The sequence below is a fragment of the Arachis hypogaea genome, chromosome 19 (assembly GCF_003086295.3).
Source record: "Arachis hypogaea cultivar Tifrunner chromosome 19, arahy.Tifrunner.gnm2.J5K5, whole genome shotgun sequence".
NCBI lineage: Eukaryota > Viridiplantae > Streptophyta > Magnoliopsida > Fabales > Fabaceae > Arachis > Arachis hypogaea.
The window spans coordinates 25,357,267-25,429,355 of NC_092054.1; the positions used below are offsets into that span (position 1 = coordinate 25,357,267).

Genomic DNA, 72,089 nt, shown 5'->3' on the forward strand with positions numbered 1-72,089 from the left:
AGTGGACTCAGCTAAGTCGCTGATCAGCTGCCATGCTTCATCTGCAGTTTTGTACTTTTTCAGTTAACCATTACTGGCACCTTCCAGTGTAGTCTTATCCTGGGGATTCATGCCTTGGGTGAAGTAGCTGATCAATACTAGTCTATCAATCATGTGATGGGGACATGCGTCCAGGAGATTGTTGAAGCACTCCCAATATTCAAAGAGAGTCTCTGATTCACCTTGAACAATGCAGGAGATCTCTTTTCTCAGTCTATCTGTGACTTCAGCTGGGAAATATTTTTCCAAAAATTCTCTTCTAAGCGTGTCCCAGTTGGTAACAGTCGCTTGAGGTTGGGAGTAGTATCACTCCCTCGCCTTTCCCTCGAGAGAAAACGGGAAGGCGATTAACAAAATAGAAGTTTCATCTACACCATGACGCCTAACAGTAGAACAGGCTGTCTGGAAATCTCTAAGGTGCTTGATAGGCTCTTGAGTAGGTAAGCCATGAAACTTGGACATCAAGTTGATCAGTGCGGTTTTTAGTTCAAAATCTGCAGCTGTAGTCGGGTGATGCACTTGATATGGATGCAGTGTAAAATCTGGGGCTCCTGCCTCTTGGAGAGTAATCCTCCTAGGTGCTGCCATGTTTCCTGCACGTAAATCAACTGGATCAGTAGTAAATGAGCTTGTCTCGCTCTCAGATGGCGGTTCAGATTCGCCTTCAGATGAGACTGGTGAGTTGATAATAATCACTTCACCACCCTCGGAGACTAACCGACGTCGAGTTCGTCTAATATGTGAAAGAGTTCTTTCAATTTCAGGATCAAATGGGACTAAACTCGGATCAGGAAATGAACGCGTCATTCAATGAGAAAAACATGTAACTCATGGTAACAGAAATAAAAATAAAATATGCAAATAAAATAAAATATATACACTAATTAATAATTTAACACACTATTGCAACTCCCCGACAACGGCGCCATTTTGAAGAACGAAACTCTCGCGCGATCTAGAATTTTCACAAATAGATTCGCGTTGTAAGTATAGCTTCTAGACCGACAAAAGTTCCTTTCTTACAAAAGTTTAGTTGTCACAAGTAATAAAACCCAATAAAAATAAATAACCGAAGTATTTAAACCTCGGGTCGTCTTCTCAAGGAGTTGCAGGGCAGTATGATTTATTATTGGTTATGGAAAATTGTGTATTTTTGGGTTTTTGAAATAAGGAACAGGTAATTTAAATGGAAAGAAAAATAAATTAATGATTATAAAATCTCTTGGCAAGGTGTAAGAAATTGAAGTCCTATTCTAATTATCCTTATCAGGTGTGAAGAGAATTGGATTCAGCTCCCACTTTTAATTAACCCTTGCTAGACAAAGAAAAGTCAAGTAGACAAATTAATTTGATCCTCAGGTCCTAGTCAACTCCTGTGGAGAGACTAAAATTATTGGAGTACAAATTAACCAGCAAAGAATTCAAATTCCAATCAACAGCTGAGTTTGATAACTCAAGTATTATAAATTACTTAACCAAAGCCAAAAGGGGAAAATAAATCTAAATTGAATTGAAATCATCATAAATAGAATAAGAAAATTATTAGTCTGAAATACCTCAAATTATATTAAATAGAACATTCAAATCTTAACATGGAAAATTTCATAAGCCAATTTGAAAAGATAAGTAATTAACAAATAAAAGTAATAGAAGAAATAAAACTAGAAAGTAATTTAAAGGAACATTGAACCTGTGATTGTAGAAGCAATCCTAAAAATAAGAGAAATCCTAATCCTAAATCCTAAGAGAGAGGAGAGAACTTCTCTCTCTAAAAACTACATCTAAAACCTAAAATTATGAATTATTCAGTTGTATCTACGTATATCCCTTTTGATTCCTCCATTCCCTTGCTTATATTCTGTGTTTCTGGCTTGGATTTGGGCCGAAAAAGGGTCCAGAAATCGCTGGGGGCATTTTCTGCAGACTTTTGTACGTGGCGTCTATCACGCGTCCGCGTGGGTCACGCATACGCGTCAATTGCGTTCTGCTCAAGGTGCGCGTCCGCATCATCCACGCGTTCGCGTCGCTGCATTTTTGCGCTAGGCACGCGTTCGCGTCATCCATGCGTTCGCGTCGCTGCCTTTTCTTCAAAACTCCATTTTTGTGCTTTCCTTCCATTTTTGTATGTTTCCTTTTTGTCCTTTGAGCCATTCCTACCCTATGAGATCTGAAACACTTAACACACAAATCATGGTATCAAATGGTAATAAAGGATAATTAAAATTAATATTTTTAAAGCATAGGAAACATGTTTTTCACTGATATCATACAATAAGGAAGGGAAAGTAAAACCATGCAATTTACATGAATAAGTGGGTGAAGAATTGATAGAAACACTCAATTTGAGCACAAATTATATCATAAAATATGGGTTTATCAATGACCCAATGCACTTGCTGGTTAGTTGTACCGAAGTTGTGAAAAGTGTGATCACAATTGTGTGCACCAAGTTTTTGCTGCCGTTGCCAGGGATTGTTCGAGTTTGGACAACTGACGGTTCATCTTGTTGCTTAGATTAGGAATAATTTATTTTTGTGGGTTTAGAGTCACTAAATTTGAGTCTTTTATTTCCTTTTCAAAAAATCTTATTTTTCTTTATTAATCTTTAATTTTTCTTTAAGTCTTCTGTTTGAGTTTAGTTTCATGTTTTAAGTTTGGTGTCAATTGCATGTTTTTATTTCCCTTCAATTTTTCGAATTGCATGTTTTTATTTTTCTTCATAGTTTTAATTACATGTTCTTAGTTCTTTCTTGATCTTCAAGTTGTTCTTGATAATTTTCTTTATTTGATCTTTAAAAATTCCGAGTTTGGTGTCTTCTTTGTGTTTTTCTTTTAATTTTCAAAAATTTGTGTTTGGTTTTCTAAAAATTTTAAGTTTGGTGTCCTTTATATGTTCTTGTATTCTTTGAGTTTCTTGAGTCTTGTTCTTAGTGTTCTTTTTAATCTTTAAGGTGTTCTTGTGTTTTCTTTGTGTTTTGATCTTAAAGTTTATAAGTTTGGTGTCCCTTTGTGTTTTTCTTTAAATTTTCGAAAATTAAGGGCATTAGATCTAAAAATTTTAAGTTTTGAGTCTTTTTGGTGTTTTTCTCTTTCCTCATTAAAATTCAAAAAATAAAAAAATATCCTTTCCTTTAATTGTTCATAATTTTCGAATTCATTAGGTTGATTTAGTCAAAATTTTTAAAATTTGATAGTTTCTTGTTAGTCAAGTCAAAATTTTAATTTTAAAAATCTATCTTTTTAAATCTTTTTCAAAACAAATTCTTTTTCAATTTTCTTTTTATATTTTTCGAAAATCTTTTATAAAATTCTTCAAAATCTTTTTCTTTCTTTTTATATAATTTTCGAATTATTGGTCTTATTTTATTATTTTGATTGAAAAATTTTAAGTTTGGTGTTTTCTTGTTAAGAAAGTTTCAATCTTTAAAATTTTAAATCATATCTTTCTCAAATCTTTTCTTTTATTTATTTTCTTACAAGTATTAATTTTCAAGTATCTTTAATTTTAAGACATGTCTTTTTCAAAACTTCCTAACCACTCTCTCTCTCCTCATTTTTTTTTTCAAAAATCCACAAAAAATTTTTTTAAATCTTTTTAATTAATTAATTAATTTAGTTCTCTAATTTCTGTTATTTCTTTTTCTCTTCTTAATTTTCGAAACTTACATCATTTTTATTTACTTTATTTTAATTTCTTTAATACAATCCACATCATCTCCCTTTCTCCATTATAGACCTAAGTGGAAATGAACAGTCCAGAAGGACTCTGGGGTCATATGCTAATCCCACTACTGCTTCATATGGGAGCAGTATCTGTATACCTCCCATTAGAGCCTGCAATTTTGATTTAAATCCTCAGCTCATTATCATGGTGCAGCAAAATTGCCAGTATTCCGGTCTTCCACAAGAAGAACCTACTGAGTTTTTGGCACAGTTCTTACAAATTGGTGACACGGTACGTGATAAAGAAGTGGATCAGGATGTCTACAGATTATTGCTGTTTCCATTTGCTGTAAAAGACCAAGCTAAGAGGTGGTTAAATAACCAACCCAAAGCCAGCATAAGAACATGGAAACAATTGTCAGAGAAATTCTTGAATCAATATTTCCCTCCAAAAAGGATGACACAGCTAAGGCTGGACATCCAAGGCTTTAAACAAGAGGATAAGGAATCCCTTTACAATGCCTGGGAAAGGTACAGAAAGATGCTAAGGAAATACCCCTCTGAAATATTTTCGGAGTGGGTGCAGTTAGACATCTTCTACTATGGACTTACAGAAAAGGACCAAATATCTCTAGACCACTCAGCTAGTGGATCTATACACATGAGAAAGACAATTGAAGAGGCTCAACAGCTCATAGATACAGTTGCTAGAAATCAGCATCTGTACTTAAGTAGTGAGTCCTTCATGAAAGAAGAGGCTAAGGCAGTATCCACTGAACTTAGTCCTCCAGAACAAGTTGCTGAACTCAATCAGTAACTATTTTCTATAACAAAACAGTTAGCAGAATTCAAGGAGATGCTACAAGAAACCAAAAATGCTAACCAGAATATGGAAAAATAATTAAATCAGACAAAACAACAGTTATCTAAACAGATAACAGAAGAATGCCAAGCTGTTCATTTAAGGAGTGGAAAGACATTGAATGACTCAACTCAAAGCAGCGTGAAGCCAAGAAAGGAACATCTAACAGAGGATAACCAATTCACTACCCAAAATCCCTCTGAGGACAGTAAGAGCTCAGAGAGGAATGATTCTGGTGTCCAAACGCCAGAAAAGGGTCAGAGGTCAGCGTTAAATGCCCATTCAGAAGCCAATTTTGGCGTTCAAACACCAATGAGGGATTAGACACCTACAAGTGCTGATAACAACCCCCTTAAGCAGGCTTCTCCAACCACTTCTGTAGGAAATAAACCTGCAGCAACTAAGCTTGAAGAGTATAAATCCAAGATGCCTTATCCTCAGAAACTCCGCCAAGCGGAACAGGATAAACAATTTGCCCGCTTTGCAGACTATCTCAGGACTCTTGAAATAAAGATTCCATTTGCAGAGGCACTTGAGCAAATACCCTCTTATGCTAAGTTCATGAAAGAGATCTTAAGTCATAAGAAGGATTGGAGAGAAACTGAAAAAGTTTTTCTCACTGAAGAATGCAGTGCAGTCATCTTAAAAATCTTACCAGAGAAGCTTAAAGATCCCGAAATCTTTATGATACCATGCACATTAGAGGGTACTTGTACCAAGACAACTTTATGTGATCTTGGGGTAAGTATCAACCTGATACCTGCATACACTATCAGAAAGCTTGGTTTGACTGAAGAAGTCAAACCAACCCGAATATGTCTCCAACTTGCTGATGGCTCTATTAAAATTCCATCAGGCATAATTGAGGACATGATTGTCAAGGTTGGGCCATTTACCTTTCCCACTGACTTTGTAGTGCTGGAAATGGAGGAGCACAAGAGTGCAACTCTCATTCTAGGAAGACCTTTTCTAGCAACTGGACGAACCCTCATTGACGTCCAAAAAGGGGAGGTGACCCTGAGAGTCAATAAGGATGAGTTTAGGTTGAATGCTGTCAAAGCCATGCAGCATCCAGACACATCAAAAGACTGCATGAGCATTGATATTATTGACTCCCTGGTGGAAGAGGTCAATATGACTGAGAGTCTCGAATCAGAGCTAGAGGACATTTTTAAAGATGTTCAGCCTGATCTGGAGGAACCAGAGAAAACAGAAGAACCTCTGAAAACTCCTCAGGAAGAGGAGAAGCCTCCTAAACCCGAGCTCAAACCACTACCACTATCCCTGAAATATGCCTTTTTAGGAGAAGATAACACTTTTCCGGTAATCATAAGCTCTGCTTTAGAGCCACAAGAAGAGAAAGTACTAATTCAGGTGCTAAGGACACACAAGACAGCTCTTGGGTGGTCCATAAGCAATCTTAAGGACATTAGCCCAGCCAGATGCATGCACAAGATCCTATTGGAGGATGATGCTAAGCCAGTGGTTCAACCACAGAGGCGGTTGAATCCAGCCATGAAGGAGGTGGTGCAGAAAGAGGTCACTAAATTACTAGAGGCTGGGATTATTTATCCTATTTCTGATAGCCCCTGGGTGAGCCCTGTCCAAGTCGTCCCCAAGAAGGGAGGTATGACAGTGGTTCATAACGAAAAAAATGAACTGGTTCCTACAAGAACAGTTACAGGGTGGCATATGTGTATTGACTACATAAGGCTCAATACAGCCACCAGAAAGGATCATTTTCCTTTACCATTCATAGACCAGATACCAGAGAGACTAGCAGGTCATGAATACTACTACTTTTTGGATGGCTATTCAGGTTACAACCAAATTGCAGTAGATCCTCAAGCCCAAGAGAAAACAGCATTCACATATCCATCTGGAGTATTTGCCTACAGAAGGATGCCATTTGGTCTGTGCAATGCACCTGCAACCTTTTAGAGGTGCATGCTCTCTATCTTCTCTGGTATGGTAGAGAAATTTCTAGAAGTCTTCATGAATGACTTCTCAGTATTTGGAGACTCATTCAGCTCCTGTCTTGACCATCTAGCACTTGTTCTGAGAAGGTGCCAAGAGACTAACCTGATTTTAAACTGGGAAAAATGTCACTTTATGGTGACTGAAAGAATTGTCCTTGGGCACAGAATTTCAAACAAGGGAATAGAGGTGGATCAAGCTAAGGTAGAGGTAATTGAAAAATTACCAACACCTACCAATGTCAAGGCAATCAGAAGCTTTCTGGGGCATGTATGATTCTATAGGAGGTTTATAAAGGATTTTTCAAAAATTGCAAAATCTCTGAGCAATCTGCTAGCCACTGATACACTATTTGTCTTTGACACAGAGTGTCTGCAGGCCTTTGAGACTCTGAAAGCTAAGTTGGTCACAGCACCAGTCATTTCTGCACTAGACTGGACATTACCATTCGAACTAATGTGTGATGCTAGTGATCATGCTATTGGCGCAGTATTGGGACAGAGACATGACAAGCTTCTGCATGTCATTTATTATGCTAGCCGTGTTTTAAATGACGCATAGAAAAATTACACAACCACAGAAAAGGAGTTTCTTGCAGTGGTTTATGCCATTGACAAGTTCAGATCTTATTTAGTAGGATCAAAAGTGATTGTGTACACTGACCATGCTGCTCTAAAATATCTCCTCACAAAGTAGGATTCAAAACCCAGACTCATAAGATGGGTGTTGCTTCTGCAAGAGTTTGATATAGAAATAAGAGACAGAAAAGGGACAGAGAACCAGGTAGCCGATCACTTGTCCCGGATAGAACCAGTAGCAGGAGCGTCCCTCCCTCCTACTGAGATCTCTGAAACCTTTCTGGATGAGCAACTATTTGCCATTCAGGAAGTACCATGGTTTGCAGATATTGCAAACTATAAAGCTGTGAGATTCACACCCAAGGAGTACAGTAGGTAGCAAACAAAAACATTGGTTTCTGATGCCAAGTACTACTTGTGGGATGAACTATATCTCTTTAAGAGATGTGCAGACGGAATGATCCGTAGATGTGTGCCTAGAGAAGAGGCGCAAAAGATCCTATGGCATTGCCATGTATCACAATATGGAGGATATTTCGGAGGTGAGCGAACAGCCACAAAGGTTCTCCAATGTGGCTTCTACTGGCCTACTCTCTATAGAGACTCCCGAGAGTTTATACGTAATTGTGACAGTTGCTAGAGAGCTGGTAATCTACCTCACGGTTATGCCATGCCTCAGTAAGGGATCTTAGAGATTGAATTATTTGATGTATGGGGTATTGACTTCATGGGGCCTTTTCCACCATCATATTCAAACACTTATATTCTGGTGGCAGTAGACTATATATCTAAATGGGTAGAGGCAATTGAAACACCCACTAATGATACTAAGACAGTGCTAAAATTCCTCCAGAAGCATATCTTCAGCAGGTTTGGTGTCCCTAGAGTACTGATCAGTGATGGAGGCACTCATTTCTGCAATAAACAGCTTGACTCTGCTCTGATCCGATATGGAATTAACCATAAAGTGGCAACTCCGTATCATCCACAGACAAATGGGCAGGCTCAAGTCTCAAATAGAGAACTAAAATGAATCCTGGAATGGACTATAAATACCCATAGAAGGGATTGGGCAAGAAGTCTGGATGATGCTCTGTGGGCATACAGAATCGCATTCAAGACTCCTATAGGGACCTCTCCATACCAGCTTGTGTATGGCAAAGCCTGTCATCTACCAGTAGAACTGGAACACAAGGCCTACTGGGCAACCAGGTTCCTAAACCTTGATGCTAAGATGGCTGGAGAGAAAAGATTACTCCAGTTGAATGAACTAGAGGAGTTCAGACTCAATGCTTTTGAAAATGCTAAAATTTACAAGGAGAAAGCAAAAAGGTGGCATGATAGAAAGCTGTCATCTTGAGTCTTTGAGCCAGGGAAGAAGGTTCTGCTGTTTAACTTTAGGCTCAGATTGTTCCCTGGGAAATTAAAATCCCGGTGGAGGGGACCATATATGATTACAAGTGTGTCACCATATGGATATGTAGAGCTTCAGGATATTGACTCTGACAAAAAGTTCATTGTTAATGGACAGAGAGTCAAGCATTACCTTGAAGGCCATGTTGAGCAAGAATGCTCAAGACTGAGACTGGATTAAAGCTCAGTAAAGTCCAGCTAAAGACAGTAAAGAAGCGCTTGCTGGGAGGCAACCCAGCCATTAACAAATTAGATGTTTATAACAATTATATAAGTTTATTTAATTTTGTTATTCATGTTTGTTGATACATTTTAGTAAATAATACAGAGAAACAAAGGTTCAAAACATAAAGCAGAGGAATCACAGAGAAAAAGAGCTCACTGGCGTTAAAATGCCAGTAAAGAGGCATTTTGGGCGTTAAACGCCAGAATGGGCAGCATTCTGGGCGTTTAATGCCAGAATCAGCAGCATCCTGGGTGTTCAGAAAAACGCCCAGTAACAAAGGGGTTTCTGGCGTTTAACACCCTGACTGGGCGTTTAATGCCAGAACAGCAAGGGGGAGGTAATTTCGTTTCCAATTCAATTTTTTTTTAATTTTCATATTTTCATTCATAATTTTCTGCATAAAAATGTTACAAATATTCATCTTTTAATTTCCATTTCAAAAATTAATAATCCTATAAGTTCTTTTTAATTGTTTTTCAAATTCTTTTTCAAAACGTTTTAAAAACTCATTTATCTTTCCAATTCCTTTCCAAATTTTTTTAATTCATCCATATTATCTTTTAATTCTTAGATGCATTAACAAAAATTCAGATTTCACTTCCTCATATCTTTTTCATATCATGTTTATCTTTTATTAATCATATCTTTCTCTCATATCTTTTTCTAAAAATTCAAAACCCACCCTCCTCCCTTTCATATACACATTCGGCCAACCCCCTTGGCACATTATTCGAATCCTTCTCTCTCTCTCTCTCTCTATTCCTCTTTTTTCTTTTCTTTTGCTTGAGGACAAGCAAACCTCTAAGTTTGGTGTGATTTTCCGTGATCACTGACCAAGATCATGGCCCCTAAAAGAAAACAAACCACTCCAAGAGGCAAGAAAGAAAATAATCCAAAACTATCTTGGATGCATGAGAGGTTCTGCACCAAAGAACATGCAGACCATTACTTCAAAATTGTGTGTAGAAGATCAGTGATCCCGGAAGTTAAATTCGATCTGAATGAAGACGAATATCTGGAGATCCAAGAGCAGATTTGAAACAGAGGCTGGGAAGTCCTAGCTAATTCTGAGATGAATATGGGAAGAAACATGGTCCTGGAATTCTATGCAAATCTGTGGCTGACAGATAAGCAAAGAATAGAGGGAACTGCCTTCCACACTTTTTGGACTATGGTCAGAGGGAAGGTTATTTACTTTCACCTTGACAAAGTAAGAGAAGTCCTCAAACTTCTTCAACTACAAGATGATTCAGAATCCTTTAATAGGAGAATGGCTAAAGATAAAAAGCTGGATCAAGTTCTAGAGGACATATGCCTCCCTGGAACCAAGTGGATAACCAATATAAAAGGTGTCCCAAACTAACTAAAGAGAGGAGACCTCAAACCGGTTGCTAGGGGCTAGCTGGATTTTATTGGGCGTTCTATACTTCCCACCAGTAACCGCTCTGAAGTCACTGTCAAAAGAGCAGTGATGATCCACTGTATTATGCTGGGAAAAGAAGTGGAGGTTCATCAGCTGATTCCTTGTGAAATTTACACATTTGCAAACAAGGAATCCACTGAGGCCAAATTGGCTTACCCAAACTTGATTAGTCTGTTATGTAAAGATGCGAGGGTAAAGATAGGCGTGGATGAGTATATCCTAGTTGAATGCCCAATCACCAAAAAGGTAATGGATGGACCTCAAGTTCAAGACAACCCCATCAAGAGGAGTGCGCATGAGCTCCTCCCAGAACTCCCTCAATTTGACTATTGGGCCCGCTTAGAAGCATCTGTCACCAAGTTGCAAGAATCTATGGATCAACTCAAAGAAGAGCAGCAGAATCAAAACAGCATGCTCTGCAAACTGCTCAAAGAACAAGAGAAGCAAGGGCGTGAGTTGCAGGAGCTAAAGTGCCAAAAGCTGTCCCTTGAAGAGCCAGACATCCCACAGATTAAAGGAGCACTCATCTCTCAAAATAAAGGTTGTTGAGTCCTAACTCTGTGATAACTTTCATTATTAGAAACCTATTTTAAGAGTTACATGAGCATTAGTATTAGTAGCATTTAATTTTCCATTTTAATTTTATGTTATTTTCATAAAATTTGAATTGCATGAGTAGTACTTTATTTTTATTTTCCAATATGGCTATAATTTACTCTTCTTATCATCATTAAACATGAATAAAATAGTAGATTTTTTTTAGAAGAGCAAGGGTGCAAACATCTCAAGTATAAAATAAGAAAAATTCAAATTATTTATATGTGGTGGCATTACTTTAGCTCTCTGAATGAATGCTTGAACAGTGCATTTTTTTTATAGTGAAGTTTATGAATGTTAAAATTGTTGGCTCTTAAAATAATAATGAAAAAAGAGAAATGTTATTGATAATCTGAAAAATCATAAAATTGATTCTTGAAGCAAGAAAAAGCAGTGAAAAACACAAAGCTTGTGAAAAAAAAAAGCAGAAAAAGCCAATAACCCTTTAAACTAAAAGGCAAGGATAAAAAGGATCTAAGGCTTTGAGCATCAGTGGATAGGAGGGCCCAAAGGAATAAAATCCTGCCCTAAGCAACTAAATCAAGCTGTCCCTAACCATGTGCTTGTGTCATGAAAGTCCAAGTGAAAAGCTTGAGACTGAGTGGTTAAAGTCGTGAACCAAAGCAAAAAGAGTGTGCTTAAGAATTCTGGGCACCTACTGGGGACTTTAGCAAAGCTGAGTCATAATCTAAAAAGGTTCACCCAGTTATGTGTCTGTGGCATTTATGTATCCGGTGGTAATACTGGAAAACAAGATGCTTAGGGCCACGACCAAGACTCATAAAGTAATTGTGTTCAAGAATCAACATACTAAACTAGGAGAATCAATAACACTATCTGAATTCTGAGTTCCTATGGATGCCAATCATTCTGAACTTCAAATGATAAAGTGAGATGCCAAAACTATTCAGAGGCAAAAAGCTATAAGTCCCGCTCATCTAATTTGAATTTGAGCTTCATTAAAGACTCTGAGATTTTATTGCACCATAATCTTTTTTTATCCTATTTTATTTTTCTAGTTACTTGGGGACAAGCAACAGTTTAAGTTTGGTATTATGATGAGCGGATAATTTATACGCTTTTTGGTAGTGTTTTCATATAGTTTTTAGCATGTTTTATTCACTTTTTATTATATTTTTATTAGTTTTTATGCAAAAATCATATTTCTGGACTTTACTTTGAGTTTGTGTATTTTTCTATAATTTTAGGTATTTTCTGGCTGAAATTGAGGGACCTAAGCAAAAATCTGATTCAGAGACTGAGAAAGGACTGCAGATGCTGTTGGATTCTGACCTCCATGCACTCGAAGTGGATTTTCTGGAGCTACAGAAGCCCAATTGGCACGATCTCAATTGCGTTGGAAAGTAGACATCTTGGGATTTCCAACAATATATAATAGTCCATACTTTGCCCGAGATTTGATGGCCCAAACTAGCGTTTAAACGCCCACCAGAGACCCTTTTCTGGAGTAAAACGCCAGAACTGGCACCAAAGCTGGAGTTAAATGCCCAAACTGGCACCAAAGCTGGCGTTTAACTCCAAGAATGACCTATGCACGTGAAAGCTTCAAAGCTCAGTCTAAACACTCAACAAGTGGGCCCCAGAAGTGGATTTCTGCACTATCTGCACTTAGTTACTCATTTTCTGTAAACCTAGGGTACTAGTCTAGTATAAAAACTACTTTTAGAGATTCATTTTGGAACTTATGACATTTTTACATCTCATATTGTATCTTCTACGGCATGAGTCTCTAAACCCCATAGATGGGGGTGAGGAGCTCTACTGTGTTTCAATGGATTAATGCAATTACTATTATTTTCTATTCAATCACGCTTGCTTCTGTTCTAAGATACTCACTCGTACTTCAATATGAAGAATGTGATGATCCGTGACACTCATAATCATTCTCAAATTTATGAACGCGTGCTTGACAACCACTTCCGCTCTATCTGAGCTCAACGTAGTCATTGGGCGACAGCTTGAGTGCGTATCTCTTGGGTTTCTGATCCACGAGTTTGACTTGCCTCTCCTGACAACAGAGCATTCAAATCCGTGAAGTTAGAACCTTCGTGGTAGAGGCTAGAACCAATTGGCAGCATTCCTGAGATCCGGAAAGTCTAAACCTTGTCTGTGGTATTCTGAGTAGGATCTGGGATGGGATGACTGTGATGAGCTTCAAACTCACGAATGTTGGGTGCAGTGACAGTGTGCAAAAGGATAGAGAGATCCTATTCCAACACAAGTGAAAACCAACAGATAATTAGCCGTACAAAAACTGTACCTGGACCATTTTCATTGAGAGGACGAATGGTAGCCATTGACAACGGTGATCCACCAACATATAGCTTGCCATAGAAGAAGCCCTGTGTGTTTGGAGAAGAAGACAGTAGAAAAGCAGAGATTCAGAAGACAGAGCATCTCTGAAACCTCAACATGTTCTCCATTACTGAATAACAAGTATCATTCATTTCGTGCTCTTTTACTTTTTACAAACAAAATCATTTTTATCATTAATCTCCTGACTAAGAGTTACAGGATAACCATAGCTTGCTTCAAGCTGACAATCTCCGTGGGATCGACCCTTACTCACGTAAGGTATTACTTGGACGACCCAGTGCACTTGCTGGTTAGTTGTACCGGAGTTGTGAAAAGTGTGATCATAATTCCGTGCACTAACCGCTGCTAGTGGCAGTGGTCCTGCTAGTGGCATACAAATATCATCGCCTTCTGCGTCACCTCATCAGGGCCACGGAAACAATGACGATGACGAGGACTACCTAGATCTTTCGTGATTAGTGTTTCCTTTTATTATTTCATTGTATATATTTGATTTACTTGACTTTTAATTTATTTGAATATTTGATAATTTATTTTAAATAATAAGTTTCTATTATTTATAAATTGACATTAGTTATATAAGAATAAATTTAAATAATAAAAATTAAAATTGACTATTTATTTTACAATTAAAAAAATTGATTTACCATCGGATTTACCAAAGGAATAATTCAACGGTAATAGTACAGGAACAAAAACTATGGCGCCAACATTACCGTCGGAAAAATCTAGTGGTAACCAAATAATTTTTCAAGCACGTAATCCGTCGCAGAGTCTGACGGTAATTACCGTCAAACGAAAAGATTCTATCGGTAAAGATTTACTGGCAAAAATTTTGTTTTTGAAAGTTAAAGCTTTGGTTTCAGTAAGAGATTTTTCAAAAGCATCTTTATTTTTGTCAAAATATCTCAACTCAGATTTTTTAAATAAGGGTCTTTAACTAGCTAGTAATTTGTCCAAGTTTCCAGAATTTTGAGCAAATTTCGCTATATCTTGATTCAAACCTTTAACCACTTTATGCAATCTTTTATTTTTATTAATTTTGTCCATTAAAAAAATAACTGAGTGCTTTCCTTTAAATTTTTCATTTTTGGTTTTAAACCGTTTATTTTGTTCAATTAAATTAACAACACTTTCGATTTCACTCAATTTTTCTTTAAGAAATACATTTTCAACTTTTAAGGAATCATTTTCAGCCTCATATTCATAGCATTTATCCAAAAAAAAATTAACAAGAGCAGTTAAATCATCAATCATTTGATAGAGTTCTTCATTAATAAGGAGGGGATAGTTTACCTCTTTAACTTGATCTTGGTCAACCATGAAACAAGCTTGTACTTCGTGATTTGATTCTTCATCATCTTTGGAATCATTTTTCAAGTCCTCCCATAAAGCCATCAATACTTTCTTTTTGTTTTTTCTCATCTTGTCTTTTTTTTTTAATTTGGGACAGTCATACTTAAAATGACCAGCTTCCTTCCAATTATGGCATATGACCTTATTGAAACCCTTCTTTTGTTCCTTTGAGCTTGAGTCTTTGTATTTTTCTTTGCTCTTTCTGAGTCTTTTCAACCTCCTAACAAAAAACATAATTTTTTCATATGAAAAATTATCATCGGAATCATCTTCCAATCACTCAATATTAGATTTCAAGGTCACTCATTTCTTTTTAGTAACATAGTCCATGTGGGTAGTTTTATAAGCAAGTAGTTTTCCTCTCAACTCATCATATAATATTTGGTTTTGATTGCTACTCTCATATATGATTGTTGCTTTTATTTCTCACTCCTTAGTGAGACTTCTAAGCATCTTCTTCACTAGTACTTGTTCGTTGTGAGTCATCCCCAAAGCATCCAAGCTATTGATGATGATCAAGAATCCCTCAAACATCTCATCGATGATTTTTTCTTCCTTCATTGTGAATATTTTATATTTCTTTTTTAGCATATCGATCCTTATTTTCTTGACCTGTTCGATACCTTCATGAGTGACTAGGAGTTTATCCCAAATCTCTTTTACTGTTTTTCACCTTGATACCTTTCGATATTTTTCAAAGCTAATTGAGCAATGCATCATGTTAATTGCCTTTGCGTTCAGCTCCACCTTCTTCTTATATTCATCGTTCCATTCGACTTCATCTTTGGGAATCACCACTCCTTCTGCACTTGCTTTTGTTGGAACTTGAGTACTGTTCATAACGATGTTCCAAATGTTGTAATCGATAGATTGCACAAATATACTCATTCTCTCCTTTTAGTAGGTGTAGTTCTTGCTATTGAAGAAGGAAGATCTGTTATTAGACTGACCTTTAGTGAGTGTACGTGTAAGCCACGATATTCGAACTCATGTTGTTGGTCTTTGAATCTTTGCTCCAAGCTGTGAAGCTTGATTTCTTAAGACCAAGTTCTAATACCAATTGAAAGTTCTCTATGGCCTAGAGAAGAAGGGAGTTGAATCTATGACCTCTTTTAAACTTGAGCTCTTTTACTTCAAACTTGATTTTTGTCAATGTTGCTATTGAGTCTACAATATTGATAATGCAGGAGATAATTTTGTTTTGTCTCTTAACGATTAGATAGGTACAGAGCAAACACGTTTTTTTTAGTGAACTGAGATGCTGTGACTTCTGTCGGATTGATTATGTAGGAGACAATTTTATTTTGTCTCTTACCAAATAAAATCAGAAATAGAATAGAGAAGAAAGATCACACAACAATATATCATAGTTCAACTATCATGTGCAATGTGGCCTACATCCAGTTTTCACCACAATGTATAGTAGAATTTTTACTATCTTTTACAAAGATTACAATTACTAATTTCTCTAGGATTCTACAAATTCCTATATGAGACAAACCAAAATTTCTACCAAAACTTGATTTGGCTAGGTTCATCACTTCCTAAAATTTTAACCACTAAGTGCTTACCCAATTTAGTAAGGGAATCTCCTCAAGATCATGAATACAAAATAGAAATACAAATAAAAGAGTTTAACATAATTTTTTGGCATTTTCTAAATTACTCTCTTTATCTTTTCTCTCAATGATTTTTATTGATACCTCACTTAATGTCCTTTTCATTGATATGAAATAAAGAAAGATGAATATTGAATAACATAAAATTTAATGTAAAACTATGAATGAGAAGAAGGGATAGATTGAAAGCTATGAAGACCCAAACTGTGTGCTCACTACTTGCTTCAGTTTCTGGCCGTTTACCCTTTTTAAAGAAGAGTAAAACTTCTAAAAATTTAAGCTTGGTTGAACACCTTTGATTTGTTCTTCTTTCCCAAAATCCATATCAGAGAAGCAGAGGAAAGAGAGGACAATAGTAGTGATTAAAGTTGGTATGCATCGTTACCTTGCTGCTTCTTTTTTTTTCTTTTTCTTTTGGTTTCAAGTGTTTAAGCCGTTCATCCATTCTTTGGTTCTAAATTTTGTTTTTGACATTTGATTTGTAGCAGTGATACACTACTTCCATTTTCTTCATCTTACTCGAACGGTGCATGCAGGAAGAAGACAACTTTAATAAACCACAATAAAGACACAAAAATAAAAATATTGTTCTGATTTTTTTTCGATTCAACCTTAATTTAATTTTTTTTTTGTCCTAACTTCTGATTTTTCTTCTTCTTCTCTCCTTGTTACTTGGATTTGATAATTACATTTTTCTTTTTTATTTGAACCCTAATCAGCTTCATTTTCTTTGCTTGGTTTTGGAACTTTTCAACCTTGATTCAGTGTTAATCACGCGAGTTATAGAGCTAAGGAAAAAAGGTGAGTTCGGTTGCTCGACTATAAGCCAGAGGAGAGAGTTGTTATACTTCTTAATTTGTGATCAACAACAACTTTCTTGGACTGTATAAATTGTTTGTTATTGGACCTTATTTGTTGTATTTTCATTTAATTATTGACCTGCACAAGATTATACATTGTCATACGCACGATCCAAAATTATAATCATCAAATTATTGTTTTTATTTTCAATGTCAACAATTGTTATAGCTATAGCCATTAATGGGCTTGCCATGAAGGAAAATAATGAAAAAAGAAAGAAAGACTGGGAAAGACTGTGTGTTTCGATTTTTGTTAACCTAATTATAGTTGAGCTGCAAATTAAACCACCTTAAAAGTGTAATTATTGGGTGGCTTGCGTCGCACTTGCTATACACTACTAGAAAAGAGGCAAACACAGACGTTCATTGAGTCCATCAATCTCAAAGCCACTAATAGTGGTTGTCGATTTATAGCAGAGCTCATATTATCCATGAATCACGTTTATGGGAAATGGTTATTGTCGCTTAAAATCTTGAACCATCTTTAGGAAAATAATTTTTAGAACTACTGGGGGTGAAGAAGAGTATTTCATTCACCATCCGCCCTCACAATAACACCATCACACAAACAATTAGGGAAGAAAATCTATCATACCTTCCCCAATTATTTTAAAAAAAAAAAAAGAAAAAAAAATAAAAAACACCTACTAAATAAATAAAATTTTAATTTATTTAAAAAAGAAAAAAAGAAACATGGAAAAGACGAAGGTTGCTTCTGCAGTTTCTCTCCTTCTAGTGGTGGGTGTTGCAGTGGGTGTTGTTGCCATTGTCCGCACCAACGACGAGAAAGTCACCGGCACAACCGGTAACGACGGCGGATTAATAAGTACACATAGCAAGGCCGTTAAGGCCATGTGCCAAAACTCCGACGACCGAAGACTATGCCTAGACACACTGAATCCTGTAAACCACACGGATCCAAAAGAGTACATATCAACGGTTGTAAAGAGATCGTTGGAAAGCGTCATCAAGGCCTTTAACATGAGCGATAGGCTCAGATTGGAGCACGATAACAGCACCCCGGGGGTCAAGATGGCCCTCGAAGATTGCAGAGACCTGCTCCAATTCGCCATTGGGGAGTTACAAGCAACAAAAACAGTCCTTCAGGGCAACACAATAAATCACGTACATGATCGCGTCGCCGACCTCAAGAATTGGTTAGGGGCTGTTTTCGCCTTCCAACAATCGTGCCTGGACGGGTTCCACACCCACCACGAGAAGCAGGTTCGGTCGCAGTTGCAAACCGGAAGCTTGGACCACGTTGGGAAGGTTACGGCGTTGGCTCTTGACGTTGTGTCTCGGATTGCACATGTGCTGTCAAATTTTGACTTACACCTTATCGTTAAGCCTTCTTCACGGCGTTTAATTGAGGTTGATCAAGATGGTTACCCGGCTTGGTTCGGCGTTACGGATCGGAAGCTCTTGGGTGACGTCAGCAAGGGAGGTAGCATTGCTCCCAATGCAGTTGTTGCTAAAGATGGGAGCGGGCAATTTAAGACTGTTTTGGATGCCATTAATGCGTACCCTAAAAACAATAAGGGGAGATATGTTATCTATGTTAAGGCTGGCATATATGATGAGTATATTACTGTGGATAAGAACAAGAAAAATATTTTGATGTATGGAGATGGCCACACCAAAACCATTATTACTGGTAATAAAAATTTTGTTGATGGCTGGAAGACAATGAGAACTGCTACCTTTGGTGAGTCGTCTTTATCAATTATTTTAATCATTGCAAGTATTAAAATAAAATTATACACATACACATGTATATTAAATATGTTAACAATCTCATATTTCACTAAAAAAATGACAAAAAAATTTTAATGAATAATATTATATATCCAAATCTTTCATAAATAAAGTCCAATTAACTTAAACAATAAAATTTGGAATAATACTAATCATGACTAATTTTGTTATATTAGATTAATTTAGTTGGAATTGATTAATAAAAAGACTTAAATGTATAATATTATTTTTTTTAATATACGATTAGAATATGATGATATTTTTAAATATATTTTCTTTTTTTGCTTTTTTTTTAATATGAAGGTCTGTTTAGCAAAAAAATAAAATTAGAAAACTGATTTTAATTTTTATTTTTTGAAAACAATAATTGAAAGTTTTATTTTAATTTTAAATTGTTAAATTTATTAAAATAAAAAAATTAGAGAATTCAATTTTAATATTTTAAAAAAAATTAATTATATCAAAATTAAAATTGGAGAATTCAATTTAAATTTTAAAAATATTTTAATTTTTTGAAAAACAGGAATTGAAAATTTCAATTTCAATGTTATAAAATGTTTGAATGTTTCGTAAACAAAATGGATGATTCTATTTGTGAAATTACCATATGGATGTGATACACCTCTTTAGATAATGTGTGCATTTTACTTCCTTGTTGGCCATAAGAAAATTACTTTGCAAAAAATATATAGGAATCAATTATAAATTTTAAATTTTTTTAAAAAAGATTAAGTTTGTTGGTTGAAACTTGAAATATATTTGTTGTTTGTTGTTTTTATTTTTTGTTACGCTTTTGTGTTGTTCTTGAGTATGTGTATCCTCTTTGAAAGGGCAAAAACTTATCGAAAAGAAAATGTACACATAAAAATGCATCTAACTTTAACATTTTTAACGGAAACTTACGTGTAGCTGTGTTCGTGTGAAACTATTAATCGAAAATTATTAGATAATTTAACATGCAATGTTTGATTAAATTGTTATTTACATTTCCAAAGTAGATCTTCATATGTAGCGTAAGTATTTCCTTATCAATTGTTATTTACATTTACCTATACTTTTCCTTCAGAACATAACAAAATGCGTGCATATCTAATTGTTTTATTTTATGGAAGTGCAGCGACAGTTGCTGAAGATTTCATTGCCAAGTCAATTGCATTCGAGAACACAGCCGGTGCAAGCAAACATCAAGCAGTGGCACTTCGCGTGCAAGGCGACCGCTCAGCTTTCTTCGACTGCGCCATTCGTGGCTTCCAGGACACACTATATGCCCACGCCCACCGCCAGTTTTATCGCAACTGCGAAATCTCCGGTACCGTTGACTTCATCTTCGGTTACTCCTCAACCATAGTCCAAAGCTCCAAGATCATCGTCCGAAAACCCGACCCAAACCAACAAAACATAGTGGTTGCAGATGGAACACCTCAGAAGAACATGCCCACAGGGGTAGTGCTACAAAACTGCGACATTTCACCAGAGGCTGAACTGGTTCCTATGAAACTAACGGTGAAGTCATATCTGGCGAGGCCATGGAAGGAGTATTCAAGGGCAATCTTCTTGGAGAACACAATTGGTGACTTGATTCAACCGGATGGGTATCTTCAGTGGTCAGGGAACATGTACCTAAACACTTGCTTCTTTGCTGAGTATGGAAACACCGGACCTGGGGCTAACGTTAATGCCAGAGTGAAGTGGGGTCGTGGGGTTCTTAATAAGAACGATGCTGCTCAGTACACTGCTGAACACTGGATTCAAGCTAGTACATGGTTGCCAGCTACTAGTATACCCTTTGATCCTGCCTTCACTAGAGGATGATGATATTATTATTACCAAGGCATGCGTGCAAGCTTGTATATATATGCATTCATCTCTGGTTTTTGACCGTTTAGCGAGAAAGAGGAAAAGAAACAGATTCTAGCTTATTAGTAGGTGTTGAATCATAATTAGAAGTAAAAGTATAAGTCAGCTCATATTGCAGTTGGCTGAAGTTGATAAATCCTAATTGGTTATCTAGTAAAGTTGTTAGAAAATATATTCAAATCAAATGCTCTAAATAAGCTACAAAAAATAGTTACACAAAAATTTTGGTTAAAAACAACAGCTTTGAAAGTAATAGAAAATTAGTCCAAAAAAGATTAAATTTATTTAATTTTGTATTTCTTAAGTAACGTATGATTTTTTTTTTTTTTTTTTGTGACTGAACATAACACAAAGAAGTATAATTTATTTTATTTAGTATTCTTTAATTATTACAGAAATAATTAAATACTATTAAATATAATAAATATATAGTTATAAATATATTACACACATAAAATTATTAATTTTAACCATTTTTGGTTTTACAAACAAGTATGAGTACAACTACCATCGACACATGATTGAATAAAAAATTGTCATGTGAATCAATGTCAGCAATTTTTTATTTATAATACCAAAATAGCCTTTAAATTAATTACGAAAACGCTTAAATATTTATTAATTATTTTTGAAAATTGGCTAAATTTTTTAATAATCTAAAAAATAATAATTTAAGATTAATATCCAAAAGATAAAAATACTTTTTTAGAAATATAAGAAGAAAATCGCAAAAAAATGATTGAGTAAAAGTATAGAAATTCTATGACGATAAACCGGAATTCTTTTTAACATAAATATAATGTTTTGAAAAAATAACAAAAGAAAAAAGACACATAAATATATTGATGATGATAAATACTGAAATTTTATGTTGAAAAATATCGAAATTCTATGTTATTTAAGTTACATTTCTGTGTTATTTAACTAGAATTTTCAAGTTTTACGACTAAAATTTATGTGTTTTTTGACTAATTTTGTTTTTTTTTTTTTTTTGTATTACTCAATTAAAAAATTTACACAATTTAAAATAAATTTTTGTTATTCAATTTATATTTTTTTATTATTTAACTAAAATTTCTATATTTTTTAATTAAAATTTATATTATTCTTCTATATCATTCTATTAAAAATTAAGTGTACACAATTCAAAATAAGTTATGTTTTTTAACTAAAATTTGTATTTCTTTTCTTCTGTGCTTTGCCTTTGTTTTGTTTCTATACAATTAAACTTAAAACTGATTTCTTAAAAAAGAATCTCTATTTTTAAGAGAAATATAGGAAAAGGCAGAGATTATTTTGTAAAGAATTGCGATAAATTTTATTTTAGTATTTGTGTCGAAAAATGCTCAATAATATTAAACATTGATAAATAATGTAAAAAATTATGATAAAAATATATAAAATAAATAAAAGCTTTAAATAGATAAAAAAATAAAATTAGGATTAGAAGAGAGCAAAATATTTAAAAAAAAAGAAAGAAATGCTCAAAGAAAATTAAGATAAAATAAGTTAACAAAAAAAAAAAAAGGACAAAAAAAATAAAAGAAAAAAAAACAAAGAAAATAAATTAAAAGTGAACTCCAAATATTTATATGCACTTGAATTTCATTAGCTTTCCTTACTTCAATGTGACCAAAATTTTGTGTGATGGTGAAATGTTTAAATTAATGTCATTAAACTTTTTTGAACTTTTCTTATTTATAAACCATAAGGAATAAATTGCAGAATGTTCCTCTCTTGAATCCAACTTTTTTTTTCTCATACTTTCACAACTTGTGATTTTACTTTGATTATGAAAGACTTTACTTTTTAAGGTGTACACCCCACGTTTTTACTTTTATTTTTAGTCTTTAAATCTCACAACTTGCGATTTTATTTTTATTTTAGTCTTTAAATTTTACATTCTGTATAGTATTTTTGCATAAAACCACGTGTAATTTTAAATTTTCCATACAAGTCTGACTCGACTCACCCCATACTTAAAGGCCTAATTTTTTTTTATACTCGAATCTCTACTCCGTCAAAAACATTGACAGAACTTAATTGATCGACTTTGTCTGAAACCCTTTTGACTCAACTCACCTGAGTCAGTAGACACCATAATCAAATTTTATTATAGATCGAAATTCGTACCAATAATTACATTGGTGATCCTTCGGTTGTTTGGGGTTGTTTTAGGGGCTCAGTGTAGACTTTAGTACGTAGTTGATGATTGTGATTATTATTTATTTTGTACTAATGTTATGCATGATCCATGGCTTTCATGTATCATTATTATTAAAAAAGTTTGGTAAATTATTCGTGGAAGTGGTACTTTTAGATTCATTATAAGAAGTTGAGCAACCTTTATGAAAAAATTAAACTAAATCAGTGTATAGAATCTAATAATAATAAAAAATTCTTCCACTTAGCATGCCCATATTCGACCTTCCCAAATGTAAAACAATAAAGTTAAGCTATGAAGTAATTTTACCGATTATTTCCCTACTAAGTCAGATATGCACATTTTTTTAACCTTATTTTCTTTTCTTTTTTTTTTTTGGGTTGGATTTCTTTTTTCATTTTTTCTTTTTTATATTTAAAAAAATTAGAGTATATGAATTTTGATTCACAGTATAATAAATTTGATATATAACGTACAAACTTTAAAAGACCACGTGCTTATAACATTAATATTTAACTAATAAAATACTCACAACACGATTTTGTTAAATAACACAAAAAAAATTTGGTGTATAGTAAAAAAATTTTGGTGCGTAATACAAAACTTTTTAAAAAATTATATATTCAAAATATTGACACCCAATTAATAAAATTTTAATGCATAGCACAAAAATTCTTGATGCAAAGCATAGAAATTTTTGAAGAACTACAATTAACTTACTCAACTAACAAAATATATTCGCAACAAAGATTTATGTATTATGTACAAAAAATTTTTATGTTATGAATAAAAATTTTCGGTGCTATGTATAAAAATTTTTATAATATGTTAATAAATTTTTGTACTTTCTAATAAAAATATAGAAAAGAAAAAACAGTGACGCATGCACATTCTTTTTTTAGTTGAGCTTGTGTTAATCTAGTTGAATTAAGTTAAAAAAATGGTTTGTAATTTATGTATTATATACACAAATTTTTATGTTATAAGTAAAAATTTCAGTGTTATTTACAAAAATTTTTGTAATATGTCAATAAATTTATGTGTTCTCTAATAAAAATATAGAAAAGGAAAAACAGTGCTCGTGCACATTTTTTTTTCTTGAACATATGTTAACTTAGTTGAATTTAGTTGAAATGTAAATGTATTCGTAAAGGGGATGCAAAGAACAAAATATTGGAGCTAAACGCATTTTAGTGTTAAGAAAATAGAGGTGAAGGTAATTTATTTCTACATTTTAATTAGTTACTTCTTTGAATTTATATAGTATTTTCTATATATATGCATTCAATCAAAAAAATAGCAACTCGTGCCTCTTAGAAAGTAAACAACGCGAACTACACGTAGAATAATTCAATCAAACCGCTAATAGCTTCGACAGAATCGGTCAATAATGTCTATTTTTGTTTATTTACACATAAAAATATCATAAACGCTAGTATAAATACCCACCTTTATGCAAGGTTTTCATCGTCACCATCAAGAAACAATAATAACAGATTGGGAAGGATTCAATCTCCTTCCCAATCTACCTCTATCTTGATTTGTATTGGCGTTGTTGGATAGAAATAAATTAAGAATAAAAAATGGCAAACGGCAAAGTCGTTGTTTCTGCAGTTTCTATCATCCTTGTAGTTGGTGTTGTCATTGGCACCGTTGCAGTTGTTAGCAACAACAACAGCAGCCATGACCAATTGAAATCCCACAACAAGGCAGTCGAGAAGTTGTGCCAAAACGCAGATGACAAGAAACTTTGCTATGATGTCATTGGCAACGTCAATACCACTGACCCAAAGGATTACGTCTCAGAAGTGGTGAAGAGAACATTGGATACCGTCATCAAGGCATTCAACATGACCGATAGCCTCTCTGTGGAGCATGGCGAGAGTAATCCTGGCATGAAGATGGCCCTTGATGATTGCAAGGACTTATTGCAATCAGCAACCCACGAACTCGAGGCCTCTATCAACCTTATCACTGACAACAATTTTGCAAATGTTTACCAGAGTTCCGCTGAACTCAAGAATTGGTTGGGTGCCGTTATTGCCTACCAGCAATCCTGCATGGACGGCTTTGACACCGACGGTGAAAAGAAAGTCAAAACCGAGTTGCAATCTGACAGCTTGGATAGCGTTGGCCAGCTCACTGCGCTTGCTCTTGATGTTGTTTCCGGATTGTCCCACTTCCTTAACGGTCTTGGTTTGAACTTGAACCTCAAACCTGCTTCTAGAAAGCTCCTTGAGGTGGATCATGAGGGATTCCCCACTTGGTTATCTGCCGCAGATCGTAAACTCTTGCAAGACGTCAATAATGTCAGACCTAATGTTGTTGTTGCCAAGGATGGTAGTGGCCAATTTAAGACCGTTTTGGAGGCTATTAACTCTTACCCTAAGAACTACACAGGTAGATACATTATCTACGTTAAGGCTGGCGTTTATGACGAATACATTACCGTTGACAAGAAGTGCAAGAACTTGTTTATCTATGGCGATGGAAATACAAAAACCATCATCACTGGTCGCAAGAACTTCCATGAGGGTACTAAGACCATGAGAACATCCACATTCTGTAAGTCCAAGTTTCATTTCTCACGTATTCTAAAAATTTTTCTATTGAAAACTTTTATTATAAAATGACATGGTTATTTACTAATATTGATATAACATCATATAATTTCTACATCACCAACGAGTTAAATTGTATGTGCAGCCACCAATGCTGATGATTTCATTGCCAAGTCAATTGCATTTGAGAATACCGCTGGAGCTGAAGGTCACCAAGCAGTGGCACTTCGCGTGCAGGGAGATCGCTCAGCCTTCTTTGATTGCGCAATGCGTGGTTACCAAGATACACTTTACGCCCACGCCCATCGTCAGTTCTACCGCAACTGCGAAATCTCTGGTACCATTGACTTCATCTTCGGCTATGGCACCACCTTGATCCAAAACTCTAGGATCATTGTGAGGAAGCCCATGTCAAACCAGCAGAACATCGTGGTCGCAGACGGAACTGACCAGAAGAACATGCCTACTGGTATTGTCCTCCAAAATTGTGAGATCATGGCTGATGCCGCCCTCTACCCAGACAGGTTGACAGTGAGGACATTCTTGGCAAGGCCATGGAAGGCATTCTCAAGGGCAGTGTTCATTGAGAATACCATTGGTGATTTGATCCAGCCACAAGGTTATATCCCATGGAACCCACCAACTGAGGCTAACACTGACAATTGTTACTTTGTTGAGTATGGAAACAGTGGAGCTGGTGCCAATGCCTCAGCCAGGGCCCCATTTGCAAAAGGCATTATTAGTAAGGATGAAGCTTCTCAATTTCTTGCTGAGCGATGGATCCAAGCTAGCACTTGGGTCCCTGCCACTGGCATTACATACGATGCTGGCTTCACCAAGGCTTAACTTAGTTTTAAAGAATCGGGAGGTATCGTGGAGGGTTATATGATTTTGTATTCTTTCGTTAATTCTTCCCACTTTTTATTGGAGAATTAGATCGGCAAAGATTTTGAGTTTATGTGTAGACAATCGATCCTAGAGAAAAGTTTGATGTGGTGACCAACAATGAATTTAATTGATTGATTTTATTGTGTTATTATTTGTCTCTTTTTGATTGATGTTAGCAATACTAATACATCAAACTTTAATGGCGGCAAAGCAATTTATTAACACATCAATATATAAATTTTGCTGGCAGTCTAAATTAAAACATAACGTCATGCAATTATATTTATTTTTTATAAATAATTATATAATCATTTAAAAGATTGTTATTTTTATTTATGTGACTTAAATTAAATTAAAATATATATATATATATATATATATATATATATATATATATATATATATATATATATATAATTATGGCTTCCGATCACAAGAAATTTAAGTGTTTATAAATTATAATCTTTTACACATAAATTTTCCAAGAGAAGTAAATTAATTGTATGTGGTGAATATATAAATGAAAAAAAATACATATTTAATTATCATGAACAATATAAACGTTGTCAATTCTAACTATGAAAAATGTAAACTAATTCAATACATATTAAAGAAAAGATTAGCTAAACAAAATTATCCAAAATGAGTATTTTGTTAGGTAGTTTTGTTGAATATTTTATAAAACTTTGTAAAATTAGTATAATTTTTTATGGATATTAAGTTAATTTACATCTTTTATTATTAAAATTGTCGACATTTAAAATTTTTATAGTTAGAAACGATAGTTTACTCAATGAATAAAATAAATAAACTTTAAAATTTACTTGACAAAACAAGAAAAATAAATAAGTATTTTATTGATAAAGAAATAAATTTAAGATTTCTGTAATGCTTTAAAGATGCAAAATGTTTTTATTTTATATCATCACTATCTGTTGCTTTTGTATAGAATAAGTGAAAAATTCATCTGTACTTATAATTTTATATTAGACATAATTAATTCACAGTACTTTTTCCTTTTGGATTGTATTAGCGGCTGTACTTATTATTCATCTCATATATGAATAAGTTCCTAAATTTTAAAAATTTATAAATATGTTTGTAATCAGGTCGTTCCACTAATTAACTCGATGATAAAGAAATTATTTGTGATGACATCGCGCTCAGCCACTCTAATACATATATAAATAAAGGATCCCGCTAGGGAGACAATGGACTATTTGTACAATGTGTACAATGGGCTATTGAGTTACAAAATGAACATCAGCTTCAGCTGATGAGAAAAGGTAACATTAATGATTATATCTCTAATACTCTCTAAACTTCTATTGTACACATTATATAAATATTCCATTGGCTCCTCATACTTTCCCATAAATATATTACAAATGAGAGTAGAGCAAGAACCGAAACAATGCAATCAAGTTTGTGACTGAAGAAAAAGAAATCTATTAATATATAATAGGAGAGTAGTAGAAGGTTAGTTGCTTGATAAGTGGTAGTTTGTATAATTGATAAGTGGAGGTTCCTGTAATAGACATGTGGCACATCATTAAAAATCTATAAAATATAAAATAATACAAATTCAAAAAGTTCTATGAAGAAAGTATTGGGCGGAAATTTTAATTGAATTCAAATTCAAAACCTTTATTGATTTTCTCTTATATTCTCATATGTGTTTGTATGTTCACGTTTCATGCCGAAATTTAAAAAACTGAGAAAGCAAAAATTTAGAAAACGAGAAGGAAAGATGAGAGAGATGCAATTCTTGGCAGGGATGGCGCCTGTAAGGGAAGACTTCTTTGGCGACGTCATAGAGAAGAGAGGGTTAAGGGAGAGAGAGAGAAAGACAACGAAGCAAAATGATGACAGAGGCCATGCCGCTGTTGGATCCACATAACAGCTTCCATCGCAAAATAGCGTTGTAGCCGCTCCTTTGCCGCCGCCGGCAGTGGGTCCTGCGAATGCGCGTTGACCACTCGCTGATCGCTCGGTTACGTTAATTATAGCCATCCTCAGGATGGTTAGTTCTCTCGCTCGCACACAATTTGTTTTGTTGGAAACGCTAATTGGAATTGAATATGGCTTTTAGTGTTTGTGTGTTTGTGTTTGTGTATCTGATTTTCATTTTCTGTATTATTTTTAGATACACTAGGGCTGCACAATTTACAGTGAAGTATGGAGAGCTAAGTACATATAGTCTCTCATCATCTATGTTTTTGATCCTCCCTACTTTTCCCAAATGCATGGATGCAGATACCAAAGGGGTATACTAAAAGAGCGGAAGATAATTATTAGTGGAAAGATTCAGTTCTAACAGGTAACATTTAGTTCCTATTACAGGACCAAAGAAATATCTTATCAAAAGACCCTTATATTGATACATTTCTCTTGAATGACACTAGAAAAATGCAGTTTATGTGATCTGTGCTAATTCCAAATCAATTAAGAACTGAGACTCTTCTGCTGTAATTTGTTTGCAGCTTACAGCTAGGTGAAGGGTTATTTTATGTGAAGCAGATGCTTAGCACAGGATGCCCTCTCAAAGTTCGTTCTTAATGTTTATTTTGTTATGTTTAACGTCTATTGTCTTTTCACTTGATAATATTATTGGTTAAATTTTGTTACTTTCTAGCATAAAGTATGAGAATCCTTTTTTGATTGCAGTTGGGAGAGCATCTGGCAAAAAAAGAAAACATAGTGGCATAGGCTTCGGAGCAGTTTCCGTTAAGAAGACAAGAAGTTGGACGCGGCAAGTTGACCATACGAGTGAAGAGAACATAGAGATCTGAGATGCTGTGATCCACCATGTTGCAGAGGTAATTTACTTTTTAAAAGTTAAAATAGTCACACAAACACCTCTCTTGGTCCAACATCATTATGGATCCGAATTGGAAGAAGAAAGAAGGAATTGGAGCATGCACTCTTCAGTTACCTACTCCCTTGGTTAATGGAATTCAAATTTTAATACAATTGGTTACACTCCTTGGTAACCGAAACTCACAATTTAATTTAATTTAATGTGCATTAAAATTTTTGTCTCTTCTATCTCCTCTCTCTCTCTTTGTTTTCGGTCATATCATTTGTCAGAGAAGAAGATAGAAGCAAGAAGAAGTTATCAGAAGCCCATGAAGAAAAAGGCTATCAAATAGAAAGGCTACTGAAGATCTCTCTTCAGATGTGAAGATATGAAGAAAATAAAAGCAAGATTTTTGTCATTGAAGGCATGATTTGAAGAAGAGCTTCAAGATCCTCCATACCAAGAAAAGAAAGGATCCGCCTCTGTCAGAGAAGAAGATCTCAGTTGCAAAAGTTCACTTCCATTTTTGTTCATCAAAGAAAGAAGGTAGCCGCCGAGCTACACGTAGGAAGAAGCAAAAATGGAAAGCAAGGAGCTGTCCTGGGTCAGAAGATCATCAAGGATCCGAATCCTTTCTTGGAGCCAAAGACAAGATCAAGGGTTCAGTTGGAAGGAGCTTGATGAAAAGGGTTGAGAGAGGTACATGCATGTTGGTTTTTAGTTTTTCCCTCTCTCTTCTCTTTGTCGGAACCACGACTGTTTGTTGGAGAATATGTTGCTGGGTTGGTTGAACCAGTTTCAACCTTGGAAGCTTCCCCTTCTATATTAAGGGTGAACGGCCAAAGGTTGAGATCAAGGAGAGTAAGAGAAAAAGCACAGAGTTCTCATAGCTACCCAAGCTTCCTGAGTTCTTCTCCTTCAAAGATGTTCATTTTGTTTTCTTTTTCTTAGTATTGTCTATCTGAGTCTCATGGTAAAAGGCAAACATGGTGATGTTTGCAAGAAAAAGCCAGTGAGAGGAAAAAGGCAGTGATCAATATTAGAGAACAAGCCATAGATGTCTTAGAGTTTCTTTGTACATCTATATGTTGTGTGTCTTGATCCTGTGGGGATTCCTTGCAAGTTGGGTTAGCACTTTACGGTTAAAAGCTAGGTTTTGAGTCCTAGTAAAATTCAGATTGGGTGAAGAATCTGGATTTGTCCCAGATAGGAATGGGTAGTTCCTAGAGAGAAATTGGTGTTTGTAATGTTGTGAAAACATAGTGAAATTCCATCATTGTTGTGATGGAGACTGGATGTAGGCCACATTGCACCTAGTGGCTGAACCAGGATATATCTGGTGTTAATTCTTCTTCTCTAATCCTTTCTCTGTTTCTGTTAATTAGGAGACGAAAAACAAAAGTGTCTCTCAACTCGGTACGAGACAAAACAAAAGTGTCTCTCAACTCGACACGAGATAAAAGCAGAAAAATCTCCTAAAGTTCTTTGAAAAATCAGAAATTAATATTCGGCAAAAAAGGGGCTAAGATTCAACCCCTTCTCTTAGCCACTGATTACCATCAATTGGTATCAGAGCTTGGTCTCAAAGAGATCAAACTTTACAGCTTGGAGAAAAGATCCTAATGGCAGTCAACAGTGGTTCAAATATGGGGGCCTATACTCTGACAGAAGGGCAGTCTAGTAACAGAACACCATTCTTCAATGGGAAGAACTACAGTTACTGGAAAGAAAGAATGAAGATCTTTGTTCAGTCTGTAGATTACAGGCTTTGGAAGATAATCCTGGAAGGTCCACAATTTTCAACCACCACAGGAGCTGATGGAGTGATTATTCCCAAGGCTGAGGCCGATTGGAATGAAGATGACAGAAAAAAAATAGAGCTCAACACCAAAGCTGTCAACTTGCTCAACTGTGCTGTCAGCTTCGAGTAATATCGACGGGTATCAAAATGCACAACAACAAAAGAAATCTGGGACAAGCTTCAAGTCACTCATAAAGGCACAACCCAAGTCAAAAGATCCAGAATAGACATGCTAAACAGAGACTACGAAATGTTCTCAATGAAGGAAGGAGAAACAATTGATGAAATGTTTGAAAGATTCAACATTATCATCATTGGCTTGGATGATATGGGAATCAGATATTCAGAATCTGTACTTTTGAGGAGAATATTGAGATGCTCAGTAAAGAGTGGAAAACCAAGGCTATAATAATAGCTGAGAGTAGTGGTATTGATAAAATGACCTATGATGATTTGAGAGGAAACTTGCTTGCTTTTGAAAATACTTATTTAAAGAGAGATACAAAAAAGAAAGGAGTTGCTCTCAAATCAGTCACTGAATCTCTGGATGATGAATCTAGTGATAATTTATCTGACGATGACTTTGTTTTGTTTGCTAAGAAATTTAGGAAAATGATGAAGCTGAAGGAATGGAACAAATGAGGCAGTTCAAGGAAACCAAAGAGGGACCTAAGCAAGGTGATCTGCTACAACTGTAAGAAAAATGGACACTTCAAGTTTGATTGTCCTAAACTGAAGAAGGAGGACAAACCGAAAAGAGAAAAGAGGAAAGGACTCATGACATCATGGGAAGACTTGGAGAATGATTCGGATGAAAAAGAGGAAACAGAAACCAAGTCCCAAACTTGTCTCATGGCCGACATAGTCAATGAGGTAATATTTCCTGAACCCTCAATTGAAGACCTTCATCTTATGATAGATCATCTCAATGAAAAAATAAGATGCTTCTTAAATGAAAACTATGATCTTGAATTTCAAGTTACCATTCTAAAAGCAGAAAATAGTTTTCTCAAAGATAAATTAAGGAAAGCCGAAACTGTTGTTGATCTTGTGGAAGAAAACAAGCGGTTAAAAGTTGAACTTAAGAGATGTGAATATTATCATTCTGTGATTGAAAATCTAAATTATTTTGAGAAAAATGAGTGGCTGCATAAAGAGATAAAAAACTTAAAGAGGACTTAGCCAGCTTTGCTCAAAGTTTTGAAAATTTAAATCAACTCTTGGCTAGTCAAAAACTTCTTTATGATAAAGCTGGTTTGGGTTTTCACAAATCTGAAAAATTTATTAAAAAATGTTCTTTTACCAACATGGCATCATCTTCGGATGACATAAGGTTTCAAAACCCAACAAGCTTTAAAAAACAGCAACACAAAAAATTTTGTAGATTATGCAATTGGAATGGACATTTTCCCATTCAATGTTTCATAAGTGAAAGGATGGTTGGTGATAAAGTTTACAAGATTGTTTGTAACTATAATGGTTCGGGGCAAAGAAGATGGTTTGACATCAAAGGATCCAAAAAGATTTGGATACCTAAGGTCACTTAAGCTTTTTTGTAGGTTTACCTACCATCCAAGAGAAAAGACAACATGTGGTATATGAATAGTGGGTGCTCTAGGCATATGACCGAGAAGTCAACATTCTTCATCAAGCTTGATGAGTATGATGGAGGTTTTGTTACTTTCGGTGACAATGGAAAAGGAAAAATAGTGGCCATAGGTAAAGTGGATAAGAACTTCTCTTCTTTCATTAATGATGTTTTGCTTGTTGACGGATTAAAGCACAATCTACTAAGTATTAGCCAATTGTGTGATCTTGGATATTTGGTTATTTTTAGAAAATTAGATTGCTTGGTTATTTATGAAAAATCCAGTGATATTTTGTTTGAAGCAAAAAGATGCAATAATGTGTATGTATTAACTCTAGAGGATTTAAAGAATCAAAAAGTAACTTTTTTTACCTCTCTTGAATCTGAAAAATGGCTTTGGCATAAGAAATTGGGACATGCAAGCATGTACCAAATTTTTAAACTTGTTAAAAAGAATTTAGTTAGAGGAATTCCAAATATTAAATTTGATAAAGATATTACTTGTGATGCTTGTTAACTAGGCAAACAAGTAAGATCATCTTTTAAACCCAAAGATGGAATTTCCACTAAAAGGCCATTGAAAATGTTACATATTGACCTTTTTGGTCCTACTAGAACACAAAGTTTGGGAAAAAAATATTATGGTTTGGTAGTGGTGGATGATTACTCTAGATTTGGTTGGGTTCTTTTCTTAGCTCATAAAAATGACGCGTTCTATGCTTTTTCCTCTCTTTGCAAGAAGATCCAAAATGAAAAAGATTTAAAAATTGCCCCCTTGAGAAGTGATCATGGAAAGGAGTTTGAAAACCAAGATTTTGAAAATTTTTGTGATGAATTTGGAATAGCTCATAATTTTTCATGCCCAAGAACACCTCAACAAAATGGGGTTGTTGAAAGAAGGAATAAAAGCCTTCAAGAAATAACTAGGGCAATGCTTTGTGAAAATGATGTTCCAAAGTTTTTGTGGGCTGAAGCTATAAATACAGCTTGTTATATTCTAAATAGAACCATCATTAGAAAAGGTTTAAAGAAAACTCCATATGAGCTTTAGAAAGGAACCCCACCTAATCTTAAGTATTTTCATATTTTTGGATGCAAATATTTTGTACTTAACACTAAAGAAAATCTTGGAAACTTTGATCCAAAATCTTATGAAGGAATGTTTGTTGGATACTACACCACTAGAAAAGCATTTAGGGTTTACCTCAAAGAACATAGAACAATTGAGGAATCCATATATGTGTCTTTTTGTGATTCTAACTCTATTCCAAGAGCTGTGTTAAATGATGATGCAGGTAGTGAAACTGATGTGAACTATCAAGCCAATAAAAAAAATCTCAAATCTGTCCCAATTGTTGAATCTGTCTGTCCAGAAACTTCTCTTCAGAATGGAGGAGATATTTCTGTTTTGTCTCCTAAATAAGCCAGAGAATCCAGAACAAAGCTGCCAACTGAAACTAGTCAAAGCAAAACCATTCTTCAAAGGCCACGTGAATGGAAATTTTTGAAGGGTTATCCTCATGAATTCATCATTGGTGATCCTTCACAAGGTATAACCACTAGATCCTCAAGCAAGAAGCAAATGGAACCAAGCAATGTTGCCTTCTTGTCCCAATTGGAACCTCTTAATGTGAAGCAAGCTCTTGAAGACCCCTCATGGGTTAAAGCCATGGAAGAAGAGCTATCACAATTTGATAAGAATGAGGTTTGGATCCTTGTACCGAATCCCAAAGGTAAAAAAGTAACCGGTACAAAATGAATTTTCAAAAATAAATTGGGTGAGGATGGTAGTATTGTTTGTAACAAGGCTAGATTAGTGGCCCAAGGTTACGATCAAGAGGAAGGCATTGACTTTGATGAGTCATTTGCTCCAGTAACAAGAATGGAAGCAATTAGGTTGCTTCTTGCCTTTGCTGCCCACAAGGGCTTTAAAATGTTTCAAATGGATGTCAAATATACTTTTCATAATGGTTTTATAGATAGGGAAGTATTTGTGGCTCAACCCCCCGGTTTTGAAAGCAAAGAGTTTCCAAATCATATTTTTAAACTATCAAAGGCCATCTATGGCCGTAGGCAAGCACCAAGAGCTTGGTATGAAAGGGTTAGTGCCTTCTTGTTGGAAAATGATTTTCAAAGGGGTACCACCGATACTACTTTGTTTATAAAAGAACCTAATGATGATTTCTTACTTGTTCAAGTTTATGTGGATGACATTGTGTTTGGATCGGTCAATGAATCCTTGTGTGAAGAGTTTGGAAAACTAATGACTAGTGAGTTTGAAATGAGTTTGATGGGAGAATTAACTTTCTTTCTTGGTCTTCAAATCAAACAAACTCCTAGTGGTATCTTTATTCACCAAGGAAAATATGCCAAAGAGTTAATCAAGAAATTTGGTTTAGAAAATTCCAAACCAATGGGAACCCCAATGCATCCAAACACTAAACTTGACAAAGACGAAAAAGGCAAATATGCGGATGAAACAAAGTATAGAGGAATGATAGGATCACTCATGTATCTTACATCCTCTAGGCCGGATATTGTTCAAAATATGGGTGTGTGCTCTAGATTTCAATCTCACCCAAAAGAATCTCATCTTTCAGCTGTTAAAAGAATCATTAGATACATTAAGATCACATGTGATCTTGGCTTATAGCATCCTAAATCTAATGAGTTTTGTGCAGTAGAGTTTTGTGATGTAGATTATGCGAGAGACCGAGTGGATAGAAGAAGCACTTTCGGAATGTGTTGCTTCTTTAGAAGTTTCCTCAACATATGGTCAAGCAAGAAGCAAGCCACTGTTGCTTTATCCATGGCTGAAGCCGAATACATGTCCGCGGCTGCTTGTTGCTCTCAACTTTTGTGGCTTAAAACTCAATTGGAATATTACAAATTGAAAATCAATAGTATACCTTTGTTTTGTGATAATATGAGTGCAATAAATATTTCAAAAAATTCTATACTGCACTCTAGAACTAAGCACATTGAAGTGAGATATCACTTTATTAGGGAACATGTGCAAAATGGTACTATTGATATCCAATTTGTAAAATCTAAAGAGCAACTTGCTGACATTTTCACTAAACCACTGTGTGAAGATAGATTTTGTTCATTGAGAAACAATGATGGATTTAAGTTCTGTTGAATAATTGCATTGTTTCATGGCTCTGTTTGTTTTTGTCTCGTAGGCAGTAAGGAGACAAATCTGGGCAAGTGATGAACAAATCATTCAAATAGGGGGAGACTGAAACCTGGTACCTTGGACTCAATCCCGTTTCAACCACCTTTGGGCCCACTCCATAATTCTGGCTCATTATATTTTTTATGGGTATCATAACTTTTAATAAATTATTTTTAGATAATTTATTTTGAGAAGGTTTTCACATCATATCTTTCAAAAGGGAAGTTTTGTCAAATCAAATCTTTTTCCTATAGCTTCTCTCACTTCTCAAGGAAAGGTCTTTTCGGTTATTCTTTTTTATTTTTAATTTCTTTATTGATAACCATTTTCATTAATGATGATTGCTTTAAATGAGATATCTTCCACTAAGCATTTATGATGGTGTAACCTCTCTCCACGTTCCACTCTCTTCGGCACTCTCTCCATCTTTTCTTTCTCCATTTTACTTCCTTTAACATGAGAAAGAAACTTCCTACCCGTAGAAGCACCCATACCCCCATTCCTAAAAATCCTCCATTGTCTAAAGGACCTCAATCCCACACCCACATACACATTCACTCTCACTCATCCTCTTCACCCTCTTCTCATTCCACTGGTTCTATGAGGAGAAAAGTCATTCATCCAAGGGCTTCAACACGTAAGGAAGCGGGATCATCACAAAAGAAGGATGCAAAAGAAAAAGGGCCTTTGCTTGAAGAGGAAGAAGACTCCCCTCCTCGTCCCTCTCCACCACGACGCTCTACCCCTCATCCCTCAAGTCATTCTCAACGTTCCAAATGGCTTGTTCTTCATGACACCCGAGAACCATCTAACCTTAACTCTTTGGATTTCAAGAATAAATATGGTAAAAGAAACTCTCACTTTGACCCTTACCACTTTATATCCTATGCGGCTTATGAGTTTCATTCCCAAGTATTGATAAACCGTCACTTATGTGCATCCTTTGTTGTTAATCTTGAAAATCTTGTTGAAAAAGGGATTGATTTTACAACATATTTTCATGATTTAAAATGGACTCCAATTTTTAAAATCCGAAAACCTATTTATCCAAACTTGGTGCGTGAATTTTATGCAAACATGATTTTTCATGATGGTGAACTGCATTCTTATGTCAAAAGAGTTCATCTTTCTCTTAATCATGAAACCATAAGTGCTACTATGGGATATCAAGATGAGGGGGCAGGGCCTATATGTCTGGAAAATGGGATAACCGTATTGGTGTTTCCCTTCAAGACGCCTTGGCTCTGGTATGTGAAAATTTTTCTTCTCTGGATGGTACCATTCTAACTCATAAGGCTCTTGGTCCTGTTCGAGACCTGCTGCATCGGATCATTACTCATGTCATTATGCCACAAAGTGGCTCTTACCAAAGGGTAACAGTCTATGACACACTTGTGTTATATGGCATTCTGTCTTTTGCCCCTATATCTTTTGCATATCTAGTGATTAGGCATATGTGGGACTGTGTCCGTTGTGACAAGAAATCTAATCTGCCTATGGTATGTTTTTCACATGTATTTTTGAGCATTTTAATGTGGATCTTAGTAATGAGCCGGTTGAGAATAGGGTCTCTACAATCAAAGGTGGAGGAGTTCCCGCAAACGGAAAAAGGCTAAGAGTTCAAAGGCATCAGTATTCTCTAAAAGTGAAGATGAAATTCTTCCTCCTGAAACTTCTGACCAAACTCGGTTCTCTGAAACAGTAAAGGATGTCCCCACTGAGTTCTCCAACATGTCCAATTTGATGGTTAAATCATATAAATAGGCTAGAAAGCAAGCCTTTGAGAATGAAAAAGCTTGGACAAAGTGTCGTGAAAGGGTGAATTTTCTTTTTAAGAGTTTGGAGACTGTTGACAAGGACACGGTCAACTCCGAAGGGGAAGAAGATCTTCTTGATTCTGATGTCAACTTGTCTGATGCCTAAGATTTGATCTCTGCTGTTTCTGCCTATAGACTCACTTTATTCTGCTACATTGGGACTTAGTTTCAGTTAAACTATTTCATTTTGGATGACTGTACTTAATTAATTTGATACTTTGTTTATGTTTTAATATTATAGACTGCATTGCTTCTCACTGTTTTGTTTGCAGGATCCCTCCTTGATGACAAAAGGGGGAGAAAAACACTAAAAGCAGGGCTGAATTGAAACTGAAATTGGGGCTGCTGGTTGCTCTGATTTATTATCTTGTGTTCTGTTTTGATGGCTGATACTCTATTTTATTGATTGCTCTGATTTGCTTTATTTTGATGGCTGAATACATTATTTTACTAGCTTGATGCTTTGCTTTGAATATGTATTTTTGAGCATTTTGTTAGTGGGTTAATATAAACCTGAGCCTTGATCAAATTTGATAAAAGTGTTTGCTCAAGTGCAAGCATTTTTTTATAAAATATGGCTATGTTTCATAAGGTTCCATGTTTTGAAAGTTGGTATCTTTTTGAAACTTTTAGAACATGCACACAGGTATTGCTTCCATGAAAATTGATGGATAATTAGGCACACATTAAGGGGGAGGATTTGGCCAAATCATCAAAGGGAGTTTTTTAATCCTAATCCTTTCAATTCAGTTTTAATAATGTTTGTCATCAAGGGGGAGATTGTTGAGTTTGGAAAACTTAATTTATAATGATGATCAAACATTATTAAAATATTGTTTAAAAAATTATTAAATTGTTATTTGCTTCTAATAGGTTGTTTAATGTGTTTATTAGTGTGCAGGAAGTAAAATAAAATTGTTTCTTGGCCCAAGTGAAGAAAGTCCAGTTTGGTTATTAAACCATGTTTAGCCCAATAATAATTGATCACTACAAGTGGCTAAAATAGAAGAAATCCATAAGTTGGCACAAGAATCTGATAAGCCCAAGCAAACACCTCTCTTGGTCCAACATCATTATGGATCCAAATTGAAAGAAGAAAGAAGGAATTGGAGCATGCACTCTTCGGTTACCTACTCCCTTGGTTAATGGAATTCAAATTTTAATACAATTGATTACACTCCTTGGTAACCAAAACTCACAATTCAATTTAATTTAATGTGTATTAAAAGCTTTGTCTCTTCTCTCTCATCTCTCTCTTTGTTTTCGATCATATCATTTGTCAGAGAAGAAGATAGAATCAAGAAGAAGTTATCAGAAGCCTATGAAGAAAAAGGCTATCAAATAGAAAGCCTACTGAAGATCTCTCTTCAGAGGTGAAGATCTGAAGAAAACAAAAGCAAGATTTTTGCCATTGAAGGCATGATTTGAAGAAGAGCTTCAAGATCTTCCATACCAAGAAAAGAAAGGATCCGCCTCTGTCAGAGAAGAAGATCACAGTTGCAAAAGTTCACTTCCATTTTTGTTGATTAAAGAAATAAGGTAGCCACCCAGCTACACGTAGGAAGAAGCAAAAATGGAAAGCAATGAGCTGTCCTGGGTCAGAAGATCATCAAGGGTCCGAATCCTTTCTTGGAGCCAAAGACAAGATCAAGGGTTCAGATAGAAGGAGCTTGATGAAAAGGGTTGAGAGAGGTACATGCATGTTAGTTTTTTATTTTTTCCTCTCTCTTTTCTTTGTCCGAACCACAGCTGTTTGTTGGAGAAGATGTTGCTGGGTTGGCTGAACCGGTTTTAACCTTGGAAGCTTTCCCTTCTATATTAAGGGTGAACGGTCAAATGATGAAATCAAGGAGAGTAAGAGAAAAAGCACAGAGTTCTCATAGCTACCCAAGCTTCCTGAGTTTTTCTCCTTCAAAGATGTTCATTTTGTTTTCTTTTTCTTAGTATTGTCTGTCTGAGTCTCATGGTAAAAGGCAAACATGGTGACGTTTGTAAGAAAAAGCCAATGAGAGGAAAAAGACAGTGATCAATATTAGAAAAAAACCATAGATGTCTCAGAATTTCTTTGTACATCTATATGTTGTGTGTCATGATCCTGTGGGGATTCCCTTACAAGTTGGGTTAGCACTTTGCGGTTGAAAGCTAGGTTTTAATTCCTACTCAAATCCAGATTGGAAGTAGAATATGGATTTGTCCCAGATAGGAATGGGTAGTTCCTGGGGAGAAATTGGTGTTTGTAACGTTGTGAAAACATAGTGAAATTCCATCATTGTTGTGATGGAGACTGGATGTAGGCCACATTGCACCTAGTGGCTGAACCATGATATATATATCTGGTATTAATTCTTCTTCCCTACTCCTTTCTATGTTTATGTTAATCAGGAGACGAAAAACAAAAGTGTCTCTCATCAACTCGACACGAGACAAAAGGAGAAAAATCTCCAGAAGTTCCTTGAAAAATAAGAAATTAATATTTGGCAAAAGGGGGCTAAGATTCAACCCCCTCTTCTCTTAGCCACTGATTACCATCACTTATAATAATTTATCTATAATTTTAGTTAAAAATTTACAAACAAGTTTAAATATCAAAATTTATTATTAAAACTAAAAAAATTAGAGAAATCAATTAAGCAACAAAGTTAGATTTGAAATGCACCAAACCCTCAAATACAAAAATTGAACAAAATAAAACCAGAAATTAAAAGAGCAATACTGATAAGTATTAGAGATTAGGCTATACTAATACTACTACATTACATAAAGAATCAAACATACCAAACCATTTATGATACTTGCAGATGACAAGACTACCCAAAAATTAAATCCTAAAAAATTGTCAGCATAGTATTTTAGCATTGAGAATTGACAAAACAAAAAAGCACTCACTGTAGCTATATAAAATCTGCCATTTCCTCTGAGTTTCATTGCAATAGTATAATATGATTCCAAATCAATGAAGCTTCCAAACTACAAATTTACAATGAACCAAAGATAAATGATTTACTTAATATTTAAAAACACAGATTTAGGCAGCCAATTAAAATTTGAATTCATGTCCCTCCAATTTAAGTCATAATGTTGCATATGAGTGCATCAAATGAATTTCATTGAGCAAGTTTTGTGCTAGTAAAATTAAAATAAATTTTAAAGCAGACAACATTTAAAACTTCTAACGAAATAATTTACCACATAATTTCAAACTTCCAACAAAATAATCCACCATATAATAAAAAATTAAAAATCACAAGAAATATTAACAATTCTAAATTATATAATAAAAAATAATCCTCCATCATAATACAAAAGTAATCCATACCATCAGAATATCATATTAGAACCCAACAATAATAGATTTAAACACTTATATCAAAAGCAACAAACATAACATAAAACAGATCATCAAAAAAAAAAATAATAACAAATGTATCTTCATCTTATTCAATTCATTAAGCAAAGAAAGCAAGCAACAGCATATATATATATAATTAAATAAACCATAAACTCCCAAACAAAAAATTCAACAATAATTGTACAAACAATTAAATAAATAGATATACAAACTCAAAAGATTAATAATTTTAAAAAAGTTTCAAACAACTGAACAAACATTAAACTCCCAAATATTGAAAAAAATTCAAAAGAAACTAATAAGAGAAAGGGACTAAGTATAGAAGATAGCAACAAACGAGAGGTGGCGGCAACAAAAGGAAGGAATGACAAGGCAACGATGACGAAACTGCGGGAGGCAATGATGATGAGCGGCGAAGTTGCTACTGGATGCGGTGACAATGAGGGAAGACCGACTAGAGGAAGCCGCGACGATGATGAACGAGTTTGGAATAGGAGGTGCCAATGCTGTTGAACGAGCACGGTGCAGGACGTGGTAACGTTGAGGCGGTGACAGTGACTGAGTAATAATAACCAGCAATGAGAGTGAGTGAGAATGGCAGTGACCAGCTAAACGGCAATGAATGGTGGCGATGGGGATGACGGCGAGAGAGAAAGTGAGAAGGGAGAGAAGTGAGGTTGATGATGTTGTAGAAATGGAGGGGAAGGATTTGCAAATTCGAATTTAGAGTCAATTTTACCAACGGATTTATCATCGAAAAAATTAGCCAGTAATACACAACTTGTGACAAAAATGGCATGTTTCATTTAATCGTGCCAATTTTTCATTTAATCGATTCCGACGGTAATTTTTTATTTGACGAATTTATTGTCAAATCTACCGGTAAACCTAGCTTCTATTTTGATATTTTTAATTTAAAAAAAATCTCAAATCAACTCAATTCATTTTATATAAAATAAAAATATCTTATATTTGATTAGTCTCTATTTATTAAAATTGTCTAAAATTATTAGTTTTTAACCTACAAAATAAAATAATAAATAATAAATTAACACCAATTCATTAATTAATTATAGATATTATGTGTTTAAAATTATAGATGTTATACTTATAAAATTATGGATGTTAAATTATAAAATTTTAACAACTTTTACTATACAACTCATATTTTACATATAGACTATTAGAAGATAAAAAATAGAAAATAAAATATAAACAAAAATTAAGAAATAAAATTTTAAAAGTAATTATTAACACATTATATTAAAATTAATAAATAAGCACATATATGAATATTAAATAAAAATATTAAAATAATTAAAATTATGATCTATTTGTGCACATATGAGATAATAATTTGAAAAATACAACAAAACACATAGTTTGAAATTTGATAATATTAATTGTAAAAGTTTATTAATTATAAAAATAATATGTATGAAATTATGAATGTTATGAGTAAGAAATTATGGATGTTATGTGTATGAACTTATGGATGTTATGAGTAAATTTGTCAATTGAATAAATTAATTTAAGTATTTGATGTTTTTTTAAATTCAATTATGATAAAATTTAAAAATATTTGTGTTAAAAAATCAGAATAAATTATTATTTCATTTTAAAAAATATGAAACAAATATTACATAACTGAGACAATAAATTAAAATTAATGACAATTAAAATAATTTAGATTACTCTAATCTCTATAATATTACGAAGGTGGAGTGAAACAATAAAATATAAATAAATTAGTGGTTACAAAGTAAAATCAATTAACATTATGATTAGTGTTTAATGTATAGTATATATATATGAAAATCAAATTATAAATAGTCTTATTAATATATGATATATTATATCCTAATAATTAAGAATATAATGTGATAAGTTGAGTGATAAAAGAATAAAATAATAAATTAAAATATAAAAAAATTATATAAATAAAGTTATATTAAAAAAAGTATTTTGGTTCTCAAACTTTTTTTTGGTGACAAATATTCGAATTATAGTGTGTTAGTAATTATTTCTTTTTGTATATATATATAACGTAGACACTTTTTACTACTCAAAAGAAATTAATAAAATATTTCTTAGAAAATAAAGAGATAAGTTATCAAACAAGTAAAAAATTGTTGTATGTGTATGTACCGTGTACGACCGTAAGTGTGTGCATTATATAGAGTATTATATTATATTATATTATATATTTTGTATTTCTTAGCTCTGGAGCAATTCTTATTCGATTAATAGCAGCCATATGTTTGGAAAGATCCAAATAAATAGTGCACAAGGGGACAAAAGCTTTTTTAGGCAAACCATAGACTCGGTCATTCAATCCTATTTCTGTTGCACAAATCTTAGCAAATGAAGTATAAATACCCCAACTCTATGAAGGTTTTCATCATCAAAATCCAAAAACAATAATAATAGATTGGGGAGGATTCAGATTCCTTCCCAATCAACTTTAGATTTGGCTCTATCTTGATTTATATTGCCATAAGATAGAAATAAATTAAGAATAAAAAATGGCAAACGGCAAAGTCGTTGTTTCTGCCGTTTCTATCATCCTTGTGGTTGGTGTTGTCATTGGCACCGTTGCAGTTGTTAGCAACAACAACAGCAGCCATGACCAATTGAAATCCCACAACAAGGCAGTCGAGAAGTTGTGCCAAAACGCAGATGACAAGAAACTTTGCTATGACGTCATTGGCAACGTCAATACCACTGACCCAAAGGATTACGTCTCAGAAGTGGTGAAGAGAACATTGGATACCGTCATCAAGGCATTCAACATGACCGATAGCCTCTCTGTGGAGCATGGCGAGAGTAATCCTGGCATGAAGATGGCCCTTGATGATTGCAAGGACTTGTTGCAATCAGCAACCCACGAACTCGAGGCCTCTATCAACCTTGTCACTGATAACAATTTCGCAAATGTTTACCAGAGTTCCGCTGAACTCAAGAACTGGTTGGGTGCCGTTATTGCCTACCAGCAATCTTGCATGGACGGCTTTGACACCGACGGTGAAAAGAAAGTCCAAACCGAGTTGCAATCTGACAGTTTGGATAGTGTTGGCCAGCTCACTGGCCTTGCTCTTGATGTTGTTTCCGGATTGTCCCACTTCCTTAATGGTCTTGGTTTGAACTTGAACCTCAAACCTGCTTCTAGAAAGCTCCTTGAGGTGGATCATGAGGGATTCCCCACTTGGTTATCTGCCGCAGATCGTAAACTCTTGCAAGACGTCAATAATGTCAGACCTAATGTTGTTGTTGCCAAGGATGGTAGTGGCCAATTTAAGACCGTTTTGGAGGCTATTAACTCTTACCCTAAGAACTTCACTGGTAGATACATTATCTATGTTAAGGCTGGCGTTTATGATGAATACATTACCGTTGACAAGAAGTTCAAGAACTTGTTTATCTATGGTGATGGAAATACAAAGACCATCATCACCGGTCGCAAGAACTTCCATGAGGGTACTAAGACAATGAGAACCGCCACATTCTGTAAGTCTGACTTTCATTTTTCACGTTTTCTATAACTATTTCTTTGAAAACTTCTATTATAAATATATTACTATAAATAATTTATATTGATAGATCAATTTATTGATAATAGAAACATACATGCTTATTTACTAAAACATTATCAATAATGCATGATATAACATCATATAATTTCTATATCACTAACGAGTTAAATTGTGTGTGCAGCTTCCAATGCTGATGATTTTCTTGCCAAGTCAATTGCATTCGAGAATACCGCTGGTGCTGAAGGTCACCAGGCAGTGGCACTCCGTGTGCAGGGAGATCGCTCAGCCTTCTTTGATTGCGCAATGCGTGGTTACCAAGATACACTTTATGCCCACGCCCATCGCCAGTTCTACCGCAACTGTGAAATCTCTGGTACCATCGACTTCATCTTTGGCTATGGTACCACCTTGATCCAAAACTCTAGGATCATTGTGAGGAAGCCCATGTCAAACCAGCAGAACATCGTGGTCGCAGACGGAACTGACCAGAAGAACATGCCTACTGGTATTGTCCTCCAAAATTGTGAGATCATGGCTGATTCCGCCCTCTACCCAGACAGGTTGACAGTGAGGACATTCTTGGCAAGGCCATGGAAGGCATTCTCAAGGGCAGTGTTCATTGAGAATACCATTGGTGATTTGATCCAGCCACAAGGTTACATCCCATGGAACCCACCAACTGAGGCTAACACTGACAATTGTTTCTTTGCTGAGTTCGGAAACACTGGAGCTGGTGCCAATGCCGGAGCCAGGGCCCCATTTGCAAAAGGACTTATTAGTAAGGATGAGGCTGCTCAATTTCTTGCTGAGCCATGGATCCAAGCTAGCACTTGGGTCCCAGCCACTGGCATTTCATTCGATGCTGGTTTCACCAAGGCTTAACTTAGTTTTGAAGAATCAAGAAAGGTTAAATATATGATTTTGTATTCTTTCATTAATTCTTCTATTTTTTTTTGGGAGGATTAGATTGGCAAAGATTTTGAGTTTATATGTAGACAATCGATCCTAGAAAAAAATGTAACGTGGTGACCATCAATGAATTTAATTTATTGATTTTATGTGTCTCTTTCCAGTAATACTAATACACCAAAATTAAATGGGGACAAACAATATTATTTACACAATATATATATATATATATATATATATATATATATATATATATATATATATATATTGACATACTCAGAGAAAATTTTAACTTACAATGGGGCAAAAATATGCAAAAATATATTTTAGGGTAAAGTACTAAATTGGTCCTCTAGGTTTGGGCGTAATTCTGTTTTGGTCCTTAAGGTTTAAAGTGTTCTATTTGAATCCAAAAAAGTTTCATTTAGCATCAATTTAGTCCCACAGTAAGGTCAAAATTAAATAATTAACAAAATGTCCTACATAACAACAGTTTAAGAACAAAATCGATAATCTGGAGAATAAGTACAAGCTCCAGAGGCACAAAATCAACCATTGATGCATCAATACATTTATTTATCATTTTCTTTAGTTTTATAGAAATATTTTATTTATATTATAAAAAAAATAATAAATAAATGTATTGATGCATCAATGGTTGATTTTATGCCTCTGGAGCTTGTATTTGTTCTCCAAATTATCGATTTTGTTCTTGTACTGTTGTTATGTAGGACATTTTGTTAATTATTTAATTTTGACCTCACTGTGGGACTAAATTGATGCTAAATGAAACTTTTTTGGATTCAAATAGAACACTTTAAACCTTAAGGACCAAAACAGAATTATGCCCAAACCTAGGGGACCAATTTAGTACTTTACCCTATATTTTAAAGGATATAGATATATTTACCATTTAAAACAAGAATTCTATAAATATACCAGAAAAAATAAAACTATTTATGAAAAGTATATTAACTTAACTAAAGTATAACCTCTTATTTTTTTACCATAAAAAAATTGAGCACGAACAATTTTAATCATAAAAAATTAATTTAATTAGATACTTATTAAAGATTGAATTAATTTGACAAAATTACTTAAAATATTCAATAAATTTAAACTATTTTTTATGAGTATTGAATTAGTTTATATTTTTTATGGTTATTTAAATGTTGAATAAAAATAACAGTTTATTTTATCTAAAATAGCAAAAAATTAATTTATAAATGATATTGTCTGTCTTAGTTTTTAAGATTTTTTTTGTGATTATTCATCTCGTTGACCATTTTTTCCAAGGACTATGAGACAAAAAAAAAAAAAATACTCATTTTAATTTTTAATATATAATTTTATGAAATTGATTAGCTTTTTTTTCAATGATCTCTCTCTCTCTCTCAAAAATGAGTTAGTGAGATGAGAGTTGATCAAAAGAATGATTTGAAAAATAATTTTAACATTGATGAGAACCAATTTAAATGAATAAAAGAATAATTTTAGTTTTTATCTTATCTTAGAAATTAAAATAGTACTTATTCCTAATTAAATATTAAAGTTGTAAAAAATGTTAGCCTAGAATTAACTAAAAAAAGGAAGAATATGGAATAGAAATGAATTAATGAGATAATAAAAGGTAAAATTGAGAGCAAATTAATCAAATAAAGGACAATTAAGAAATAATTAATTTCATTAAAAGAAAAATTATAAAGAGAAAATGATACCAATACTCATTTTTTACGTACTTCCTTATTCTATAACTACTATTATTTCTATTTATAATTCATTCTATTATTAATGAGAATTACTTAATTGAATCATTGAGTCTATAAAGATAATCTTGCCATTAAAGTTGATAAAGAAAAATAAAAATAATTAAATTCCTAATTACATTTATTAAATTTCTACAATATAAATGGGATTACTAAATAACGTATTCTATACATATAGATTTCACCAGATCCCATTGCTTAGAATAATATTCACCTTTAATTGCCCTAATTATTGTACCTTTAGCAAAAATCATAATCGAGTTTTTATCCATTAGCAAAAAACTTTTGCTAACTTTAGACTAGTAGATTTGGACTTGCTATTAGCCCATTAAGGGCAACAAGGATCTCCATGTTTGATAATAAAAGAAAAAATTAAAAACAGCCAAAATTTATCATTTTAATATATTTATCAATTGTTATAAATCCTAGCTATTTTCTTTCTCCATAACATTACCGATATTTGTCCTATCTTTTCATAAGTGTAGCCCTCATGCTCTTCTTCTCCATCTCCATCAATTGCTGACCGCTGCTACTAATCCAATTGTGACTGCACCACCATTGTACCAAGTCACCTCCACTCAATGGTGGTTACAATTTCACCTTTCACTCTTTTCGTGCCCAGGGTTATTGAGAATATACCAGAACCAAAACAGAATATAGTTAATATTGACAATGATCACGATAGGTCTTGAGTAAAAGAATTTGTCTTCTTGCATGCTTTCTTGTAATTTCCTCATATAACTCTAGTATATATATGAGGACATGACTTCAGTAGTAACCAATGCTTCAAGAGCACCTTTAACGCTCGCAAAACAACCTCCTCAATTTGCATCACAAGCTGATCAAGCTGCTGGCACAGTATCAAAATCTATACATATTGGAATCCGTAAGACTATAATCTTAGCTCATGGCTTTTAGCTTCAAAGGATGAAAATTTCAAGAACCGCATGGTACACTGCAAAACTGTTTTTGAAATTTGGGAAAAGTTACATGTTTATTTTGCTTCTTCTACCAAGGTTAAAGTCAAACAGTTCAAATCTCAACTTAAGAATATTAAGAAGCTGAGTCTTTCTGCATCAGAATATGTTGCTAAAGTTAAGAAGATTGTAGATTCTCTCTCAGCTATTGGCTCTGTCATTTCTACAAATAATCTTATAGAGGCATTATGTGGTGGGCTTACTGAAGAGTCCTCTGATCTCCATTCATTATTACGGTTAGAGCCAAATCTGATATGTACACCATTGGAGAAGTTGAATCTCATGATGATATGCTAGAAAAATTTAAACAAAATTCTACCAGTCTTGCTCAAGTAAATATGGCTCAGTCTTCATTTTTAGGTCCTAATAACTTTGGAAGAGAAAATTATGGTGGAAGAAGAGGTAGATGAGGACGATTCACAAGAGGGGGGGCGAAGTTCTTGGCAATTAGGGTCAAGATCTTTCTGCCAACTCTGTGACAAGCCTAGTCACATTGTTCTTCAATGCTACCACAGATTTGATCCTAATTTTCATGGACCTTCGTCTTCTAATTAATCAACCTCCCTTCCTTTCTCAGAATTCACAATCTTCTTCTACATCAAATTCATAACCTCCACCACCTTCTAGTTCTTTTCATCAACCAATTTCATACTTGGCCACACCATCAATAATTTCTAAAGCCTCTTGGTACCCAGACTTTGGTGCTTCTCATCATTTAACCAATAATCCATCTAATCTGTATTCCTCTTCTGATTACGGTGGCACTGATCAATTATTTGTTGCCAATGGTTCAGGTTTAAATATTTCTCACATTGGCACCACATATCTTTCTGACTCTACTTCACAAAAATACTTTTGTTTTGAAAAATGTTCTCTATGTTCCAAAGATTACCAAAAATTTGATTAGTGTTTTCCAATTTTGCTTTGATAATAATGTTTATTTTGAGTTTCATGCTTTTTATTGCTTTGTCAAATCATAGGTAACATAGGCAATTCTTTTCATGGGGCATCTTAGAAATGGTTTTTATGAATTTCATGGACTCTCTATATCAAAATGTGTTGAGCAAATTTTTGCTTATCATGCTAATGTCAATTCTTGTAATAATTCTAGCAAACTTTGGCATCAAAGGTTGGGTCACCCATCTTTTGCTACTGTTAAGGTTGTAATGCAGTCATGTAATCTTCCTTGTGTTGTGAATAAAAATGACACTTTCTGTAATGATTGTTGCCTTGCAAAAATGTATACATTTCCATTTCCTAACTCTAATACTATCTATTATTTTCCTCTTGAATTAGTGTTTGTAGAGATATATGGGAGCCCGTTTCCATTATGTCTAGATCAGGATACAAGTATTATGTCAGCTTTGTTGATGCATACACTCGTTATACATGTTTATATTTGTCACAAACAAAAGCTCAAGTGTTTCAAGTCTTTGTACAATTTAAAAATCTTCTTCAAAAATAAACTGGTTTTTCTATAAAGGCATTACAAACAGATAATGCAAAAGAATTCCTCTCTTTTTCTTTTAAGACTTTCTTGTGGGGCAATGGCATTCTTCACAAGTTATATTGTCCTTAAACTTATCAACAACAAGGAGTTGTTGAATGCAAGCATAGACATATAGTTGAAGTTGGTTTATCTCTTCTAGCTTCAGCCAAGATGCCGTAAATTTATTGGAAATATGCTTTCTCAACTGCAGCCTTTTTAATCAATCATCTTCCTACTGAAGTTTTGGCTATGAACTCCTACATCATAGAAAACATGATTTATAGTATCTTGTGTGTGTTTGGTTGTGCATGCTTTCCTCATACAAGACCATCCAACTCTACAAAGCTTGATTTTCAATCGCAACAGTGTGTGTTTCTTGGCTATGCACCACAGCATCAAGGTTTTAAATGCTCAAGTGCATCAGAAAAAAATTATATAGCTCGCAATGTTCGTTTTAATGAGTCTTTCTTTCTGTTTAATGACATGTTTTCATCTTCATCGTCTATTATTTCTAAACCTGATAACTCTAGTTTTTTTATGAATATTAATATGTTTTCTTATTTGCTAAGCTATCAGTATTTCTCTCCTTCCAACAATGTTAATAATAATTCTTCTAACTCTATAATATTTAATTCTGATATAAATACTCTTGCTACTAAATACCAAGATATCTAATACTTTATCTACTTATTCTTTCTCTTTAGCTAATATTCCTATTTCAGGACCTGAGATTCAATTACCAAGAGTAGTACCTACTGCACCTAAATCTGCACCCTCAACAACTAATATACATCCTATGGTGACAAGATCCAAGGCTGGTGTTCACAAACCTAAAGCCTTGCTTGTTGTATCCCTTGAGTTGGTTAGTGCAATATGTTCCAACATCCACAAAACAAGCTTTAACTTGCCCTCATTGGATTCAAGTCACGAGGAAAGAATATGAGGCTCTCCTTAAAAATAATACATGGATCCTTGTCTCGCCACCTTCCAACTCCACTGTAACTGGTTGTAGATGTGTCTATGCCATCAAAAGAGCTCCTGACAACTCTATTTTGAAATGTAAAGCCAGACTTGTGGCCAAAGGCTATCATCAACAAGGTATGGACTTTGGTGAAATCTTTCGTCTAGTGATCAAACCACCAATATCCGAACTGTTTTGACTATTGCACTATCACGCGGGTGGTACTTGAGGCAGTTTGACTTTAATAATGCCTTTTATAGCGGAGATTTAGATGAAACTGTTCTCATGCACTAACCACAGGTTTTGAAGCATCTAACACTTCTCTTGTTTGCAAGCTTAGTAGGACCATTTATGGCCCAAAATAATCTCCAAGGGCATGGTACACTAAGCTTCGAAATACATTTTCTAAGTTTGGCTTTAGTCCTACCCGTGCCGATCCCTTTTTGTTTGCTAGAATTACTAAAACTTCCACTATTTTTATATCTTAGCCTACGTTGATGACATAGTTATTATAGGAAACAATATTTTAGAAGTCAATCAACTCATTTCTAATCTGAATCATTTATTTATTTTTTTAAAGGATTTAGGGACTTTATACTATTTTCTTGGTTTAGAGATACATGCTTTGTCTGATAATGAATTACAAATTTCTCAACAAAGATATATTAAAGATCTTCTTGGGTTACACCCATGATATCTACTTTGAATCTCACTGTCATAGGTTCTGATTTATTTAAAGATGCAACCCTTTATAGGTCCATAGTTGGAGAACTTCAGTATGCTACTCTCACACCACATCTAGAGCTCTCTTTTGTTGTAAATCAAGTTCGTCAATTTATGCATAGGCCTCTTCAACAACATTATTGGCTAGTTGTCAAGAGAATTTTGAGATACTTATCAGGTGTATCTTCCTATGATATTAAATTTCAAAAAGTGCTGATTATACGATTTTTGCTTTTGCAAATTTAGATTGGGCCGATGATCTTGATGCATGATAAGCGGTCCACAAGTGGCTATTGTGTATTTGTGGGATCCAATCTAGTTATTTGGTCTAGCCAGAAGCAAGCATTTGTGAGTAGATCCTCTAATAAGGCTGAGTTTCAATGTCTGGCAGATGTGGCAGCAGAGATAGTTTGGCAAGTTCTTTACCGTTGGGTTTACCGTAAAAAAAAATTTGACGATAACTCAATTAATGAAACGATGTATTTTGGTAACCCGCAATGATTTTTTGTCGGAATTTTCTGATGGTAAAAGGGGTATAAATTCAAATCACGAACTTCTTTTCCCTCATTCGAATCCTCACCGTCATCACCATCCCTCTCTCTCTTTGTTGCGTTCCATCACCATCATCTGCCGCTGTCGCCGAGACTACCTTCGTCGCCACCCCCTCTCCCATCACCGTCAACTCTCTCTCTCTCTCTCTCTCTCTCTCTCTCTCTCTCCACCATCTGCTGCCCCTGCAACTTTAGCGACCAAGGCTGCAACATATACCTCTTCCATTATTTCTTGTTCTGTTTTTCATTACAGGTTCTTGAGCAACTCTTTTCCAATTCCTTTAATTTTAGTTTAATTTAGTTTAAGTTTGAGTAGAATTTCAATTTTAATTTTGAATCAGTTTCAAATCTAGTGGATTTAGTTTTCTAATCTTAGTGGATTTAGGTTGATTAATTTAGGTTAGATTTAATACATTAGGTTTTAAATTGTTGAAGTATTTGAAATTCTCTAATTTTGTTATTTGCTGCATTGATGACTGTTTTGTTAAGAAATTATTGTTGAGATTGTTTGCTAATTATTTAATTTTAGTTTAGTTTAGTTTAGGTTCGATTAGAATTTCAATTTTGATTTTGAATCAGTTTCAAAGTTAGTTCAGTTTAGTTTTCTAATCTTAGTGGAATTAGGTTAATTAAGTTAGGTTAGATTTAATACATTAGGTTTTGAATTATTGAAGTATTTGAAATTGTCTAATTGTGTTGATTGTTGCGTTGATGACTGTTTTGTTGAGAAATTATTGTTGAGATTGTTTAATAATTGTTTAATTTTAGTTGAATTTAGTTTAGATTTGATTAGAATTTCAATAATTTTGAATTAGTTTCAAAGTTAGTTCACTTTATTTTTCTAATCTTAGTGGATTTAGGTTGATTAAATTAGGTTAGATTTAATACATTAAGTTTTGAATTGTTGAAGTGTTTGAAATTATCCAATTGTGTTAACTGTTGCATTGATGACTATTTTGCTGAGAAATTATTGCTGGGATTGTTTGATAATTGTTTATTTGCAGACATGTCGATAGGTAGAGGTGCTGCGGATCAGGTTACTGGTCAGAGTCGTAGTCGTGGTCGAGGTAGAGGGAGGGTTTCTTTCGGTACCCCCAGGACCTCTGGATCCTCTTGTTCTACTCCGACCACCCCGATGACGCCACAGATTGAGGGTTTAGTGGACTAGCCATTCATCATAGTCCCTAACCCCAACTTTGTGCCTCCATCTATGGTGACGATGCTGCCTTCTACCGCTCAGCAGCCCGCATCCACGACGCCGTCTCCAGCGACGAATGCTGCGTCCCCGGAGTCCAGCCGCAGAGGTGAGGCAGCGGCTGATACCCCTCTACCATCTCTCATTGTACGGTTGAAGATTTGGCCTGATGGCAGTATGGGACAAGTATCACATTGAGTCTCATATATTTTCTGTTTATGATTATCGCTGAAACTGCTTGAAAATTAATTCTAATTTAGTGGATTTAGGTTTGAATACTGGTTAGTATTTTTAACTTTCAATGATTATAATTAACTTTGTTGCTTTAAAATTCCTAAAAATTGATTCCTATCTAGTGGATTTAGGTTGACTCTATTTGCTTGATTACTGTTTCCTGTTTCAGTGATTAACTTTGTTGCTGAAAGTTTCTAAAAATTGATTCCTATCTAGTGGATTTAGGTTGATTTGGTTGTCTAGTTAGCATTTTTAAATTTCAATGATTATGATTAACTTTATTGCTGAAAGTTTTTGAAAATTGATTCCTATTTAGTGGATTTAGTTTGAAATGGTTGCCTGGTTATTATTTTAAGTTTTAACGATTATGATTAACTTTGTTGCTGAAAGTTTCTGAAGACTAAGGCCAGATCGTCTAAGTATACTGGCGGCTCAGTGACCTTCATGAAAATTAAAACTAGGTTGGTATGTAAAGTGACTTTGATTTTGTTAATAACTTAGTTATATTCTTCTGCATATCATTACTAGGCATCTTAATCATATTGTTTTAAAGCAACATGTGTAGTCGAAGTCGTTGGATCATGAGACGACGTTGGCAGAGACATTCAAGTACACCCACACGCTGAAGGAGAACAAAGAGAAATTTGCTGATCAGCAGTTTTAGGAATATTATATGAGTAAACATACATCTGATTATCTTCTGCTATAAATCATTAGAGATTAACTATATATCTGTTGTACTAATCATAATAAATTGTGTTAATTACACAGAAGTTCTACACACAGAGATCAAACTAGAGGTTGCGACTCAGCAATCTCAGCAAGGTGGGGAGGACACCATCGATGGCTCTGCAGCTTTAGGTGTCGATCCCAATGTGGTTTGGTACGAGACCGCCTCAGCGCCGTACAAGAACTGCATATACGGGATAGGGTCGTTCTTCACTAGTAGCCTCTGTACCTCTACGTTGAGGCCGTTGTCAGGCTCCGCCACCACTCGAGCCGTCGAGCCCGAGGAAGACATGGATTTGAGGCTGCAGGTGCAGAGCTCAAACGCAGCCTTCAGTAGTAGGCTCAGGAGCTTAACGATTATCGGGAGAGGTACCAGGAGATCCTCAACGTCTACGGATGAGCTCAGGCTGGAGTGGAGGGAGTCGCTGGAGTGGATGTATGGAGGCTCAGATGGAGGTGTACCAGGCTAGATGCACGCCACTGGCATCGATATTTTTGGTGGCATACGGACATCACCGGCTTCTGCGCCGCCAACTCAGAGCCACGGGACCGACGACGACGACGACTAGTTGGATCTATTGTTATTAGCTTTTCGTTTTATTGTTTCATTATATTTATTTGATGTACTTGACTTTTTATTTATTTGAACATTTATTATTTATTTTAAATAATTTTTTTTTTCATTATTTATGAATGGACCACTAATTATGTGAAAAAAATTCAAAATTAAAATTGACTATTTATTTAAAATAAAAAAAGTTGACATTACCGTCGGAATTACTGTAGGAATAATCTGATAGTAATAGTGCGTGAAACAACATTTTTGGTGCCAAGAATACCGTAAAAAAAATTCGTCAGTGACCAATTAGTTTTCCGAGCTGATAATCTGTCGCAAAATCTGATGGTAATCACCGTCGGACGAAAACATTCTAACAGTAAACATTTACCGACAAAGTTTATATCGTCTACGGATTTTATTCATTTTTCCGACGATAAATCCGACAGTACTCAGTGTTTTTCTTGTAGTGATGCCACAACTCCAATTGCTCCCATAGTGTTTTGTGTCAATCTTAGTGTCATTTTTTTGGCTACCAATTCAGTTCTACATAGTCAAAGCAAATATTTTAACGTAAATTTACATTTTGTTAGAGATAAAGTCAACAAAAAAGAACTTTTATCTCTCAAGTGGCTGATATTCTAACAAGGTTTCTTTCATTTGGTGCCTTTGATAGATTCAAAAACAAACTCAGATTTCAATAATTAGAACTTATGAGTTTGAGGGAGTGTTTTATAGAATTTTTGCAAATCCAAATGGTTTGATATCTAGTGATTTGGGAACGAAACCTACTCCTCTTTATGAGTACCAGTTCTCGAAAGTGTATCAAACATTCATTTCATTGGACAAAATAATAAAAAAAATCTGAAAGAAAAGCAAACTAAATTTGAAAATAAAAATGACTGGAACTGAATGAAATAACATTGAATTTAAATAAAGTAATAAACTGTCTTCGACAAGATCGAAGTACTTTGAAATCGAAAACAAAGTGTTGAATCTTAAAAGAAAATGGAAAGAATAAACTTGCTGGAAAGATAAATTTGCAAGAAAAATAAAGATTACAGGAAATTTAAATAAAATTTAAAAGACATGAAAGGAACCCTACAGAAAAAAAAGCTCTTAGCAAACTCAGGAATTCGCTGGGGATATGAGTGTGCGAGAGTGTTTTCTGATTCGAGATTCCAACCCTTTTTTCTTTGAACCTTCACTTATTTATAAGAGTTTTCGACCAATCAAATTCAAACATAACTCCCACTGCATTAATCTTTGAGTAACTTTTCCCCTTTTTTTTTTGCACGATATGGGTAACTGTCATTAATTAGCTTCACTTATCAACTTCTTCATTTCTTCGATTACTTCATTCTTTCTTGATGAGTCCTTACCTATCGAAATTCATTCCCTTATCGATATGTCATCCTCAATAATCCCCATGGAGCAAGTTTCTACTTCGAAGCTCAAAACTTATTTATTTTCAACTAACAAATTGCCCCTTTAGGATTGATGTGTCTATCGAGCTATTAGAAAAAAGCGTTCAATCCTATTTTTTCTTAAGAATTTTAAGACCCATAACTAGACAATTAATTCAGACACGGCTCATTAACTTTCCACGTTTCCATTATTTCAAAAGTAACATCCATGAAGACCCATTTCCCTATTAATTACTATATTCTCTCTCTTCTTTAATCGTGGCTTGTCAAAAAAGTTTCTTCATTTTCAAAATTTGAAAATTTTCTCAAAAACCCCTTTATAAACCATTCATCTCCACATTTTCATTCTTCCTTTTCAATCTCTTCTTCCTCCAATAGCTATGCCAATCTTTTCCTCAAATTTTTTGTGCACCATTTTTCATCTGAAACCAAATTAACACTTATTTCTTTTCATTTCCGATGTCAATGGCTTCTTCTAAAACCCCAGAAGACAAACAGGTTATGACTGAAACTTTTGAGCAGTCTAACTTGAAGATACTGTCACGATTCAATGACACTGTCATTGAAGACCCTGAGAATATTACAAATGACAAAAGAATCCTTTTTTCTTTTACTATCAAATATGATACTTGCTATTTTGTTAGTCCTTTGCAAACCCTAGAATAAGCCAAGAAAAACGCCCATTACTTTCCAACTGCCAATAGAGAAGATGTTCTTATTAAATGAAACTTCTTCATAGCACCCTTTATTGATGGCAAAAAACCTTTCTGAAACAATCCCAAAGTCTCCTTCAAGACTGCCGATTTCCTCACTTAGTACCAAAGACTCGAACTTGTAAAATGCGAAGCTTGGAGAGGACAAGGTATACATGAACTCCTTCGCCTTTCTCATTTTACACCAACTACTTATCATTGGATGATTGGTGTTGCGCTCTATTTTTGGAACAAGACTACAAACAATTTTCACCTCCCTTGTGGAATGGTTTGTCCCATACTATTCGATGTAGCTGCCATCACTGGACTTTTGATGGACAAACCTGTAGGTACATTCGATATGAAGCCCACCAAATCCTATAACATTGTCCAAATGAACTCTTATGGAGACTTTATTAAACACAATATGGGTAAAGAAGATAGTCCTATTACGGAAAATGAAAGCGTAGCCTTCTTGTACTATTGGCTAAATGCTATTGTCTTCTGCTCGAGAAGTATCTCGATGCAAAAACTATTTATCCCATTGGCCGCCTTACTTCATGAAGGGCCCAAGTTCAATCTGGCTAAATTACTCTTAGAAAATCTATATGATGAATTGGGACAACTAGTCGATAGTCTTCAAAAGAAGTCTTCGATCTGTGCATCTCCTTTGGCTTCTACAACTTTGGCTAAATGCCATTTTTAAAAAACGCATGACACAAGAAGGAATTACAACTTTAGAAAAGCAAAGCATTGAGGGTTTTTGATTAGTTACCCTTCAACCAAATTTCAAAGATGCACATTGATAAGCGGATAATTTATACCCTTTTTGGCATTGTTTTTACATAGTTTTTAGTATGTTTTAGTTAGTTTTTATTATATTTTTATTAGTTTTTATAAAAAAATTACAATTCTGGACTTTACTATGAATTTTTATATTTTTCAGTGATTTCAGGTATTTTCTGGCTGAAATTGAGGGACCTGAGCAAAAATCTTATTCAGAGGCTGAAAAAGGACTGCAGATGCTGTTGGATTCTGACCCTCTTGCACTCGAAGTGGATTTTCTGGAGCTAAAGAAACCCAATTGGCGCATTTTCAATTACGTTGGAAAGTAGACATTCTGGGCTTTCCAGCAATATATAATAGTCCATACTTTGCCCGAGATTTGATGGCCCAAACTAGCATCCAAACGCACACCAAGGATTTCTGGCGTAAAATGCCAGAACTGGCACCAAAACTGGCGTAAAATGCCCAAACTGGTACCCAAGCTGGCGTTTAACTCCAAGAACATCCTATGCACATGAAAGCTTCAATGCTCAGCCCAAGCACACACCAAGTGGGCCCCGGAAGTAGATTTCTGCACTATCTGCACTTAGTTACTCATTTTTCTGTAAACCTAGGTTACTAGTTTAGTATAAAAACTACTTTTAGAGATTTATTTCATATCTTGAATCACCTTTACATGCTATTGTTCACGTTTGGAGGCTGGCCTCACGACCATGCCTAGACCTCTTTCACTTATGTATTTTTTTACGGTGGAGTTTCTACACCCCATAGATTAAGGTGTGGAGCTCTACTGTTCTTCATAAATTAATACAAGTACTATTATTTTTCTTTCAATTCACGCCTACTTCTTCTCCAAGATAGACTCTTGTACTTAATTCAGTTAAGTCAGAATGAAGGGGTGACCCGTGACCATCACCCACTATCTTCGTTACTCACTTAGCCAAGATCCGCGTGCCTGACAACCACAAGCGGTCTACATGATGTTCAACGTAGTCATTGGACGACAGCCGGAGTATATTCTCTTGGGTATCTAATACACAGACCGAGTCCGTGAGATTAGTATCTTCGTGGTATAGACTAGAACCATTGGCAGCATTCCTGAGATCCGGAAAGTCTAAACCTTGTCTGTGGTATTCCGAGTAGGATCTGGGAAGGGATGACTGTGACGAGCTTCAAACCTGCGAATGTTGGGCGCAGTGACAGTGTGCAAAAGGATAAGGGTCCTATTCCGACGCTAGCGGGAACCGACAGATGATTAGCCGTGCGGTAGCTGTACATGATATTTTTCATCCGAGACGAGAAAACCGACGGTTGATTAGCCGTACAGAGATCGTACCTGGTATTTTTCATCCGAGAGGATCATACAGCTTGCCATGGAAGGGAGCACGCATAATTGGAAGAAGGCAATAGGAAAGCAGAGGTTCAGAAGCAACAAAGCATCTCCAAACGCTTATCTGAAATTCCCACCAATGAATTACATAAGTAACTTTATCTTATTTTATGTTTTATTTATCTTTTAATTATCAAAACCTCATAACCATTTGAATCCGCCTGACTGAGATTTACATGATGACCATAGCTTGCTTCAAGCCGACAATCTCCGTGGGATCGACCCTTACTCACGTAAGGTATTACTTGGACGACCCAGTGCACTTGCTGGTTAGTTGTACAGAGTTGTGAAAAGTGTGAATCACGATTTCGTGCACCAAGTTTTTGGCGCCGTTGCCGGGGATTGTTCGAGTTTGAACAACTGACGGTTCATCTTGTTGCTTAGATTGGGTAATTTTATTTTATGTTTAAGCTTTTTATTTTTATTTTCGAAAAATCATTCAAAAAAAATAAAAATATTTAGTTTTCTAAAAATTCATCAAAATTTTTAAGAATGAATTCCATCTTCGAGCTTCATGATGGTATGTTAAAGCTTGGCTGGCTATTAAGCCATGTCTAATCGTTTGGACCGAAGCTTTAACTTATCATGTTCATTGGATTGTTGTATGTAATTGTTATGCTAAAGCTTGGCTGGCCATCTGGCCATTCTAACTCTGTTGGACCGAAACTTTAGAATAACATTGCATCAGCTTTGGGATTCTCATTTATAATTCTATGTTAAAGCTTGCTGGCCATTGGTCATGTCTAACTCTTTTGGACCGGAGCTTTAGACTAACACTACATGAATCCTGGAATTCTTAATAAAAATTTTTGAATTTCTTTATTTCCTTTTCCAAAATAATTTTGAAAAATATACAAAAATATAAAAAAAATAATAAAATCATAAAACCAAAAAAGTTTTTGTTTCTTGTTTGAGTCTTGTGTCAAATTTTAAGTTTGGTGTCAATTGCATATTTTTAATTTTTCTTTAATTTTCGAAAACTCATGCATTGTGTTATTTCTTGATCTTCAAGTTGTTCTTGATGATTTTCTTTGTTTAATCTTGTGATTTTCATGTTTTATGTTTTTTGTTGTTTTTAATATGCATTTTCGAATTCATTGTGTCTAAACATTAAAAATTTTTAAGTTTGGTGTCTTGCATGTGTTTCTTTTCTTAAAAATTTTTCAAAAAAATATGTTCTTGATATTCATCATGATCTTCAAAGTGTTCTTGGTGTTCATCTTGACATTCAAAGTGTTCTTGCATGTATTATTTGTTTTGATTCATAATTTTTATGTCATGTGTCATTTTGTTGTTTTTATCTCTTCTCATTAAAAATTCAAAAATAAAAAAAATATCTTTCCCTTATTCTTCTCATAAATTTCGAAAATTTTGAGTTGACTTGGTAAAAAAAATTTAAAATTTAGTTGTTTCTTATTAGTCAAGTCAAAATTTCAATTTAAAAACTTTATCTTTTCAAAAATCTTTTTCAAAAATCAAATCTTTTTCATTTTTCTTCTTAATATTTTCGAAAACTTTAAAATTAATTTTCAAAATCTTTTTCTTATTTTTATTTCAAATTTTCGAAAATCTTACTAACATTTAATGTTTTGATTCAAAAATTTCAAGTTTGTTACTTTCTTATTAAGAAAGGTTCTATCTTTAAATCCTAGAATCATATCTTTTAATTTCTTGTTAGTTAAGTCATCAACTTTAATTTGAAAATCAAATCTTTTTAATTTCCTTTTCAATCTTTTTCAAAATAAATTTGAAATCATATCTTTTTCAAAATTTTAATTTCAAAATCTTTTTCTAACTTCTTATCTTTTTAAAATATAGTTTCAAATCTTTTTCAATTAACTACTTGATTTTTTTATTTTAAAAATTTACTATTTCTTATCTTTTTCAAAACTACCTAACTATTTCTCTCTCTAATTTTCGAAAATAATTAATATCTTTTTCAAAAATCTTTTAATTAACTAATTGTTCTAATTTTATTTTATTTCGTTTAATAAATTCGAATTCTAACCAATAATTAAAATAAAAACAAAAATATTTTTCTTTTCCTTTAAACTAATATTCGAATTCTCTCCCTCTCTTCTCTTTCTATTTATTTTATTTAATTACTAACACTTCTCTTCTACTCATAAATTCGAACCCTCTCCCTCTCTCTGTGTTCGAATTTTTCTTATTCTCACTCTACTTCATTCTTCTATTCTTCTACTCACATAAAGGAATCTCTATACTGTGACATAGAGGATTCCTCTTCTTTTCTGTTCTCTTCTTTTTCATATGAGCAGGAACAAGGATAAATATATTCTTGTTGAAACTGATCCTGAACTTGAAAGGACTCTGAAGAGGAAGCTAAGAGAAGCTAAGGCACAACTCTCTGGAGAGGACCTTATAGAAATTTTCAAAAAAGAAGAAGACATGGCAGCCGAACACAACAACAATGGTGGAGATGCAAGGAAGATGCTTGGTGACTTTACTGCACCATCTTCTGACTTCTATGGAAGAAGCATCTCAATTCCTACAATTGGAGCAAACAACTTTGAGCTTAAGCCTCAATTAGTTTCTCTAATGCAGCAGAATTGCAAGTTTCATGGACTTCCATTGGAAGATCCTCATCAATTCTTAGCTGAATGCTTGTAAATCTGTGACACTGTTAAGATCAATGGGGTTAATCCTGAAGTCTACAAACTTATGCTTTTCCCCTTTGCTGTAAGAGATAGAGCTAGGATATGGTTGGACTCACAACCTAAAGAAAGCCTGAACTCTTGAAAAAAGTTGGTCAATGCTTTCTTGGCAAAATTCTTTCCACCTCAAAAGATGAGCAAGCTTAGAGTGGAAGTCCAAACCTTCAGATAGAAGGAAGGTGAATCCCTCTATGAAGCTTGGAAAAGATACAAGCAATTGATCAGAAGGTGTCCTTCTGATACGCTTTCAGAATTGAGCATCTTATGTATATTCTATGATGGTCTGTCTGAATTGTCCAAGATGTCATTGGACCACTCTACTGGTGGATCTCTTCATCTGAAGAAGACGCCTGAAGAAGCCCAGGAACTCATTGAAATGATTGCAAATAACCAGTTCATGTACACTTCTGAAAGAAATCCTGTGAATAATGGGATGATTCAGAAGAAAGGAGTTCTTGAGATTGATACTCTGAATGCCATATTGGCTCAGAATAAAATATTAACTCAGAAAGTCAATATGATTTCTCAGAATCTGACTGGATTGCAAGCTGCATCCAGCAGTACCAAAGAATCCTCCTCTGAAGGAGAAGCTTATGACCTTGAGAATCCTGGAATGGAAGAGGTGAATTATATGGAAGAATCCTATGAAAACACCTACAATCCTTCATGGAAGAATCATCTTAATTTCTCATGGAAGGATCAGCAGAAGCCTAATCAAGGCTTCAATAATAATAATAATGGTGGGAGAATTCGGTTTGGCAATAGCAAGTCTTTTCCATCATCATCTCAGCAACAGACAGAGAAGTCTAGGCAGAGCCTCTCTGACTTAGCAACCATAGTCTCTGATCTAACTAAGAACACTCACAGTTTCATGACTGAAACAAGGTCATCCATTAGAAATCTGGAGGCACAAGTGGGTCAGCTGAGTAAAAGAGTTACTGAACTCCCTCTAAGTACTCTCCCAAGCAATACAGAAGAGAATCCAAAGAGAGAATGCAAGGCCATCAATATGTCCAACATAGCCAAACCTGGAGAGGAGGGAAAGGCAGTGATTCCAGTGAGGAAGACCTCAATGGACGTCCACTGGCCACTAAGGAGTTCCCTAATGAGGAACCAAAGGAATCTGAGGCTCATACAGAGACCATAAAAATTCTACTGAACTTTCTGTTGCCATTCATGAGCTCTGATGAGTATTCTTCCTCTGAAGAGGATGAAGACATTAATGAAGAGCAAGTTGCTCTGTATCTAGGAGCAATCATGAAGCTAAATGCCAAGCTATTTGGTAATGAGACTTGGGAGGATGAACCTCCATTGCTCATCAATGAACTAAATGCCTTGGCTCAACTGAAATTTCCTCAGAAGAAACCGGATCCCGGAAAGTTCTTAATACCTTGTACCATAGGCACCATGGCCTTTGAGAAGGCTCTGTGTGACCTGGAGTCAGGAATAAACCTTATGCCACTCTCTGTAATAGAGAAACTAGGGATCTTTGAGGTACAAGCTGCAAGATTCTCACTAGAACTGGCAGACAAATCAAGAAAATAGGCTTATGAACGTGTAGAGGATGTCTTAGTAAAGGTTGAAGGCCTGTACATCCCTGCTGATTTCATAATCCTAGACACTGGGAAGGATGAGGATGAATCCATTATCCTTGAAAGACCCTTCCTAGCCACAGCAAAAGCTGTAATTGATGTGGACAGAGGAGAGTTAGTCCTTCAATTGAATGAGGACTACCTTGTGCTTAAGGCTCAAGGATCTTCTTCTGTAACCATGGAGAGGAAGCATGAAAAGCTTCTCTCAATACAGAGTTAAACAGAGCCCCCACACTCAACTTCTAAGTTTGGTGTTGGGAGGCCACCATTAAGCTCTGAGTCTCTGTGAAGCTCTCTAAGAGCTCAATGTCAAGCTATTGAAATTAAAGAAGCGCTTATTGGGAGGCAACCCAATGTTATTTAATTATATTTGTTTTGTTTTACATTGTCATTTTATGTTTTCTTTAGGTAGATGATCATGTGGAGTCACAAAAACAACTGCAGAATTAAGGCGGAATCAGAAACAGCATGAAAAATAGAACACCCTGGAGGACAGGCTTACTGGCATTTAAATGCCAGTAAGGATAGCAGAATGGGCGTTTAACGCCTAGTCTGGCAGCATTCTGGGCATTAAATGCCAGAATTGGCAGGCACACTAGCGTTTAATGCCAGAAAAGGGTATCTGGCTGAAGGCTGGCATTAAACGCCAGAGTAGGCAGACAGACTAGCGTTTAACGCCAGAAAGGGGCATCACACTGGCGTTTAACGCCAGAAAAGGTAGCAGAGCTGGCGTTAAACGCCAGAATTGGCACACAGTGGGCGTTTAAACGCCAGAATGGTGCAGGGACCCATATTCCTTGACATCTCAGGATCTGTGGACCCCACAGGATCCCCACCTACCACACCTCTCCTTCTCTCCTCTTCACATCTTTCCATATCACTCTTCCCCAAACACCCTTGACCAATCCAATCACCACCTCTTCTCCAAACACCATTCACCTATCAAATCCTACTCTCTTCCCCATAATCTCTTCACCACTCACATCCATCCATCATAAAACCCCACCTACCTCACCATTCAAATTCAAACCATTTCCCTCCCAAACCCAACCCCTCATACACAAACCCCCTCTCTCTCTCTTACCCTATAAATACCCCTGCTCACCACCTTCATTTTCACACATCATACACACTAACACCCCCTTGGCCGAATCCATTCCTCCCTTCCATCTCCTCCATTCTTTCTTCTTTTTCAGTCCGGAAACTATAAGGTTGGCATTCAACTTGCCAATAATAAGAGGAGATCCTCATCCTTTCACTAGAAGAGTCAACTTTGATCAAAGGTTGGACCAAGTCCTCATGGACATCTGTGTGGAAGGAGCTCAATGGAAGAGAGACTCAAGAGGCAAGCCGGTTCAATTGAGAAGGCCTAACCTCAAACCCGTGGCTAGGGGATGGTTGGAGTTCATCCAATGCTCTATCATTTCCACTAGCAACCGGTCTGAAGTTACTGTGGACCGGGCTATCATGATCCATAGTATCATGATTGGAGAGGAAGTAGAAGTTTATGAGATCATATCTCTAGAACTATACAAGGTGGCTGACAAGCCCTCCACTTTGGCAAGGTTAGCCTTTCCTCATCTCATTTGTCACCTATGCAATTCAGCTGGAGTTGTCATAGAGGAAGATATCCTCATTGAAGAGGACAAGCCCATCACTAAGAAGAGGATAGAGCAAATAAGAGAGCCAACTCATGGACCTCAACAAGAGCATGAGGAAGTTCCTCATCAAGAAATCCTTGAGATGCCTCAAGGGATGCATTTCCCTCCACACAACTATTGGGAGCAACTCAACACCTCTTTAGGAGATTTGAGTTCCAACATGGAGCAACTAAGAATGGAGCACCAAGAGCACTCCATCATCCTCCATAAAATCAGAGAGGACCAAAAGGCCATGAAAGAGGAGCAACAAAGGCAAGGAAGAGACATAGAGGAGTTAAAGCATTCCATAGGATCTTCAAGAGGAAGAACTAGCCGCCATCACTAAGGTGGACCCGTTCTTTAATTTCCTTGTTCTTATTTTTCTATTTTTTGTTCTTATGCTTTATGTTTTGTCTATGTTTGTGTCTTCATTACATGATCATTAGTGTTTAGTGTTTATATCTTAAAGCTATGAATGATTCGATGAATCCCTCACCTTTCTTAAATAAAAAATGTTTTTAATTGCAAAAGAACAAGAAGTGCATGATTTCGAATTCTATCTTGAAGTTAGCTTAATTATTTTGATGTGGTGGCAATACTTTTTGTTTTCTGAATGAATGCTTGAACAGTACATATTTTTGATAGTGAAGATTATGAATGTTAAAATTGTTGGCTCTTGAAAGAATAATGAAAAAAGAGAAATGTTATTGATAATCTGAAAAATCATAAAAATTAATTCTTGAAGCAAGAAAAAGCAGTGAAAAAGCAAAAGCTTGCGAAAAAAAAAGTGGCGAAAAATAAAAGAAAAAGAAAGAAAAAGAAAAAGCAAGCAGAAAAAGCCAATAACCCTTTAAACCAAAAGGCAAGGAAAAAAAGGATCCAAGGCTTTGAGCATTAATGGATAGGAGGGCCCAAAGGAATAAAATCCTGGTCTAAGCGGCTAAATCAAGCTGTCCCTAACCATGTGCCTGTGGCGTGAAGGTGTCAAGTGAAAAGCTTGAGACTGAGCGGTTAAAGTCGTGGTCCAAAGCAAAAAGAGTGTGCTTAAGAACTCTGGGCACCTCTAACTGGGGACTCTAGCAAAGCTAAGTCACAATCTGAAAAGGTTCACCCAGTTATGTGTCTGTGGCATTTATGTATCCGGTGGTAATATGGGAAAACAAAATGCTTAGGGTCACGGCCAAGACTCATAAAGTAGCTGTGTTCAAGAATCAACATACTAAACTAGGAGAATCAATAACACTATCTGAATTCTGAGTTCCTATGGATGCCAATCATTCTGAACTTCAAAGGATAAAGTGAGATGCCAAAACTGTTCACAAGCAAAAAGCTACTAGCCCCGCTCATCTAACTGAGACTAATCTTCATTGACACTTTTGAAACTTATTGCATATTCTCTTCTTTTTATCCTATTTTGTTTTTAGTTGCTTGGGGACAAGCAACAATTTAAGTTTGGTGTTGTGATGAGCGGATAATTTATACCATTTTTGGCATTGTTTTTACATAGTTTTTAGTATGTTTTAGTTAGTTTTTATTATATTTTTATTAGTTTTTATGCAAAAATCACAATTCTGGACTTTACTATGAGTTTGTGTATTTTTTTGTGATTTCAGGTATTTTCTGGCTGAAATTGAGGGACTTGAGCAAAAATCTGATTCAGAGGCTGAAAAAGGACTGCAGATGCTGTTGGATTCTAACCCTCCTTCACTCGAAGTGGATTTTCTGGAGCTACAGAAGCCCAATTGGCGAACTCTCAATTGCGTTGGAAAGTAGACATCCTAGCTTTCCAGAAATATATAATAGTCTATACTTTGCCCGAGATTTGATGGCCCAAATTGGCGTCCAAACGCACACCAAGGATTTCTAGCGTAAAACACCAAAACTGGCACCAAAACTGGCATAAAACGCCCAAACTGGCACCCAATCTGGCGTTTAACTCCAAGAACAGCCTATGCACGTGAAAGCTTCAATGCTCAGCCCAAGCACACACCAAGTGGGCCCTGGAAGTGGATTTCTGCACTATCTGCACTTAGTTACTCATTTTTCTGTAAACCTAGGTTACTAGTTTAGTATAAAAACTACTTTTAGAGATTTATTTCATATCTTGAATCACCTTTACATGCTATTGTTCATGTTTGGAGGCTGGCCTCACAGCCATGCCTAGACCTCTTTCACTTATGTATTTTCTACGGTGGAGTTTCTACACCCCATAGATTAAGGTGTGGAGCTCTGCTGTTCTTCATGAATTAATGCAAGTACTATTGTTTTTCTTTTAATTCACGCCTACTTCTTCTCCAAGATATACTCTTGTACTTAATTCAGTTAAGTCAGAATAAAGGGGTGACCCGTGACCATCACCTACTATCTTCGTTACTCGCTTAGCCAAGATTCGCGTGCCTAACAACCACAAGCGGTCTACATGATGTTCAACGTAGTCATTGGACGACAGTCGGAGTATATTCTCTTGGATATCTAATACACGGACCGAGTCCGTGAGATTAGTATCCTCGTGGTATAGGCTAGAACCATTGACAGCATTCCTGAGATCCAAAAAGTCTAAACATTGTCTGTGGTATTCCGAGTAGGATCTGGGAAGGGATGACTGTGACGAGCTTCAAACCTGCGAATGTTGGGCGCAGTGACAGTGTGCAAAAGGATAAGGGTCCTATTCCGACGCTAGCGGGAACCGACAGATGATTAGCCGTGCGGTAGCTGTATATGGTATTTTTCATCCGAGACGAGAAATCCAACAGTTGATTAGCCGTACAGAGATCGTACCTGGTATTTTTCATCCGAGAGGATCATACAGCTTTCCATGGAAGGGAGCACGCATGATTGGAAGAAGGCAATAGCAAAGCAGAGGTTCAGAAGCAACGAAACATCTCCAAACGCTTATTTGAAATTCCCACCAATGAATTACATAAGTAACTTTATCTTATTTTATGTTTTATTTATCTTTTAATTATCAAAACCTCATAACCATTTGAATTCGCCTGACTGAGATTTACAAGATGACCATAGCTTGCTTCAAGCCGACAATCTCCGTGGGATCGACCTTTACTCACGTAAGGTATTACTTGGACGACCCAGTGCACTTGCTGGTTAGTTGTGCGGAGTTGTGAAAAGTGTGAATCACGATTTCGTGCCCCATACATTCAACTGAAAAGCTCTTTTGGAAAGCATTCTCAAAATTCCATTCATGCAAAAATTTTCGAACTGAGGAGTTAATGCTTGCCCCCTTTGCAAATCAAAGATGTGGGCCATCTTGGTTCCAATGCCTCCTTTTCTCCAATTATGATCACAATATTTTGAACAACATTATTTGGGCTCTTTCCTTGCTATTCGGGTGTTCCCGACGGGAATCCCATAATATAAAAATGAACATTTCAAGTGACCCTCCATTCCCCCCATTATGTTGCTAGACAAATGGGTTTTTCACAAGTTCTCACAGCTCCTTTCCCTCAGAAAGGTAAAGCTCTCTACCATATAGAATTCAAATCAAAAGAGAATGTTAAAAATTGCCTTGATATCAGTGACAAAAATCGAAGCCATTACTCTCATCTGCCTTTTGTTTACAGTGACTTTTTTGCTACTAAATATTTTGTTGAATGGTGGAATAATTATTATTATTATTCTCGATATCCTTCACTGGATGAAATAAAGAAAGGCTCGATTAAGTCCCCTCCGACTGTTTCTGAGGCATCCCCAAAGAGGGCTCAAAAAATAAAGATCGAAGTTACTGAAACCTCAAAACAACAAAAATAAAAGGCGCAAAAAACTTCCACCAAGATTACCAAATCAACAAAGGTAAAAACTTGGTTAAATTTCTCTTTTATTTATTCTTTTAGAATTCTCATATTAAACTCTAAACAGTCATCCAGCGAAAGTTCCTCCGATAAAAGCCCTCAACCTTCAAACAAACAAACTTCTTCCCATTCGAAAGATTCCTCCTCTCCTTCCAATGATTCTAATGCGAATGATTCATTGAAAATTTCTTCTCCATTTTTGCACCTCAAACCCAGAAGGTCTATCAAGGTATATTTATTAACTAATTCAACATTAAATTTATTGATTTTGACTTTATTTTGCTCATAGCTACTTTTATCATAACAAAGACTGGAGAAACCATTCGATCAACTCCTTCTACATCAATGGTACAAGACAACCCAAAAAAGAAGAAAGATCATCATCCAAGTTCATCATCTTCAAGTGTCAATGTAATCTCTCATTATCTACCACAAACTCAAAAAGCTCAATCACCCGTTTAGCCATAGACTACTTCCATCATCTCTCCTATCAAAGTTATCTATCCATCAGCCATCGAAGAACAAAATCCAATGGGCTCGATTGAAGAAAGATTCCTTTCATTTCAAGATGTGAATAATTCTTCTCCTTTTTCTCCTATTGATGTTAACCTTATCATCAATACTCCTTTTTCGCAAATAATTGACTCTCTAGTTCAGGAAACTGGAAAAAAAATGTCTCATCCTCAAGCTATTCTAGAGTTCCAAATTCCTTCAGATCTAACTGGTCAATCCAGGTCATCTCCTCAACAAGATTCAAAACCTAAAAAAGGGCCTTCAGCCACTATCTCTGGCCCTCCTGATGTTGAGTTAGTTGAACTCTTAGCTATAATATCCAGAATTACTCACAAGGTAGAGATACCAACTTCAATTCTAACTATGGAGGAATTGCCAGGACGAAGTCTTCTAGAAGATCTAAACCTGCAGACTTTTAAACAATTAACTTTCCTTCTTAGGCTCTTAACTCATATTGTCGATTAGTGGGTTAAACAAGATGATTTGAACAACATCTTATTTGACATTTTGAGTGCCTTTCTTGAATTCCAGGTTCCACTTCAATTTTCTAAGGTGGTGAAGAAATTTGAGAAGGTTTCTAATAACCTTTTCATTTCTCAAGACAAAATAAATGAAGTGAAGAAAGGAATGGTCAAAATCGAAGCAGAAGCTACATATATTGATGTGTCCTACCAATCAACACAAAGAATATTCAAGAAATTCGAGATCAATGTTGCCCATGCTACCAGCACTCGAGCTCGCTTAGCAAAGCATAGGGCAAAACTAGAAAAAGAGCTTGCTTTAGTTCGAGAAGAAAAAGTTACTTTGGAGGAACTTTATGTTAAAGTACAAAAGAAAAAATCAAATCTATTTCGAAGCCTTTGTGAAATGGAGAACAAATAGGCTGAGATTAAAAGAAAGTACGACAGGATGCAAGTCAAAGAAAATGACAAAATCATGGTTTTCTCTTCTTATAATGAAGAAAGAGTTCAACTTCGCTTTGAGCGGGAGGAATTATTAGAGCCTTATGTTCCAATGATTTAAAATATTCTTTTGTATAGAAACTTTCTTTCTATTATTTGTACTTCTCTTTTATATATTAAACATTACTTTCCCAGCATCGATATCGTTTTAGATATTTTCCATTTATTTACTTAACTTCATCACCCAAATTGATATTCTTAATGCGATATGTATTCACGGAATATAAATTGATTACCTAGAAAGGTCCTTCCTAATTATGGGACCACTTACCATAAAATTTTGACTTTCTTTCTATCGGTAATATAACTTTGAGAACTAATTTACCCACTTGGAAACACTTTTTTTACTCATCGATTATAAATACGAGCAATACTTTCTTTTTTATGAATGAGATTTTCGAGTGCCAAGATACATTCATTATCTAACTCATTCAATTCATCGAACATTGCATTCCAATCATCTTCAATTGGCAACTCATCTTGCCTCATTACTCTTAAGGTATTGAGGTTAATTTCTAAGGGTAATACTGCATCATGACCATAACCTAATTTATAAGGAGATGTATTCGTCGATCCTCTGGATGAATTTTGATAAGCCCATAATACTTGACTTAAAGTCTCATGCCAAGTTCAAAGTTTTTGCCCAATTTTCTTTTTAATCAAGTTAATTAAAATTTTATTTGCTGCTTCAACTTGGCCATTTGCTTGTGCGTAATATAGGGTTGAAGTTACTATAGTTATATTTCTCGATGCCTTAAAATTTCTAATATATTGGCCAGCAAACATAGTACCTTGGTTGGTGCTCAATGTTTGAGGAATTCTAAATCAATGAATTATATATTCTTCTATGAAATTAATAATTTCATTTTGACCTGCCTATACTAAAGGAACAGTTTTAGACCATTTTGTGAAATAATCAATAGCTACTAAAATACATTTATGATTCTTCAATGAAGGGGAATGAATTATTCCAATCAAATCCAAAGCCCATCCTCTAAATGACCAATGGTTTATAAACAAATGTAATTTAGAAGCAGAAATTTGTTGTATTACTCCATGCTTTTGATATTCTTGGCATGTTTTAGCATAATCAATACAATCCTTAACCATAGATGGCCAATATACTTGATCACGTCGAAGTTTCCATTTCCTTTTTTTCTCTAGCTTGATGAGCACCACATATGCCTCTATGGACTTTACCAAGAGCAATATCCTGTTCAGATTTACTTAAACACCTCGAAAGGCTTCCTTCGATATCTTTTTTATATAACTCATTGCCCATCAACACAAAATTTATTGCTTTTAATTTAACTTTCTGACTGACTCAAGTATTAGGATTTTGCAAATATTCCACAATCGGTTTCCTCGAATCATCATCATCCCATTCATCTACAACTAAAACTTCTCTTTCTTCAATAGGCACCAAAATTTGTCGAACTTTGGCCAATTTTCCTAAATTTTCAGGAATTATTTTATATTTGGATTCAATCTGAGCCAACTCATTGGCAATCTCATTTTGAATTCTTGGAATATGAACCAAGGACACTTTTTGGAAAGTTACCAATAAGTCTCATGCTGTCGACAAATACTTTTATAATTTCTCATTATTATATTTGAATTCTTTCGACAATTGCTTTAAAACTAACTGAGAATCTCCCAAAATTTAAACATCCAGTGCCCCTTTATTGATTAAAATCTCCAATCCCAAAATTAACGCCTCATACTCAATGATATTATTTGAACACGAATATTTAGGTCAAACCAGAATTTCAATAGGACACCCTCCAGGGAAATGATTAAAATCCCAACTCCAACACCATCTTTATGTTTTGAACCATAGATATATGACTTCCAACAATCAAAATCTACTTTGATAATATTTGTCCCCTGGTCATTATGATTATTCGGTCTATCAACTAAAATAGCGCCCAATGACTTGACCTTTAATGGCCTTATCTAGAATATTGCAAATTGAATTCTGTTAAAGCAAGTATCCATTTGCCCAATTGACCTCTTAACATGGGCTAAGGTACCATGTATTTTATCAAATCCGTTTGAGCAACCACTTTAATAGTCTTTGCAACCATGTAACATTTCAATTTCATACAAGCATAGTAAAGAGACAAATATAATTTTTCAATCAGAGAATATCTTGACTCAATATCAGACATCACTCTACTCAAATAATAAATGTCCCTTTCATGACCTTCCTCATTATCTTGAGCTAACATACATCCGATAGTATTTAATTTATCGAAGCTGCAATGTATAACTT

General features: G+C 34.9%; 3 protein-coding genes across 3 annotated transcripts; all 3 read left to right on the top strand.

Annotated features, from left to right (window-relative positions):
• Positions 1–17,622: 17,622 nt before the first annotated feature.
• LOC112776971 (pectinesterase/pectinesterase inhibitor-like) lies at positions 17,623–20,624 on the top strand. The gene is made up of 2 exons (XM_072227430.1): positions 17,623–18,655; positions 19,823–20,624. The coding sequence occupies exons 1-2, from the start codon at positions 17,644–17,646 to the stop codon at positions 20,515–20,517; spliced, it is 1,707 nt and encodes a 568-aa protein (XP_072083531.1). The 5' UTR covers positions 17,623–17,643; the 3' UTR covers positions 20,518–20,624.
• A 3,576-nt stretch (positions 20,625–24,200) lies between these two features.
• LOC112779699 (pectinesterase 4-like) lies at positions 24,201–26,323 on the top strand. Its single transcript, XM_025824036.3, has 2 exons — positions 24,201–25,291; positions 25,433–26,323. The coding sequence occupies exons 1-2, from the start codon at positions 24,310–24,312 to the stop codon at positions 26,131–26,133; spliced, it is 1,683 nt and encodes a 560-aa protein (XP_025679821.1). The 5' UTR covers positions 24,201–24,309; the 3' UTR covers positions 26,134–26,323.
• Positions 26,324–43,111: 16,788 nt separating this feature from the next.
• On the top strand, positions 43,112–45,299 carry LOC112779718 (probable pectinesterase/pectinesterase inhibitor). Its single transcript, XM_025824056.3, has 2 exons — positions 43,112–44,215; positions 44,423–45,299. Exons 1-2 carry the CDS (start codon positions 43,234–43,236, stop codon positions 45,121–45,123), a joined length of 1,683 nt encoding a protein of 560 aa, XP_025679841.1. The 5' UTR covers positions 43,112–43,233; the 3' UTR covers positions 45,124–45,299.
• The last annotated feature ends 26,790 nt before the right edge of the window (positions 45,300–72,089 follow it).

Excerpts from the sequence above, each read along its gene's own strand:
- LOC112776971 (XM_072227430.1), top strand. The coding sequence starts at position 17,644 with ATGGAAAAGACGAAGGTTGCTTCTGCAGTTTCTCTCCTTCTAGTGGTG. Across the intron at positions 18,656-19,822 it reads AATGAGAACTGCTACCTTTG|CGACAGTTGCTGAAGATTTC; the intron begins GTGAGTCGTCTT and ends ATGGAAGTGCAG.
- LOC112779699 (XM_025824036.3), top strand. The coding sequence starts at position 24,310 with ATGGCAAACGGCAAAGTCGTTGTTTCTGCAGTTTCTATCATCCTTGTA. Across the intron at positions 25,292-25,432 it reads CATGAGAACATCCACATTCT|CCACCAATGCTGATGATTTC; the intron begins GTAAGTCCAAGT and ends TTGTATGTGCAG.
- LOC112779718 (XM_025824056.3), top strand. The coding sequence starts at position 43,234 with ATGGCAAACGGCAAAGTCGTTGTTTCTGCCGTTTCTATCATCCTTGTG. Across the intron at positions 44,216-44,422 it reads AATGAGAACCGCCACATTCT|CTTCCAATGCTGATGATTTT; the intron begins GTAAGTCTGACT and ends TTGTGTGTGCAG.